The 72089-nt window shown below is 41.9% G+C and overlaps 6 protein-coding genes across 6 annotated transcripts in view; 4 read left to right on the forward strand and 2 right to left on the reverse strand.

Moving 5' to 3' along the window:
• The window catches only part of grm2b (glutamate receptor, metabotropic 2b), a gene marked incomplete at its 5' end in the record, with an annotated part of 20795 nt that extends 9092 nt beyond the window's left edge, over window positions 1-11703 (forward strand). The window contains 4 exons of the mRNA XM_080845827.1: window positions 1-676; window positions 2803-3866; window positions 10538-10709; window positions 11462-11703. The exon at window positions 1-676 is cut by the window's left edge and continues 162 nt beyond it. Coding sequence (XP_080701953.1) covers window positions 1-676; window positions 2803-3866; window positions 10538-10709; window positions 11462-11535 — 1986 coding nt within the window. The 3' untranslated portion in view covers window positions 11536-11703. The remainder of the gene's footprint in view (window positions 677-2802; window positions 3867-10537; window positions 10710-11461) is intronic.
• Window positions 11704-13769: 2066 nt separating this feature from the next.
• rrp9 (ribosomal RNA processing 9, U3 small nucleolar RNA binding protein) lies at window positions 13770-19590 on the reverse strand. Its single transcript, XM_080845647.1, has 15 exons — window positions 19430-19590; window positions 19040-19125; window positions 18827-18939; window positions 18636-18703; window positions 18501-18542; window positions 18110-18236; window positions 17812-17936; window positions 17568-17660; window positions 17365-17465; window positions 16941-17075; window positions 16422-16484; window positions 15639-15784; window positions 15402-15481; window positions 14439-14512; window positions 13770-13930 (listed from the first exon to the last, which is right to left on the reverse strand). The coding sequence occupies exons 1-15, from the start codon at window positions 19505-19507 to the stop codon at window positions 13810-13812; spliced, it is 1452 nt and encodes a 483-aa protein (XP_080701773.1). The 5' UTR covers window positions 19508-19590; the 3' UTR covers window positions 13770-13809.
• Window positions 19591-24230: 4640 nt separating this feature from the next.
• On the forward strand, window positions 24231-25556 carry LOC308371016 (putative G-protein coupled receptor; the record flags this gene model as incomplete). The annotated part of the gene is made up of 1 exon (XM_080845799.1): window positions 24231-25556. One exon carries the CDS (start codon window positions 24231-24233, stop codon window positions 25554-25556), a length of 1326 nt encoding a protein of 441 aa, XP_080701925.1.
• Window positions 25557-32279: 6723 nt separating this feature from the next.
• On the forward strand, window positions 32280-36653 carry cav4a (caveolin 4a). The gene is made up of 3 exons (XM_080846632.1): window positions 32280-32810; window positions 34322-34509; window positions 35321-36653. Exons 1-3 carry the CDS (start codon window positions 32571-32573, stop codon window positions 35469-35471), a joined length of 579 nt encoding a protein of 192 aa, XP_080702758.1. The 5' UTR covers window positions 32280-32570; the 3' UTR covers window positions 35472-36653.
• A 1594-nt stretch (window positions 36654-38247) lies between these two features.
• Window positions 38248-39887, forward strand: LOC308370744 (caveolin-3-like; the record flags this gene model as incomplete). The annotated part of the gene is made up of 2 exons (XM_080845450.1): window positions 38248-38382; window positions 39546-39887. 2 exons carry the CDS (start codon window positions 38248-38250, stop codon window positions 39885-39887), a joined length of 477 nt encoding a protein of 158 aa, XP_080701576.1.
• A 5125-nt stretch (window positions 39888-45012) lies between these two features.
• oxtrb (oxytocin receptor b) lies at window positions 45013-50153 on the reverse strand (the record flags this gene model as incomplete). Its single annotated transcript, XM_080845646.1, has 2 exons — window positions 45013-45263; window positions 49175-50153. The coding sequence occupies 2 exons, from the start codon at window positions 50151-50153 to the stop codon at window positions 45013-45015; spliced, it is 1230 nt and encodes a 409-aa protein (XP_080701772.1).
• Between the last annotated feature and the right edge of the window lie 21936 nt (window positions 50154-72089).

Below are 72089 nucleotides of genomic sequence, written 5' to 3' on the forward strand. Positions count from 1 at the left end.
ACCTACGTGTCTACGGTGGCCTCAGAGGGCGACTATGGCGAGACAGGCATCGACGCCTTCCAGCAGGAGGCCCGGACGCATCAGATCTGCATCGCCACCTCCGTCAAGGTCAGCCGCTCCATGAACCGCTACAGCTATGACAACGTGATCCGCTCACTGCAGCAGAAAGGAAACGCCAAGGTGGTGATCCTGTTCACGCGAAGCGAGGACGCGCGGGAGCTGCTGGTGGCGGCCACCCGCATGAACGCCTCCTTCGTGTGGGTGGCCAGCGACGGCTGGGGTGCACAAGATAGCGTGGTCAGGGGCAGCGAGGCGGTGGCCAACGGGGCCTTTACCATTGAGCTGGCCTCATACCCCATCCGTGAGTTCGCTGACTACTTCACCAAGCTCACGCCGCACGGCAACAACCGCAACCCCTGGTTCCGGGAGTTCTGGGAGCACCGCTTCGGCTGTCAGCTCAACGAGCCCGGATGCGCCCTGCGGAGCCTCCGCGACGGGGCCTTCCAGCAGGAGTCCAAGATCATGTTTGTGGTGAACGCCGTCTACGCCATGGCACACGCCCTGCATAACATGCGGCAGGCCGTTTGTCCCAACAGCACAGGATTGTGTGAGGCCATGAAACCTGGCAACGGGAAAAGGTTTTATCGAGAGTTCGTCCTTAAGACCAAGTTTGATGGTGAGTGCTGCCAGGACGGAGAAGCAGTACTAGATCCAGATGATCTGGGTACAAGGCTAACTGTAGAAAAGGAAACTAGTCATGTTACCAATTCATAAATATCAGGGAATTTATCAGAGATCTGCAACGTCACTAACTTGTGTGGTAACAGACAATTTAGCTCAACACTCAACAGCTGATCATGGCATCAGAGCTATAGCATCAGAATATTTCAGATGGAGAAAGAAATAGATTAAGGTACATTAATAATACTAATGCCAATGTTAAACCATGCACCACCTAAATTATTAAATTAAAGCAAATCTAGTGTTAGAAATCAAAATATTAAATACAAATGCCAAGAAATGTATTATTTACGAATGTATACTTTTGAGCAGTGAATGAAAGAGTTAACACACAGTATACCACTGATGCTACCAGTCGTTCCATTGGCCTCTCAGATTATTAGCATTTGCAAGGGAGGGGAAGAGCCTTAATTATCAGGTTTGAGCTCAGTTACAGATCCTCTACAGCACCTAGCTGGCTGTGAGATTGAACCTATGCGATCTTAAGAGCATGTGTCACAGGAAGAATTAAAACCAAAACAAAACCTACTTGGCAGTGGAGACACCTTTGCACTTAATACCTAAAAACCTGCATAAATGCTGAATTTGAATGCATGTAAGCTGTGGCTACTAATAGCAGCCTTTGGGCATTTGTGTGTTTTGGAATCTGCACAGCCGTATCCTACAAAGCCTGCTGTTATGGATAACAGTAATACTTCAACCTTCAAGGGATAGTGCTCAGTGCCTTTCTGAAGAAGCGTAACCAGGGAATGACTTCTTGTCTTGATTTAAGTCTCTGAAAGGAAGGATGAGAAGGGTGAGAGAAAGGAGAATAAGAGAAGACAACCTTCTGTTGGCCTGCCCTGCAAATGGTCAATATTGGTCAGCGGTCAAGGGTCTGATGTCCCCACAGTTCTATTAGTTCAAGTACATTGTCATTTAGAAGTGCTACATGTCATCTTAAGTGTCCCAGATCAATTATATGAATTCATGTACATGGTCTTCCTAGGAGATGGCTGAAAGTTAGGCATTAAAAGTTTTGACCCACAGATTGAAATGTATTTTATTTATATTCGATACACACCCATACTTGTGAAAAACTGGTTAGCAAAGCAGTCCACGTTTTAAATTATTTTCCAAAGAGCTGTAAAATATTGCTACAGTGCTCCTAACTGAACTTGCCCTCGCATAGCGAGATACATAGTTTCTCCCTTGCAGCACAAAGAGCACCTTTCAGAGTAAGGAGCCATGTGTAGTTTCACATACTCATGCAAACATAAGAGACACAAAAAACACGGTCCCACAGTGCTCCCTTTAAATAGGTATGGCGATATCTCTTATGAGCCTAATTAGTGATGTAAGCTCAATGGTATGTTGCAAAGATTTAAATCACAGCGGTTTACTGCTTCTTCCACAGGGAACTCAAACAGGATGTGGACTATAGGTTGTTTTAATCAGCACCAGACCCAGGCTTGAAGATGTAGAGGCAGACTTTTACAGAGCTGTGTTTTTAGATGTGAAGCATTTAAAATTCTATTCAAACAGCCTTTGTGAAAGGGATGGTTCACTCAAACCAAAATTGTGTCATTATATACTTATCTCTTCTTAAGTAAAAGCATATATCGAGGTAAACACAATGGGAGTTAGTGAGCAGGGTTTCTCTTAACGTAGAGTGTGTCTCTCTTCTATGTGAGTGGTAGCCAGACCTCTGTGGTTACTGAGATTTTAGTGAATACATTAATTTGTGCTTCACAGACAAGCAGATCTTTCCCTACGGGTGAAAACTGGCAGGAGGATGAGTGGATAATGCCAGCATGTAGGAGCTTGGTGGTTTTTGGCTTTCACGGATAGATTTAGAGATTTCTCAGTGCAGGAGAAAAAAACAAAGTTGTTTTTGTGCCTGTGGTTCACAAAGCTAGTTTTGCTGTGGTCCGTTCGATAACTCTAATTCCTTCTGCCAATAGGGAGAGTGACTGTCAACGCAGGAATGAATCAAATATTCTTCTTACTTCATCTGCCTGGTTTTATGTCTATCAAAATGTTCAACCATTCTGATTTTACTCTCAACTTTCCCTTCTGTAGCTCCTTTCAGACCGGCAGACACAGAAAATGTTGTTCGTTTCACCTCCACTGGAGACAGCCTCGGTCGCTACAACATCTTCCACTACCACAAGGAGAACGGCAAGTATGTCTACAGGAAGGTGGGCTACTGGGCAGAGAACCTGGTGCTGAACAACAGCCAGATACCATGGGGAAATGGCGTGGTGCCCACCTCGCAGTGCAGCGACCCGTGCCACCCCAACGAAGCCAAGAGCATGCAGCCAGGAGACGTGTGCTGTTGGATCTGCATTCCCTGCCAGCCCCACCAGTACTTGCTGGACGAGTTCACCTGCCAGGACTGCGGCTTCGGCGAGTGGCCTCTGGCTAACCTGACGGGCTGCTTCGAGCTTCCAGAGGAATACATCCGCTGGTCGGACGCCTGGGCCATTGGTCCGGTGACCATCTCCTGTTTCGGGATGCTGTGCACGATAATGGTGGCCGGTATCTTTATGCGGAACAACAACACTCCGGTAGTGAAGGCGTCGGGCCGCGAGCTCTCCTACATTCTGCTGCTAGGCATTTGGTCGTGCTACGCCATGACCTTCATCTACATCTCCAAGCCGTCGGCGGCCGTGTGCACGCTGCGCCGCCTGGGCCTGGGCACGTCCTTCGCCGTCTGCTACTCTGCGCTCCTCACCAAGACCAACCGCATCGCCCGGATCTTCGGCGGTGTCCGCGATGGGGCCCAGCGGCCCCGCTTCATCAGCCCGGGCTCGCAGGTTGCCATCTGCGCTGCGCTCATCTCCTGCCAGCTGCTGGTGGCCATGACCTGGCTGCTTGTGGAGGCACCGGGCGTCCGGAAGGAGGTGGGACGGGAGCGCCGCGACGTGGTCACGCTCAAGTGCAACAGCAAGGACTCCAGCATGCTGGCCTCACTGGCCTACAACTGTGTGCTCATCATCCTCTGCACCGTCTACGCCTTCAAGACCCGGAAGTGCCCCGAGAACTTCAACGAGGCCAAGTTCATCGGCTTCACCATGTACACCACCTGCATCATCTGGCTGGCCTTCCAACCTATCTTCTATGTGACCGCCAGTGACTACAGGGTGAGTTGAAGTGAGGCTGTGAGTGAGTGTGTATGGGGCTGTGAGTGAGTGTGTATGGAGCTGTGAGTGAGTGTGTATGGAGCTGTGAGTGAGTGTGTATGGAGCTGTGAGTGAGTGTGTATGGGGCTGTGAGTGAGTGTGTATGGGGCTTGGGCAATGTGATTCAGGTTATTCAGTGATTCATGGAAGCATTAGCATTAATTTAGCAGGTGAGTGAACCAAAGTGTTGTTATTGTTTTATGGAATGAAAGGCCCTAAGGACTGCTTCACTGTTAAAATATTCAATTATCACCTTTTAAAAAGCGGCCTTCTCTTGGTAGGGAGAGTTGCATTTAGATTCTGTTAGCAATTTTTTTTTAAACAAAACACTCCAAGACCACATAGTCAGTGAATTTCATTTCTGAGTTTCATTTTGATAATGTGGCTCTCACACAGGCTACAGTACTGTGCCAAGCTATTAAGATAAGCATAAATCCTACTTAAATGTTACCATCCCGGGACCTAGGTGGCATATCTCAACTCCACATAGTCTTATAAAAGAGATGGAGTTCTTTTCATCACTCCCAGGGTGTCTTCTAAACAGAGAACAAAGGGAAGGCGGTGGCCTCATCTGGGTCAGATTAGCTGGATTCTCTCTGACTGGTGTCCCAGCAGGCAGGAAGCCTCCACCACAGAGGGAGCACATCAGCAGCTCCACTAAATGTAACCTCACTTCCAGGAGACACAGGCTGTATTAATAAGGCAGTTGAAAAGCAAAAATGACCGTGGCTCTTCATCTTTACAGATACAGAACTAACTGATAAGAATGGTTAAAAATGGTGGAGTAAAATAGGGGGATTTCTATAGCCTGATTGAATTTAAATACATTCAGTGTCATTTCCTATACTGTATCTCATTACGAACATAGGAAACTTCACAGCAAGATTGTTTGGGGTGACAGAATTGGGGTCTGGAATTTGCCCGCTGTTGAAATTTACCAAGTGAATCAAGACACCTGTCCTGGGTGAGTCAACAGAGACCTGTCCTGAGTGAAACACCAGACACCTGTCCTGAGTGATTCACCAGACACCTGTCCTGAGTGAATCACCAGACACCTGTCCTGAGTGAATACACCTGTCCTGAGTGAATCACCAGACACCTGTCCTGAGTGAATCTCTAGACACCTGTCCTGAGTGAATCTCTAGACACCTGTCCTGAGTGAATCACCAGACACCTGTCCTGGAGTTCCAGTTTGAATGACATAAACGGGTACAATAGAAAGTAGGGGGAAGTTCTGTCTGTTCTGTTTACTGGGTGGGTTATGTTTACTCGATAATAACACAGAAATAAGCACAGAAAGAAGTTTCACAACAAACCAGGGTGTATAACCTTCAGTAATGGCCCTCGGCTCGGCGCATAATTGAGCTTTGCTCAAAAGCAGTGGGCAGCTTGTACCTGTTGAGTGTGTTTGTGTCTGTGTGTTTACATGTTTGTGTTTATTTGTGTGTGTGTGTGTGTGTGTGTGTGTGTGTGTGTGTGTGTGTGTGTGTGTGTGCGCTTCTGTGTGAGTCACACAAGGCCCACACAAATGCCAAACCAGATCAAATCACATGTTTATTCCAAATGTATGATGTGCATAAAAAACTGTTATTTAAAAAAAAAAAATGAAAAACAAAACAAAAAAACTATGTCTCAAGGCTATCAAGGGCTACAGAGGCCCTGCTGTGGCTTTGAGTAACAAAGTGTCAGTATTCACTTTACACCACGGTAAACAAAACCATTGAGAACGGCTGTAAACAGGCGTCCGGCTCCAGCTTGCTCCACACCAGGTTGTGTCAGAAAGAATAAAACAGCCTTGATGAACAGCCAGGTATTCCCAGAGCATGACATTACCTCTCCTCCCCCACCGAGGCTATCGGGCATCAAAACAACAGAACACACACTCACCCAGGGGGGCTGTTAGCTAAAAGGCAGACAGGATTTATTAACAGACACCACTGACCCAGATGACTTCATACAAGTATGAACACTAATGAACCATTAATCATTTCCTACTCTTTTGGACATGAGTGTATACAGATTCCGCTGGATAATGTTGACAGTATTACACCAGATGTATAAAAATGTGTGAATTTCCTGGTAGTGTAATGTAGTGATGGAGCCCTTTCCCCCTAACTGTTCATATAGGCAGGTCTGTCTATCAAGCATCCGTGGTTCCTCCCCTCTGTGAGACCCTGGTGGGGTCGCTGCCTTTGCAAACAGTGGTTATTATCCGCTTTTAATCAGTATTATTCCCTCAAATTTACATACTTCTGGGATTCCAAAATGACTCACTGCGATATTCAATATATATTCAACAGCATTTGAAATATTCATAGTCCATCCTTTACAATGCTTAAGGCACAAAAATCTGTTGGTGTTGCTATAATGAGGTAGAGAAGGGAATTTAACACTTGACTATAATGGCTCTAGTTCAGTGTCAGTGTACATGGCATCCTGGCATTCTTGATTGCTTTGGCACATTTTTCCATTCACTGCTTACTTTCAAAACCGCTCACACACAGCCCTTAACAGATGCTGAAATTATCAAAACACTATATGATGTTTGCAGAATGACAATGTCAATTGAAAATTTATGTTTTTTAATTTATTTAACAATGGATAACAAAATTCAAACTACAGCTATCAATATCAACCTCTGTAACCATCACTTCAACTTTTGTGTAACACCCTCACAGTATTGACTATTTTACCACTGACAACATACTACAATTTGGGTTTTGCACTAAGCACTCTTACTTAGGGAATATGCTGTCAGAAAGTATTTGAAATCTGAAAATGTGTCTACAGAAAAAAATTGTAGTTCTGTTTTTGTATAGCTAAACACTATAAAATATATTCTAAACAAGGACCTGTCAACATCATTGATTTAAAAAAAATTCTACTACGTACAAAATGGCAACGATTCAGACACAAACATATGAATTGAAGTAATTACATGTATATTCTGTAAGAAGTTCAAATTACTTTCAATATGACTTTCAATATACAGTAAAAAATCTGTTCTGCAGTGAACATTCTCCCCCTGCATTGTGGGCCAGTTGGTTGATTCTGTAAAAATAGTGCAATAGGCTGTAAATATATAGTTATCAGAATAAGATCGTATATGTTGTAAATTACTTTAGTGAAACTACAGTATACATTGTATTGTGGCAACACACTTTACAAAAGTATAGAAATGGTTGTTGCCAAGAGTGCAAATACAGTGAAACACAGTAAATTGACTGTAAAGGCCAGCGAAGTGTCTTTGGCATTGCCAAACGTACAAACAATTGATGCCAAAGTATGACGGCACAGGTTTGGATGAACCCTTTGGCCAGCCTCTCTCATGGAGAGGTCATGATTGACTATGTGATCAATGACTCTTGCCCTACAGTAATTTCATAAGAGCATCGTACACAAATGCCAAGTCCCCTGACAGGGGCCCCTCTACCTCTGCTCTAATTACGTAGGCTTAATTTAGGATCAGTGTGGCATGAAATAAACACAGAAATGTGAAAGTTGGGCCTGGACACATGGGACCTCCACATACCGTCTTATTAAAGTATCGCTAGCATCACATCCATCTAATTAATTATTCATATGATAATTAATTATCATATCACATTAGAAAAAGGACGTCTGGTTCTGTGAAGCTTGCGTCAGGCTTTTTGAGACTTTTATTTGACATGGAGCTGTATAAATATATTAAATTAAAATTGAAATTGAAATTGAAATTGAAATTGATATGTGGTCTCATGAGTGTTTACGATTTGTTATTAAAACCAAATATCACAGTTATCATTTCCAATTTCAAACACTCAGTATTCTTTTTGTGTCTCTCGATGATATTTGGACATTAATTGAAACTCTGTCTTCCATATCAAGTCAGAATACCAACAAACATCAGGCACATTCCATAGTAGTTAACACAGTTGATCAGCTTTGACTCTGACGCTAATAAGGTCTGCCTGATTAGATTGGAACTAGCCCTGTAAAAATTCGTCTAGACGGTTTCTTTTTGCAACCGCCCTCCACCCCAGCCCACCCCACCCTGCTCGGTCACTGGAGTTTCTGGCATTGATGTGCCCTTTTCTTGGGTGTTCAGCCTTACAGACTTCACTGATTGTTTTTGTGTTGAGGCATAAATCAAGACACTTTGCTCTCTCTATCGTGAATAAGGTCAGCGGGAGACTTTTGGGGAAAGAAACCCACAGCATAAAATGTTGGAGGGAGTCATGTGATCATTCAATATATCAGTTTCCATTGCACTGATTCTATTCACTCTGATGATTTTTCCATGTTGAACACGAGTAAACAAATAAATGTTGTTTAGTATGTGTCATAATCTAAGGAAAGTTTTTTATAATCATATATTCTCTAAAAAAAAATCATTGTTTGACTGTAAACATACCGTATAGCTGCCTGCAAAACCAGCAACAACAGGTCATGCTTTTTTCCCAGTGGTCCCAGATGCTTAAGAGATATAACCTATGATCTTTTAACTGGAGTCCAGAAAACCAAACACCAGCACCACTGCTTTTGAGCATTGGTGTAGATTTTAAAATGCTTGGAGGGTTGGATTGCTGTCAGAGTGAAGAGTGTGCACAGCATCTGCTTCTAGCCTCACTGCAGCATTCAGACCACAGCTCCATTTGAATGCTGTGGAGGCGTGCCTGTCTGACATGGCAGGGGAAAAGTTTATGCCGTCTAGTTTCTACTGCCTGCAACATTACCCGGTAGTTCAACAGAGGTGAAGCTGTCAGGATGAGTTTGCCTTATTCTGATAAGGAATACAATCTGACGATATGAAAGTTAGCAATGGCCAAAAATCTTGTGCGCACACGCACACATACTCCAAGCAAGTTTACAAAAGGGCAAACAGACACATCTCACCACACACAAACTGACACTGCCCTTTCTCTCCAGCCAAAGCATCATTAAAACAGGTTTGAATGGAGAAACTAAGCAAAACCCTGGATACAGAGACTTCTGTACCTGTCCTTGGGATTCTTACACACAATTGCAAGTCAAGCTAACCAAATTTGTCTCTTACGTCTGTTGGCTTACAAGCATTATTCAAAAGAAACCTCTGCTGGACAGAGAAAAATATTTTAGAGACTGTGGCTTAGCGCCCATCTTGAAGGTTTGTTCTTGCCAATGGTAATAACAAATGTATTACATCTTTATAACTTACCTTAGGTTTAAAGCTTCATCTTCACAGCCATAAGCAACACTTATCTATAGGAATAAAGGAATGCAGGTTGTTTGAATTCCCTTATCCTACTTTTTTCCTATTATCTAACAGCCCTAGATAGCCCTACATGAACACACTGATCTGATAAACACTGAGACAAAGCATGTGAGCCAATGGTCAGTCTTGTAAAACAACTTCCCTAATGTCCGCTTCCGTCTCTTGAGAAGTGGATCAAATGATTTTGGCTCCATAACGGCACTGTGACAGCGGTGAGAAGACGGAAGTGAAAGAAAAATATGCAGCTCTTCTGATTAGACTGGAGCACAGTATGCTCTAACTGAATGTTACACATCAGAAAAGCCCCCAAGAGAGAAACATTTTAAAACTGACGAGAAGACTTTACACTTGGTTTACAAAGGACACAAAGGCTGTATTTGTAACTTGTGAAAGTGACATTAGAATTTCTTGCTACGTTCAATTATACTTAACCACGAAATAAGTCTCCCCTCCGTGCAATGTGCATCCAAAATAATTGGCAGGCAAAGATCCACTTTCTTTGGATGGTTTGCGATTGGTTATACTTTTTAAAAGGAGTTGGATTTGTTTTGTTCTGATTGCAAAGTGCTCAATAGTCCTGGAGACACGTTTCCTTTTCAAAGTATCTATTTTCATAGCTGTTATACAAATGTAATTGGTAATAGTGGTTATTTCTTTGTAACTGAGGCCCCAGTTCTGCCAAAACAAAACTTGCAGCATTCATTAATGTCTGAAAATAATCATCCATTCCAGTGGTTTCCATTTAGCCCAGGGGCACAGCCAAATCATCACCAATTCATCTTCCAATAAAAGCAATCCCAATGTGGGAACTTGAAAACTCCTCTGAATACAAGGGGAAAACCGGGTTAACTTGTGCTATATTATAACTTGTGCTTTATTATGATTTCAAGACCTATCTGAATTGGCACATATAATTCAAACGTTTTTGTTTTTTTGTATATATATCATTTTGATGAGTATGATACAAAGTGAATGAATGAAGATGCTAGTAGGGCAATAATTACATTGTAACACAATAATCTGTATAAAATATAGTATGGCTTGAAGTGTGGTATATGTCAAGCGTTGGACTCATGTCATATGTTAAACAATCAAACACTATGAAACAGAGTGACAGCAGCACAATAGAGAATGGATGATTGTCTCCTACTAGGTGATTTATAGTGGTATGCAGTTACATTTGCATCATGATGGCACATGTAGCACTGTGGCATTTTCAGACAAAAATGGGAATATTAGCTTTTGTACCACTGTATCTGCAATGAGAATAACACAACTTTGAATTTGAATCCTGCATGTAGAGTTTTTTAAATTTCAACATCAGCCAGCCCCATGTTTGAAAGGTAACTTAGCTTTGTTTGAGGGTGTGAAGTGTTTGCGTGTTCATTTTGTTTTTCAGGTGCAGACTACCACCATGTGCATCTCTGTGAGTCTGAGCGGTTCTGTGGTGCTGGGATGCCTCTTTGCCCCCAAGATCCACATCATCCTCTTCCAGCCACAGAAGAACGTTACTAGTCTAAGATCCAAGCCTAATACCAAGATCAACACTGCTGGCTCCAACTACTCCCAAGGTGTCTCTCTCTCCCTCGCTCGCCCTCTCTCACACACCCACATGTGCTTTTTGTTCTTATCTGATGCTGGACAACTCAAAACCTTGAGGTTTCACAGTTGTCTGTGTGTCCTCTACACATTTCTAAAGACGCCCCTTGTGACACTACTCTCCTTTCTCAAGCATTGGGAAAGCTAAAGACTAAAAACATGGCATTCAAAGATGCCAATAATAACTCAGAGTAGCCTGTGTGGACATCTGACAAAGATTGATAAAGGCCACCTGATAAACAGCTTCTTAAGAGTTTTTGTGAGAATGTATTATTGTAACGAAGGAAACATAGAAACAGATATTGAAACTTTTGTTGTAAAAGCAGTGTGTTGAAGCAACAGAGAGACAGCATATTCTGACTTGGAAGGGGTAAGCGAAGCTTCGACATTGCTTAGGTAAGAGCTGACAGTAAAAGACTGCGAGACCCCAGCGTGCTATGCAGTAAAAGAGCTGTTTGGGAATGGAAAAGTGTTCTAAATTAGATCTATGTGCTTCTTGCCTCCCTTTTATGTCCAGTGTCCAAGAACATGTGTGAATGTTAACTTTGCTGACTTTGTCATGTGCCACTTAATGTCTGGGTTTAGCCCTGTATTAGTTTAGTGTTATTGTGTGCCTTCAGTGAAGTCGCAGAATGACACCTGTCTTCAGTTTTCCCTGCTCAGTGTCAGAGTAACCTTATGGCATTTAAACACTCACACTGTCACCTATCCTTCTCTCCTTCAGGTTCGGCCCCGACCACCGTTCCAACAGTTTGCAACGGAAGAGAGGTAGTGGACTCCACCACATCCTCTCTGTGAGACAGGGAGTAAGAAGAGGCACACACACACACACATCAGTTGTCCTCTGATCCCCTGCGTGGATGCTGAAGACGCCTCGTGTTAGGAGGGCGCATCAATTCTGATCCTTCCACTCTCTAAAAGACTTGCACGCCAGAATAAAGCTCAAGAGGCAGGGAGCCTGTTGCTACTAAGTACTAAGACAGCAGCTATCAATGTGACTATACTGGACTTAATAATGTGCAATCCTAACCTGTGTAGTTTTGACATGTACCTTTTCGTGAGACACTGGGTTACACAAACCTAAAAAAAAGAATACAGTGAAAAAACAATTCACTATTTAGGTTGTTTAGATTCTGTTGGCTTCATGCAGACGATCTTATTCTATGATGAGGCATGCAGTGGTATAGTGTTGTGCTGGCTAGGTATTTAGCTAACCATGTGGACTGCACTTGTCATTATGTTACTTAGCATCCTGTATCGATGTAGCAGTTTTCATGTTACATCTTCTGTGGTGAGTGCAAAGGCTTTAGTGCTGCAGGGGCCTCTATAGTGTTGTAGATTCTACAGTTTTTGGGGCTCTGATCAAACTATGCTGCCATGTGATTATGCTCTATCGAGTTGGAGCAGTGATCCACAGGTCCACACTGTATCTCTCAACGGGTGCTCCCTCCCAAAGTGCTGTGAATCAAACGTCCTATCGTCTCTTCTTGTTGAAATAGTGTAGATCCAAGGAAATTACAACTATATACAACAGTAGGTTATTTTCCTTCTTTTGACAAAGTTTTATGAAATATGGAGATTAATCGTGTTTTTTTTTTTTTTTCAAAACATAGGCTATTATATGAAATGTTTTAACATAAGAGTCCAGTGAGTCAGTGCTTTCTTGTAATTTAAATTGTAAATAAACTTTTTAAAATGAAAACTGAGGCTTCATGGCACATTTATTCGGCCCCAACATGAATGACGTAACAGCTAAACGCCCACTGTCAGTGTCTGAGATGCAGGACGTCAAAGTTTAGAATACGGTTCTATTTCTTGAGCATCAATTTGAGGCAACTTCTATAGCAGTGTGGGTTAAAATTATTACTTTTCTTTCCTCAGCAACTATTCCCATTAGTAAACAAAACTAACTAATGGTACCCTGCTTATAGCAAGTAGTCAGCTAATAAAGATTATGACTCAGCGGTATAGTAACATCTACCAAGCAATTTTAAATTTTAATTGCACTGAAACGCTGTGCTTCTGCCATCGTTCTGCTTTAAACTATCGTTAAATAAGTTTTGTTTTCACCGTTTTGACGGCAACAGTGTCAATGGATGTTTCAGAACATCAGGTGCATTCCGTGACTCGCCCCCGATCGTCGCCGCCAGTGGGCGTTGACCTTTAGAATCATGCTCATCTGCATTAATATAGTTAAGCGTCAGTGCTGAAGGGGGTCGTCACGTACTTTAAATACAGATCATCAAAGCATTTTATATAATAAATATAATCCATTCCAAATCCACTGTGTGCCAATTTCACATCCATCAACTAAATCCACGATGTCTATCAACCCAGCAGGGTGAGTTGTAATTGTAGCCCTCACAAGTTTACTCGTTGTAAAAAAAAAATGCTTATGAAACCCAGTATGAAGCTCGATGCTCTGCTAATTCTTATTTTTACGCTCTTTTGAAAACATACCCTTACTAACTTGAAAGGTAACCTTGCAGCCATTGCTTGATAGTTTGTTACTTTTGAATCCAAGTTTGTGTACATAGCTGCGCCCTCCTGATTGACACCTCATTCGACTAGGCTCTCACAGTCAGCCAACCACAAGCTGTGAAACATTCAGCCGAGGAAAAGCTTAAGGGATATGGGCTTAAACAAGATTCAGACTGGTGTTGCTGACATATACAGGAGATCGATCTGAAGTTTCCTCAGTAATCATTCCCTTCCCTGCACAACTCCCAATTCCTGCAGGAAACAAACATCATGTGAATGGTTCCAATCCTACCAAATGTATGCAGGGCTGAGGAATGACATTCTCTTCCCATGTTATTATCTGGATTATCTGTATTATTCAACTGGAAGATCACCTTCTAGAACACACTTCTCCAGCAAAGAGAGACAATGTCATTAAATGAGTCAATACCATCAAACAACCATGATTAACATAAAAATTTAATTCTAAGCATTCCATAATGTATGTAATTTACAAATGCAAATGTGAACAAATGAATAAACAAATAAAGCTCTCTAGAATGAGTTCTCCATTCATACAAACATACACAAACACGTTCACAGCACTGGTCCTCAACGTTCCTCCTGCTCGGTTTCCATTTCTGGAGCTGTTATTAATTCTGGATCTTTCCTCTTCAAAGGTATAATATACAATCCATTCTTAGCTTCCTTTACTCTCCACCATCGGCCAAGCCTGGGTAAGGGCAAAGACACAAAATGTCAAATATGAAAAACTGTTATTGCAAACATGCAATCTGTGTGTGAACGAAATGTATTAGTAAATAGCGCCCCCTTGTGAAATAAGTATGGAACCGCAGCATTGATGGTCAGGTGAGGTTGATGCCTTGCCCTCTGATATAAAAGTGAACATGAACGGGTAACTTCAAAACAAACACCACAGGTCACAGAAACAACAAGGTGCAGCTCAGCAATTTTAGTCATATGCTGTAAAGGGATGAGAGGGACAGCTGTAAACAAACTAAAATAGTTCAGGCTCTTTGATTGGCTAGAATTGTCTGTGGCTCAGTTCAAGCCACTATGGTTGTTTCCCATCTACAGAGTCAGGACTGTGTGTACACCAGCGCTTTTTTGGACAGCTAAGAGGACCACAATGAGCAAATTACTGAATTTGTCAAAAACACCTTTAACAAATAAAATGGCATTTCCGTCCTTGTGATCATTTACTGTAGTAATGTGCTTACCTGTGTTCCTGTCCCACTCCTGCCACAAGGAACTTTCCAGAATTTGCAAATTTCAAGCTGTTCACAAATCCAGTCTGAGAGAGGAGCATATAATCAATATGATCAATATATAACAGTTGAACATAATCAAAACAATCAATATGTGCTACACATAGCAGAGGCTAGTAACACCACACCGGTAATACATAAAATTCACCTTCTTTCACAAATGATAGATTTGCTTCCTCTGTATCTGTGTAAGACTATGATAATAATTATGACTCATTGTCTTTACATTAAGTAAACCCCTTAAAAGTTTTTGCTAACCAGTCATGTTCTGCCTTGACTTTTGCCATGAGAACCTGACAGCTGTATGCTGTACGTTAACTAAAGGCATTAGAGGACTGTCACTCAGTGGGGCTTGGGGCCAATACCCACCGCTGCAACACACGTCAAACAGGAACATCTGACAAATGCTTTGTCTTACTGTTTCAGTGTGTTATTCTGGTTAGGGTTAGAAACTTTGTTTCCCAAGTCAATATAGCCAATCAGTATTTGTTTGTCAGTAGACATTCTAAGGGAATACAAAGAAATGTAATACTGTATTTACTGCTTATACCCTATAAGACACGTTACGATATGACTTCACACACTCGCAATGTATTACTTCAATACTGCTGTAAGAAAATGTAGTACCCTGAAATGAGGAACACCACACTGATCTATTCAAGGACAAAGGGTAGGGTACAGGAAATTGAATAAGTCAAGGATGCATTCTTGTATTCCCTGTCTCAACAGCTAAATCTGCTCTCCACTGGTAGAGAGACCACAGGCAGCTGCATTCTTAAGCACCCTTGATCACAACTCACTGACTGATTGACTGACTGAATGTCCTAGAACAGAGTGGTTAAGAGCATGGGTATGGGAAACAGGGAACTTTAAAATGCTCTGTTGCTGAGTGCAGTCTGATGCTACTGTATTTACCATTGGGATGTTGAAGAGTGGCTCCAGACCTCGGAAGCCTTGACCACATTTCCACAACTGCACGTTGGAATTATGGGAACCTGCAAGGGACAAACAAGAAAAAAAAAAGAGTCAGCTAACTGGTATCCATGGGTATTACATATTTAAATCAGTCTATGTGTGAGCTCAAGCGGCATTGTATGCATGTGTCTGGCTGGGGTGGGTGTGGGCTATCGGGGAGGCGCGTGCCTGAGGCACCTGAGGCGATCGTGTCCGAGTTGAGCAGGGCGGCCACCGAGGACACCCAGCAGGGCTGCTCCAGCCCGGGGTCCCCGCGGGTGCCATGGGCCCGCTTCACAGTGGTCAGCGGCTTCTTTCGGTTGACCGACCAGAGGGACACAGAGCTGTGGAGACACACCAGAGTTAAAGCAACGCTATGCAACAATTTGGCACTTTTAGAGGCCACTAGTTTTGGTATCATCTTTAGTGTAATTTTGACGGTATATGGTCATGTGAAGGACAGATATACTATGAAGTTCTGTGGTGCAAGTTGCAAACCCCACCAAAAATGTAAGATAAACTGTTTACAGCACTACATCGACAACAATATCGCATAATGACTAGTTAGCCTGTTATCAAGCTTTTATCAGTGCCAACTGGAATGTTTTAGGTAGTTAGGCTACCTCACTTGTTGTAGACCAAAACTCCAAAATGCTGCTTTAAGGTCACACTCCACAGTGGGCTTTTGGGATCTACAGATCAGGATTCCCTCTGCTTAATGACGCTGATAAAACCACTGTAAAGACCCTGGCTAGCCTACAGCCAATTGTTTGTTGATTTTGATTAATTTCATGAAACGCGCATAAAGGATTGTTAATGTTATTTCAAACCCTCATAGTGAGAATTCTACTAGGTATCCTCTAGGTATGTAACCAATGCCAGTCTGCATCCTCTAGGTACACTACTAATGCTAATCTGTATCTTCTAGGTACGTTACTAATGCTAATCTGTATCCTCTAGGTACACTACTAAAAATCTTACCCATCATCGCCGCCTGTTACCATGTGCTCCTCATTAATAAGCTGGATGCAGTCTATGGAGCTCCTGTAAATGTCAGAAGAACAAAAAAATAGTAATTAAAAAACTGAAAGAAAGAATGAAAGAAAAAGTGCACAGTAGCAGAGTGAAACAGCTGAATGCTTCATTTATTATCCAACCCCAACAGGATCCGATGTCTTTAATTTTATCAATTGAATGGAAAACATTTTCAAATGCAGCATCCCCACAAAGTACAACCTGATGTCTGAATGGCCGCAAAATGCTAAGAGGCAGACACCAGCTGGTTTTGATTTCAGCCGGCGAAGGCCCAAGGCGATTAAAGCATAATTCAAATAGTGACAAGGGGAAAAATATGAAAATAATATAAAAATAAGTAAGAGACTAAAGGCAAGTGATCAAAGGGAAGAAGTAAAAGGAGAGGAGTAAAAGGGGTAAAAGTAGAAGAGTAAAAGGGGCAAGGGAGATGAGGGGTGGGAGGGGGTAGGAGGGAGAAGGACTCACTCATGTCCGTGGAACACCAGTTGGGACTCCTCTGCTATCTTCCAGACGCGTACGGTTCTGTCACGGCCCCCTGCTGTCACACAGCGCTCACGACTCAGACAATCCAGACCTGTGATCACGTCCTGGTGCCCAAACCTGTATCTCACACACACACACACACACACACACACACACACACACACACACACTACTGAGCTTCGTGTAACCTCAATGATCATTTGTGCTTCTGAAGCCGTACTGATGGGCTGGAACCAGCCCTTATGTTTGTCTCCCAATTTCCTGAGCCTGGGCTGAACAAACACCAGGGAGTTTTTGAGTGCACACACATAACGGATAGGTGAGGGTAGTGAAGAGCAATTCCCTAAATTTGATAAAACACATTACATCACATTAAGGCCTGTATAAGAAGAGCAAGACAACTTACAAAGTTTCCACATAGGCGTTCTCATCCACGTTCCAAACTTTGATTGAGCGATCGTGTGAGGCGCTGTACAGGTCGTGAGTACCTCTCCTGAATGCCAGCCCCTGGAGAAAAAAACATAGAATTTGTAGGACAGCAAGCCACAAACATGGAAAGAACTGAAAATTCAGTGGGGGGAATTAAGGCCAAAGAGAAGGAAGACTTACAGACACTGGGCCTCTGTGACCGGTGAACTTGTACACATGCTTACACGTGGCTGCCTCCCAAATCATTATCAACTTATTCATGTCTCCCGTAGCCTGGAAACAAGCAAGAAGAAATTACTCCATATGGAAAACCAGTTCATAAATACCATATCGGATCCATATCTTATATGAACACACTGTGGCTTAGGATCATACCGTCATGACAACCATTAATCTTGCACTACAGGTAAGAAGGTGTTCTCACCAGGTATTTGCCATCGGACGAGATGGCCATGCATAGAACATGAGCTGTGTGTCCTACATGCCGGTCCTCAGTTCCCTTTCTGCCTCCTGCGATTTTGTGAAGTTTCTTCCCACTCTCCACGTCCCCTGTAGGTAACATACAAAAAGCAATCACTTGAATAAGGTCGGTTCTAAACTACATCAAATATAAGACGCATGCATACACAGATATTTAACACAAAAAGCATCACAAAGCAACACAGTCTAAACAACGGTTGTTTATCCTCAACAAGCAAGATGCTGACAACAATCCGGCTTACATTTGATGATGGAACAGTCTTTTGCTGCAGAGAAAATTTGCTTGTCGTCGGGGGTGATGACCAGACAGATGACTGGAAGCTTGTGGCCTCTCAGCAGGCGGATCTCTGAAGCCTCTGGGGGCACCAGCTGTGAGAGAGAGAGAGAGAGATGCCTCAGATTGGAAACTCACTCTGGCCATCCACGCCAACACACAACCCAGGAGTTTTTAAACTAAAACGTTTCCAGCAGCGTTTCCAAAACTCTCCATTTAAGAGGCTTAAAAAAGTCGGCATGTACTGCCGATGCTAAATATAAACATAGCAAAGGTGATGCATTTTAAAATTAAAGCGTATTTATGTGGATGTAGCCTCACTGGTTAAAATGTATACATCTACTGAGAGTGTTACTTACGTCATTTGCAACAAGTCGTTGTAGCTTCCCTCTCTGTTCCAGCTGTGGACAATGAGAACAAATAAACAGTTAGGTATGAGAATATCAATAACTGAAATTGTGTATCTGTATATTCAGTGGGTGGAGGGACTTTACCACATCTTCCTGTAGTCTTCCTGCAACCAGGTCTGACTCAAAGGCATCATCCTCTTCTCGCTTCTCATCTTTATAGTGCAGAGGACAACAGCAATGACCAAAAATATTTTTACAGGACTTTCACTTAACTTCAGAAGTAAGGACAACTAAGTGGCTATACGGAATGGGAAATGACAGTGCCATATTCTCACCCTCTTCTCTCAGTTGGTCAAGGTACACTTTAGCTAAGCGTAGTTTCTTCTCCTGGGCAGTCTCTTCGATCTCTATCTCATCATCTCCCCGTTGTTTCTTTCCAACTGGGTCACTAGAAAAACAGAGGTATTTACGCGCTGACAAGGTCTCAAATATTTAAATGGTGTAGACAGGAGTAGCATTCCAGTTCAGAGATGGGGCCATTTTCGTACCCTTCTGTCTCGGATTCACTGGAGATTTCTTCATTAAGTCGTTTGCTAAGTTTAGATTTGTTTCGTGTGTCACCATCACCATCGCTCTGAAATACAATGAGCAAACACAGACAACCGAGATCAGTAATGTTAACGTTGAAATGTTAGCAAGCTAAATTAGCTTTTTAGCTTAACTTCAGACTGTGAAGCATACAGAACAGATCTGTGCCCTAACTCGGATCTTATTCTACAGGCAAGTATAAGAATAATAATAATACCATTCGGAAAGGACATTTAGCATTTGTAGGATCGCGGGGCAATCAACATTATTCAGCTAACAGCTTAGTTTAACGTTTTCCATGTTAGTTTGTTAACAAACGCTAACGTTACTTGTACCAGTTCAAGGTTTACCTTCCGTCCAGTGCCGTGTAGTTTTTCCTTTGATTTGGAAACCTTCACGTTACCTTTGTTCCTTAAAAAAAAAGACATGATGAACTCTGAAATAACTAACGATTGGATGTATACTTAATGAAACCTTTTTAGCATCTCTCCATGCCCATCTCTATTCACTCCACACGTGAGTTTCTAATTCTTCTTCTTCTGGTATTTCAATTGCTGACACAACTTAACAGCTCTTTACCGCCACCAAGTGTGGTGGTGTATGAAATGCAAAGTGGAGGCAGTAGTACCGAGACGGGCGCTGCAGGTTAGGAACTCGCGGGCCGTTCTATGGTGGCCGGCACCTTAGTTCGCTTGGCTGATAAAGTGTTCTCCTATTTCTCTGTTATAACCATATCATAACTGACACTTGTTTTGCATTAAGTCAATAGCTTGCTCTTCGATGCATCATTGATTGTGCCGCACCAAAAGAAAGAGAGTGACTAGACCTTGTGGTTGAATTAAACGAATGTGTTCTAGTTGGTTTAATTTACGACACACTCACTAATCTCAGCATCTGTGGGGATATTAATCGGAGCATTTTCTTCCGGAATTCCACAGTGGGCTAGTATCAGCTCTATGTTCCGGTCTTTATGGAACAAGTTCAGCATTTCCAGGTTGCAAATGGGCGGAACATTTTCATAACATTTCTGTAAACTTTCCGTAAACTTTCCATGGGAAGTTAAAGGCACCCAGTGCAACTTTAGGCTACAAAAAATAATTGTCAAAATTTCCAAAATCCCAGAGCTTAAAGGCACCCAGTGCAACTTTCGAGACTCAAAAAATAAACATTCAATTTCTAGTCTTTTTTTACACGTAGTAAGTTTCAATAACTCCATACCATTACATATCGACATTCAAGGAGCAAAGATGAGACGTCGTTGTGTGGTGAGAACTGATAGAAAATCGTAAACAACAACAATCGCCGGTGGGGAGAGGCCATTTTTCCATTGACTGGAATCCTGCTTTATTTATTGGTGGCACCAATAAATAAAGAAAATGGAGGCGATTGTTGTTGTTATCGATTTTCTATCAGTTCTCACCACACAACGACGTCTCATCTCTGCTCCTTGAATGTCGATATGTAATGGTTTGGAGTTATTGAAACTTACTATGTGTAAAAAAGACTAGAAATTGAATGTTTATTTTTAAGCCTCGAAAGTTGCACTGGGTGCCTTTAAGCTCTGGGATTTTGGAAATTTTGACAATTATTTTTTGTTGCTAAAGTTAGCCTATAACAGGGAACTTCAATTCAGTTGAAAACAATACTAGGCAAGCTAAGCTGTCCCTGGATGCCGGTAGTTTGGAATACTGTCTGCCAGAAACGTAAACCTATATGACTTTCTGTTGTTTTTACTGTTTAAAAGGAATTACTGCGAATTAAAGGCTGAGCAATTAAAGGGCTGAAGGGAGCTGGCGCATAGATTTATGGGTAAAAGACTGGCAGATTCGCGTCTGTCACTTCCGCTTAGTGGTTAACGTTAGTATTCCATTTGAAACAACACTTATCAGCGACGGAACACACTAAAGATGTAAGTGCGTATGGCGTACAATGCCTGTGTTGCAGTGTACTTCGTAAAGTACTCGATACAAGACATGAAATGCTTGTATGATACGTTTGGGAAAATGTTCAAGTCAACCTGCAGATGGTGCTATAAATTCCATGAAAACAACATGAGTGTTCTATACATTGTCCAAAAACCAAATGTCAAGACAGATAGCTCTGATACAATAACTTTACAGTTTGTTTGACATTTTAAATAATCAACTGAAATACTGCTAAATCAAAGTTTGTTCCTGAGGAATTGAACCCATGTTATTTTTAATTCATTTTAATATCATGTTTCCAGGTAAACCCTGTTTTTGCACATGCACAGTTCGTTGGAGGTGGAAGATATGCAGCCATGTATTCAGAAGATGGAAACTCACACTTTCTATTTTTTATTTGTTGACAGTCATTGTTGTTGTGTGTCTGGGGGCACATTGGGTGTGTTGAAGGGGAGGGTGTGTGTCTGTATGTGTGTTTGTCAGGAACTGAGTGGGCACCTCTTGACTCCTCCCCTTCCCCACTCAGGCGCTTCCTCCTCCTCCTCCTCCTCCTCCTCCTCCTCCTCCATGCTTTGCTAGGGCAGCACAGGCCAGCTGTGCTCTGTCAGCAGTGACACACTCCAGCACATTCCCCATCAGCTGGCCCTGACTCCCCCTGTCTGCCCGAGCCTCTCCCTCCCCACCTAATGAGGACTAAGACACTGGCTTTAGGATGACTCGGACCCCGGCCCAGAGAGAGCTGCCAACAGTTCAGTGATAGAGTCAAGTATTGAAAACCACCACTCCATCAGGATAAACAACAAGATCCAGTCTGTATGTGATTTCAGGTGAGTTCAGATTCCACTGTAAATTGTATTCTGTTCTGTACCTGAGAGAACATATTTGTTTTTGTTAGCAATAGAAGGAATATATACATTTATAATACAAATGAATAGAAGGAATATATATATATATAAATGTATATGTTGCATTAAGATATTTTTTGTTGTGAGAGTTTTTGTTTTACATCAGGTAGATTGTTTAGGTTTTAAGGGAATTTGCTTCAGCAGTATAAGAAATTATCCCTTATTCGGTATCAAGTGACATTATGCAGGCTTTATATTAATATGGTATGTTGTCTAAGTAAACTAGTTTTTATAATGTCTCTGCATTCATTATGATGGTGGCCCATATGGTCACATGAAGGAGTAATGACCACTCCTGTTTCCATTCGCCATTCAGGCTATTCACTATGTAGTTTGACACCCTAGCGAAAGTCCAGGAAAATATTTTACAGCATGGTGTTTCCAAATATAATGCCAAAATCAATTAGCAATCTCGGTAGCTTTTAATATTGCTGACTGTTCGGTTGTTGGTGTTTACAAGTCTTTTACATGTCTTTTGTTAGATAGCATGCTATAGACAAAAACTCTGTTTTAGGTAAACGTAAGTCGTATTTTGTGTCCTGAGGTGTTTGAGGTTGTGATTCTGTGTGCCAAACGAAAAACACTTGAATTGTTTGAAAGTGTGAACAGATATCATGAGAATATAAGTCTGAGAACTAAAAGGGGGTCTTGATTACTTTTTCACCATAACGATGAATACACTTCCTGTAAGAATTGAAAGAACAGGATTGAGCCTACTGACTCCTTTTGCAGTCGGAATGTGAAGAGGTGATTGGAGCCACTGGAAGTGTAGGGCTCTTTGCCTCCATTAGAATTATGACCAAAAACGAGGACAGTCTTATCTTATGTATCATGTGCCATGTAAAACTAGGGGAAGCCACATCAGCCATGTTCTTGACGCTCCTCAATGGCATTAGCAAACATGAAATGTCAACTGCTGTGTACAAGAGGAGATTTCTGAACTCACGTTACATGGACATGGGATACTGTGACAAGAACAACAGTGTTTTTAACAGCTGTACATGTCCTTGTACGTTGTGTGTGTGTGTGTGTGTGTGTGTGTGTGTGTGTGTGTGTTTACTGGTAGTAAAACACTATATGAAGCATTTTATTGTGTTGCTAATCTTCACCTAACACAAAATGCTGAAACGAGGGGGTGTGAAGAGATAAATCCAGCTTTGAACAGCACACACACACACACACACACACACAAACACAAACACACACACAAACACACACACACACACACACAGGCACACAGGCACACGCACACGCACAAGCACACACACACACACACACACACACACACACACACACACACACACACACACACATACACACACTTCCTGTTGAACACCCTTTCACTCTTCCCACACATACTTAAAGATATTTGAAAAGGAGGAGATGTTCAGGAAACAGTACAAAAGAGAAGAGTGGACAAAGGAGACGTTGAAACATTGCATGTATCCCCCCCTTCATTAGTGTTTGAGGGGCGGTGGGTGGTGTTTGAGGTGAGAGCAAGCATGGTTGAGGTGTGTGACAGACGGGAGAGAGTTGGACAGACAGACAGACAGAACCGTGGGCAGCTGCACACAAACAAGCCTGCTCATTATGCAGACTCTTCATAGGGTCTGCATGGGAGAGTGGTTCGGCCGCATGAATTATTCCCATTGATCAGCGTGCCGGTCCTTTGAGTTCCCACCATCACATGCAGGGAGTGTGTGTGCATTCAGTGGCATGGTTGGAGGGAAGACAGATGAGCACACATGCACACAGAAGGGGAAAAATTGTGGTTTCAGGACTGTTAGATTGATTTGTATAAGGGAGAAATATTTTTCTTTTGTTCTATTTCCCCGATCTTGTCTTGTTTTTTTTTGTGTGTAATGCATTTAACTTAATTTACAAATCACTTCTAATATGCACAATGCGGATATTGATGAGAAAGTCTTCCTTTATAGAGTCTTTTAAGTAATGTACCCAATGTGAGAGCTTACATCCTCTAACTACACTGAAGAGCGATATTCCATAAAGTGTTGAAGTTTTGTTGTTAAATCCAGTCGGGACAGGCAGTTGCAATCAGCACCCCTTTTCTTTGAAGAATCACAGCATTGGGTCAACAAATCTCTATCTTCAAATCAAAGACTGTGTGTTTGTGTACGGGCATGTGCAAGCTCATTCAAGTATAAATGTACTCATAGTATTCCTTTTTCCTGTTATGTGATTTCACAGAATTATGACATGGAGTCTCTGTCATCCATTTGGAGGGTCCTTCAGATCCAAATGAGTGGAGCCAACTGGAGGACTCTGGGATGGTGATCGCCCTCTAACATTTCCTGTTATCAATGGAGCATGACGAACCTTCAGCGATGGCCCACGACCTTAACAGCACTGCACCCAATGGCTCCCTTCTCCATGAGATGTCCCTCCACGCTCCCAGCATGCACTTAGGCTTGCCACCCCCTGCCCAGTCTCACCTGTGGGGCCTGGTGGGCCTGGTGTTCATGGTGGCGCTGAACAGTGTGGCCCTGCTGGCCAACGCAGCCGTGTTGGTTGTGGTGGTGCGTTCGGTTCACCTGAGGCGGCTGGTGTTCGTTGGGCACCTGTGCGCCGTGGACCTGCTGTGCGCGGCGCTGCTGATGCCCCTGGGCATGGTGAGCGACTCGCCGCTGTTCTCCGGTGTGCTCTTCTCCTCGCTGGCGTGCCGCTTCTACGTCTGCCTGCATGCCACACTGGTGGCCGCCTCCATCTTCACCATCACCGCCATCAGCGTGGAGCGTTACTACTACATCATCCACCCCATGCGCTACGAGGCCAAAATGACGCCCAGGCTGGCGGTGGCCATTTTGGCTCTGCTGTGGATGGTTTCCCTACTGCTGGGGTTTGCCACGACGCTGGGTTGGCCCGCTCACGCACGCCGCGGCTCCATCACAGCCTCCTGCTGCTCCCTACGCTGGAGCCATAGCAGACACTGCTGGGGTTTTGCGCTGCTTTTCGCCAGCCTCTGCTTCTGTGTGCCGGCCGTGGTTATACTGGCTGTCTACGGGAATGTATACAAGGTGGCCAGGGTGGCGGCGCGTCACCAGAATGGCCCGCTGCCCACCTGGGCCTGCAAGCCCCCGGCCGTGGGCCGGCCCAAGCACCGTTCAGACTCAGTCAACAGCCAAACCACTATCATCACCACGGTGACCGGCCGCTGCTATGGATGCGCGGGCAGGGCTCCGCGCAGAAGAGGGCAGTGCGGGGGGAAGGCAGCCTTGACCCTGGCTGTGATCGTAGGCCAGTTCCTGCTCTGCTGGCTGCCCTACTTCGCCTTCCACCTGCGTCTGTCCCTGGCCCCTCAGCACAGCGTGCTGGTCGAAGCCGTGGCACCCATCACCTGGCTTGCCTACTCCTCTTTTGCCGTCAATCCTTTCTTCTATGGCCTCCTTAACCGGCAGATACGCGAAGAACTGTGCAAGCTGCTCTGCTGCTGCCGACAGCAACATAGGTTTGTGCGACCAATCAGGGCAGAGATGGCCACTCATGAAGGTGTGGCCCAAGACGACTTTCTACACTTTTTGCAGAGGACCAGCTACCTTGAGGGAATGCCCTCCAGTTCAACCCCTAGGACAACTTTGGTACATTCAGCTGTCAGGATACCTGGACAAATTCCTGAAGAACTCGCATGATGCATTATGAAGTCATACCTGAATGAAACTTTCCTCAGAGCAGGATGAAGTCAGGAAAAAAAAGACAGTATTACCTGAATTTTTTTGTGATATTGCCAAAAGCACTGTTGCTTGAGGGATTGTTTAAATGGTTTGATGATGACGACAATAAATCTTCTAAATGTAAACCTTACATTGGGGAAATATTAATTTATATTATCAAATGACATAAGTACAATCATGTATGTATTGATTTAAGTAAAGAAATGTTATGTTTATAACCGATGACCAAATTGATGTTGTAACTGAAAGTAGGTAAATGGTACATTTCATACATTAATTGACAGAATAGATGGCAAAATCCTATAAAAACTAGGAATAGGTCACACAGAGACCGAACCAACCAACTGTTTCTCCTTTAGAGAAAGTTCTGCATTCACAGTGCCCAGCTAAGGATGTAGAATCACACAGCAACACACTCAGGAACCCATTGCTTCTACTGCCAGTTACCTCTTGTCGTCTAGTGAAACCATGTTCTGCCTCCCATGTTTTTGTATTTGATATATGAAAAGTGAGAATGGCAATGAATGACCTGTTATGTAATTTATATTTATCCGTTATAAAATCTTTGATTAAAGATTCTGATTTATTTATTGTTGACACTAAATACAATGCATTTCTTATCTTTTGTACTTTGGAGCAGAAATAACTTCACTGACAAACTTTGAAAATATTCAGTCAGGAAACACTATGTAGCATCAAAATGGAATTAAAGGTGGAGTCTGCTATCTGTTTCAGTTTTGCGAAAGGTTGTTGATGTTTGAGCCCATCAGCCAGGCAAATTGCACTCCTTTCTTCTTTACTCCTGAAGCAACGAGTTGATTGACTGTGATTGTTTATGACTCAGTCCGGGTCTCTATGATTGTTTCCCATTTACAGCCTCATGTCCAAACATGTACAAAAACATAGTTTCTCTGAGTGCAAACCCCAAACAGACAGCTGGAGGACTGTGAGGAGCAACTCATTGAATTTGACAATAGGTGTATGCGATTACAATTACGGACTCAGCCTTTACTAAGCAGCCGGCATATACAAGTTCCCTGTGTATTTACTACCAAATGTAACAGATCTAGAAACAGAAGTCAGACCAATCTGTGAGGTGAGCAGCAGCTTGTATCCTCTTTGCAGAACGACTGCCCAATTTTGTGCCCTGGTCTAACTCTGTCATATATTACCGTTATGTAAACTAGATAATCTCTCTGAACAGCTGGAAAACAACATAACTAAAACCTTTGCTTGACACTCAATGACCCCCCCCCCCCCCCCCCCCACCTCACACATAAAAAAACATAATGGTACGACAACTACTAGTATCGCACAATATTCCTTGTGGACTGTGATTGGAGATCACAGCCCGCGCCAGGCAATAATGTTGTCTAGAGCAGGTCCTACATTGTGCTGGAAAGGGAGTAGTGTGAGTGGGAAGCTGTTATTTTTAGAGCTAGTCCTGGCAGCGTTATCATTTTGTTAGGCCAACAGATTAGTTTTAAAGGATCAGTCGAAATTTTAGCGGATCATGACAGCAACAGAGAACATCCATCACTACTCTAGATGGGAGGATTAAAAATGCACAAAGGTGAACACCAAAGGAACAGCGTGTGCTCAAGCGCTAAATGTAATCGTGCTAAACACCCACATAAACGTACAAAGCTCTCCAACGAGATCCCCCCCAACTCATCAATTCTAATATTGCAAGCCTTTTCAATTACCCTGATTTCTCTCAGGTCCTCCAGTGCAGCTCTGTAGTTAACCTCCACTGAACATAATGCCCTGTGCTCTGGCGCTTGGTGATACGTTGGTATTCTTAGGTTGCTTTAGTACTCACTGCATATAGGTGCAGAGGGTATGTAGGGCTCTCTCTTAACCGTATGGGTATGCGTATCGACTCGTGGACTCTTGTTTTCCTTGTGCGCTTCTGTATAAACCATCCACCTGTTAGCTCCCATCCCTTGTTTTCCTCTCTCCCCATCTCCCTTCACCTCCTCATTCTTCAATGCAACTTTGTTACAAGCATAGTAATCTACCAGAAGCAGGTGGTATATCGACAATATTCTAATGCTTTGCATGGTGCCAGCAGTGTCTGTAACAGTGGACCATCTTCCATATAGCAGTCATATATTACCAAGGGCGTAGGTTTGGTCTCAGCATTGGTAGGGACACTGCCCGGCAGACCCCCCCCCCCCACCATAAATTAAAAAATGTAGTTGATGTTATATTTAACAGGCAAACTTTATTAGAATATATTAACATTTGTGTACTACTAACTTGTGGAACTTGGAACTGATTTAAACATAATAAGAATAATAAACCCTTAGTTTAAATTAAAAAAATTACGTTCTCCACATTTCTTGACATCACATGTTTTTGTTGTCCTTTTTGGATATCCCAAACATGAGTAAGACCTCATCTGAAGCCCTGATGGTCCAGCTGCTTCTTCCTCAACCTGCACTACATCTGCACTGGATTTCTTAGTTTCCTGAATGCATTTCAAAATATTGCCTTGATGAACAAAATGTCCTAATGAGAAGTACATGCAGTGCATTTGTTTGTTCTGAAATTAATTTGTAATATGTAGGTAAATGGTTCAGGTTTTATGGAGCTGTACTAAGCCTTCATCATCTGGATTGCAGTGCATTGAAATAATGTATTCATGAATTATATGCTACATACATTTGGGCATCCCAATTTATTGGGATGCCCAAATTTACTATCTTCAAGTATAACATGTATTCTCAAAATAGCCAGTGTGATTGATTACATTCATGGGTAAAATTGTCTAAACAGGGTAGGGTAGCTTATCCTTCTGGCTTCAACAAGACGAGATGTAATGCAAGCTAAAGCAACATGCCCTACACACTAACAACTTTCAAAACATGTTTCCATTGTACAATGGGTGGCGATTTAGGGCTAGCAGCTTCGCAATGTGGGTAGTTTTCCGACTAGCTAGCTAACAGCGACCTGGGCTTTTTGATAGCTCTATGGGTGGAAAAAACTTCTGGCATCTCTTTTATTTTTAGGTGGCTTTTCAGAGCACAAAAGGGTCAAAATATCAATGCTGAGACCAAATGAAATACTGATATGAGGCGTTATTATTTCCTGGCCATTTTAGTAGCTTACCGTATCAGACTACTAGCAGCACTCTTTCAGGATTCACGTAGTGTTTCAACTCTGCCACTTCAGCCAATTAAATGACATCATCTTGTCTCACAGGCTCGAGGGCGCATTGGAAAACTTAGAAATGTATTTATAACTCTTCTGGGCGACGAACATTGTATTGATAATAATACGAATGAGTTTGCAAATATATTGTGCAAAATGATTTTTTTCTCAAATTAACAAAATATTGGTAGGGACTTTTTTGTCTTTCCCAAACTTTGGTCGTGACTAGTCCCTACCAACCCTATGCAAACCTACGCCCTTGTATATTACTGCTTAAATATCACCTATATATCACCTTAAACAATATAACATCACCTTAAATATTGCTTAGGTCCAACTACCTTAGCCTATGGTGATAAGATATCACACACTTGGATGGATCCTGAGAAAGATGAGGGTTTGGTCCAGCACATTTGGTTTGACACGTAGCTGCATTTCCAACAGAGGGGGTAAATGAGGATAGGAGATTATGAAATGATTGAATTACCATCAAAACTGATGGAAAGATTAAAACTTATCTCCAGCTAGGCGGAAAAAAAACCATAACGACATGAACACAACCTTTTCGTGTGAGCAATTTTCTATGCAGTAGCACAAGCTGGGGAACTCTTTAGCAGTTTCTGAAAATCGATTTAATTTGTCACTGGATTGGATGTCATTAGAAAATCAAAAATGTAATTGGATCTTTATCTAATTCATACCAAGTAAATAAGAAAAGCCAAACATTTATTTTCTTATGTCAAGCTCTTAGAGTGATTGCTCTAGATGCTCTCTCCCATGGAGATAAAGCTGACAATGGTGTTGCCTATCTCTATTTCTCTATTATATTACGTTTAAAAAGCATTTCTCTTAGACATGGTTGCTCTGTTAAAACAAGTTTTCATTCACATTATTTTAAAGTCAAAGTCACTCGAGCTTTCGGGACAGCAGATTTGTTGGTATTTAATAACACATTAACTTACATTTCGCTTTTTTAGATAAAATAAAATAAAATTAACATTAAAACATAATCACACAAAAGCAATCATGCCTGTTCCTCAGTAAGAGCACTGCATTATATGAATATGAAAATTAGACAGCCCCTTCAAAACACATGCACAGTCCTCTCACATACACAAAAGCAACATATTACATTATACAGAAACATGATACTCCTAGCAGCACAGGGAGTTCAAAGCACTGGGAAAGGAAAAGGATGCACCCAACTATAATTTCACACTCTTTCTGTTTCCTTGCTTGCAAATCACCAATAAAGCGGCACAAAAGGCATTTAACACATATTCAGCATAATAATTATTCAGCAAAAGCACATCTCCGATGCTTGTAGCTGTGTGTTGATTCTATATGTTGACATGGCATGTCATTGTACCTGATGGTATGTCATTGTACCTGTGTTGTTGGTTCCATATGTTAACATGGTATGTCATTGTACCTGTGTGCTGGTTCTATATGTTAACATGGTATGGCATTGTACCTGTGTTGTTGGTTCCATATGTTAACATGGTATGGCATTGTACCTGTGTTGTTGGTTCCATATGTTAACATGGTATGTCATTGTACCTGTGTTGTTGGTTCCATATGTTAACATGGTATGTCATTGTACCTGTGTTGTTGGTTCTATATGTTTTGAATTAAATTCTACCTTTTTGCAAACAGGCTTCTCACATGCTATAATTTCTATGCTATTCTGTTCCTTTCTGTTTCCTTCACAGCGCTGAGGTGCATGGTGTTGAAGAAGTGCATCGTAAAAGCCTCGTGTTTGTGGAGTGCCGGAGGTGAAAGGGTGAGAGGGTGAAAGTTCCAGTGTGCTCTGTCTCCACATCCTCAAGCCACGAGCGCAAACACTCAGGGCCATCTGCCACCTCCACAGTCCCTGCTCCTCACAGAGCCATTATCCATTAGCACCTGAACATAGTCACGTCTCCAGCCATATCAGGCACAGGACCACAACAACAGACCTGTATCTTTCTCACCCTTTTTGTGCTCTCTGGTCCATCTCTCTCTTTCTTTCTTTCTCACTTTCTCTCCATCTAGCACACACATTCAAAGAGACATGCTCCTGAGCATGAAATATTACTCTAAAAATTCAAAACAATTAATCATTGAAATAAAGAAAACACACATTTCAAAATATAGAACATCTTCAGTGCCTGTTGTTCTCTGGATAATCCTGAAAATGTGTGACAGCATGTGTAGCATCCTAAAGAACACGGAATTAACTAGATTACATTTTTTTTGGGACTCTTTCATTTGAAACAGATGTTTTGATGCGCTGCTGACCTCCTGTGCTCTCATGTACAGCATGTGGATGATCCTTTAATGGGTCCAAAGGTTGTGGGCGGTTGGGGGGTAGGCTCCAGTAAAAGCCTGTTGCGACATTGCACTTGACGGTGGGCAGCCCAGGAGAGAGTGGGTCTGACGTAGCTCACTGACTCTGTACACAGATCAGCCTTCCATCTCAGTGCTGATGCTATCCAGTACATTTCCAGCACTTCCCAGGTGGAGAGAAATTCACAGAAAAAGCCCTCACCCGTTGATGTTGTTGATGTTTGACACTGTATTTGTGCACAGGAGCTGTTTATATTAAAAACTTATCATTTCAATCCCAGGCATTAAAACCCTTAATACCCACCCCCCCCCCCCCCCCCCCCCCCCCCCCAACAACTGAAATAAATAGAATATCTACAATTATATCAAATATATCAACAATATAGCAGGTGTTGAAGAAATGAGAGTCAGGTCATTATTGTCTGTGTTAAGGCACTGTCATGAAGAGATGCAAGGAAATGTTTACAGATTAGGACTGAAATTGGTCCCGGAGGATCCTTTCATTCTATTCTGCTTATTTGCACAGAATAGAATGAAAGCCCTGGACCTTGAAAAATGGTGTTGGCCAGAAGGGGGCGCTTCTGTATCAGTGCACTTCCACGCTGTCTGCAACTTGTTTGAATTGTCACTTCACTTTCTAGCACTTTGAAAAAAATTACAGAATGGCATTGCCAAATATTTAAATTAAATAGCAATGCAAAAGTCACATAATTCTTTAATTCTGCACCAGGTTTTCCAAATAGAATCCCTGCGCGCTACTTTTTCAAGAACAGGGTAAAGTCCGCACTGCTTCCCAGCGGGATTCACACCTGCAGTCAGTGTCAGTAGGAGATATTCTCATGCCTCTAGCACTTTGAGCCTCTCTGAGCCGAGACTCTCCCCTGTCTGCTGGTCTCTCCGTTTGTCCCACCGGCTCCTCGGTGCGTCTCCCAGGAGCATGGGAGTATTTACAGAGCACATGTGGGGCTTTGCCCCTAAGATATTAATAACGTCTGCATCGGAGAAGAGGGGGCTGGGATCCACCCTTGCGAGTAGGGCTTGGAAATTCCAGCCAGGGCACGGTCAGGTTCCCAATATAACCCAGGGCAGTGCCTGCCAAACCAGAGTGTAGGCTGCCAGCCCCAGTCTGTGTGTGTGTGTGTGTGTGTGTGTGTGTGTGTGTGTGTGTGTGTGTGTGTGTGTGTGTGTGTGTGTGTGTGTGTGTGTGTGTGGAAGTGCTGGACAGGATCAAGTGAATACACGTCCGTGAGAAGGAGAGAGCGGCAGTGTGTGGACGTTGACTTTGCTAATTCCCTCTCCCTCTCTTTCTATTCACCCTTTCTCTTTTCTTTCTGCCTTGCTGTCCCCCTTTCTTCTCTCTCTTTCTCCTTCTCTCTCTATCCCTCCACCACTTCTTCTCTCTCTCTCCTGTAGTGAATGTGAGTGATTGTGTGCGTGTGTCTGTGTGTGTGTGTGTGTGTGTGTGTATGTGTGTGAGTGTGGGGCACCATGATGAGAGGAGTGGACCGGGAGGAGGTGGACATTGACCTGGAGTATCTGGACGACACACAACAGCAGCAGGATTTCCAACAGCAGCAGCAACTCCAGCAGCAGAGCTGGAAGACACCTCTGGAGACTGTCCTGGAGGAGGAAGAGGAGGAGGAGGAGGAAGACGTCATCTCCACCCAGAGCGACACCAGACCCTTGATCAATGAGAGAGACCCACGGCAGATGAATGAGTGTTTGAAGGTAGGGGAGGAAGGAAAAATCAATGTGTTACAATACATCACAAAACGGGATTCTTGATGCAAGCAATTTGAATCATCAAACTAACAAAAATCGATCCACTGAAAGCTTACTAATGCAATAATATCTAGGAATGTGCAGTTCCAGATGCCTAGTTGACCATATTCAAATTAACTTCTGGTCTCTGGAAGAACTCAAAAGGTTTGTCCCTTGTTAAGGAAGCTTATGTAGTTGATAAAGAAAAACACATCTTCACATCTTATCTGTTCACTTTCAAATTAAAATCCATCCAGAAGAATTGTAATAAATATGGAATCGTCAACTCTATCTCATTGTACTATTGAATCGTAAGGTCTCTGGCCATTTACACCCTTATCTGAAATCAGGACTGGTGGTTGACAGTGTCCAGGCAACAGCTGGCCCACAACAAAGTGACATTAAAGGAGATGTGATGAGGACACTGTGTATGGTGAGGTCTGTTGGTCTGGTGTATTCTGTGCTGTACACACGTAGAATTTATCTGACACTAAAATGAACTATAGTTTCACCTGTAAGCCTCATAGCACAAAACAGGACAGAGTAGTGGGGTTGATCTGGCAGACTGAGACAGAAGAGCACATATAACTCAGTAGTACATCAAGTTTGATGTGTAAAGTGTCGTCCAGAAGTTATACCCACATGTTTGAGGAAAAGATGGTTAAGCGCAGGGAGTGATTAGAAACATGAGTCATTAGAGTCTGTTGTGGGAGCAAAAGAAGCAGCTGTTATATGGGAAAAGTCTCTGTTGGTGAGATTTTATTTAGGGAATCAATATTTGTAAGCGTTATGTTGTATGTTGGTGGGGAGAAGTTTATATGGATGCGAGTCTGTATTACAGCAGGGGCGCTTCAATATTTAAGCTTTACTGCCCTCTATTGACCATAGATATCAGGTGGAGGTGCAGGAGCAGGATGGCAGATGTGCTAAATATTTCCGACTGAAGCTACCAGAAGACTGACATATGTGGTTAAGGTTGGGATGTGAATTAGGATGTCTGTCAGACCAGCACGGTGATCATATTCAAACTGACACACACACAGCATGAGCCTTGACCCACTGCTCCTCTTGTGACTAGCGTTCATGCACAAACCACATTGGCAACAAGTGTAGCTTTGCTGCCACTGTCATGTAAGTTGGTTGCAGACCACTCTGACCACTCTCAGTTAATTACACATCTAGAAACAATGCAATACTATGTGCTGTCCATTTTATATTACATTATGTTCCTGGAGACAAACTCGTAGGAATTTGTTTGAAATTAGGATGGGAATGATTAATGTTGAGGGTGTTCAAAACAAGGGGACTTTATCTAACTAACACATTGAGAAGGCAAAGCTCAGAAAACAACAGATGTGAGATGTATCCACAAAGCCAGTCTGGTTGCCATCAGGACCAAGCCTAATTCAGCACCAAAATGTAACGACTTAGGCTTTTACATACTCTGCACAATGTTTGTATTACCTTTATGTTTTCAGGTGAACTTTGAAGACGTGATAGCCGAGCCAGAATCTGCGCATAGCGGAGACCGTGTTTGGATCTGGAGCCATGCCTTGTTTGAGGTGTCCAGGGTCTGGTTCTACCGCATAGTAACAGTGTTGCTGGCCGTACCTGTGTCACTCATCACCGGCGTGCTGTTCGGCATCCTCAGCTGCTTCCACATCTGGTGCGTGTGAGGGGGAAAAACCCTGCTAATTTTGATGCCTCCCTGGAAAGAGCCTGGAGAATTAACTAATTTGTTAGCCTAGCATTAGTCCTAATTATCCTGTGGCAGTTGAGTGTATTACCATGCCCAGATGGCACATTCTGGGGGAGTCTTTTACTTTGTCTTTTTAATTGATCGGCACTTTGTTGTGTCTGATCCAGTAAACCTCAGACAGCATAAGCTGTTAGCACTAGTCATTCCAGCATTAGATGGTTATTGGATTAAATGCTCTGCTTTCCACATGAAGAAGCTAGAGAATTCAAATCAGTCCGTGAGGAGAAGCATATTTGTCAGTGTTAGTGGTGTGGAATGCATTGTTTCAGACCACAGCTGAGGTAGGCCTTTCCCTATAAGCCTCCAAATCTATGGGTAGTACCTACAAGATATTTTCGTGTCACTGCAGAAGAGATGTTAAAGGTTTCTCAAAATATTTTTGGTGAGTAGTTAAGGTACACAGTCTCACATGTCACACTTGATGGATTATCTGTGGCTGCATCCGGCCTGTGCTTTTCTCCTGTGGTAGGAAATGACCCATCACATTAATATTTTCACTGGGCACGGACATCGGAGCAGGTGTCCCCTCAAGGGCACAAACAAAGCAGAGCTGCTTGGGATGAATTATTAGAAATGTTTCTGTAAAGCTTGATCAGTGCTCACCTCACCATGAAAGTGGGTGCCCCAGTGTGTGCCTTAAGTGCAATCTTAAAAGCTTCAGAGTTTAAAGTGCCACTGCTGTGCTGTACGTTTTAAAGTGAATGGTTTGTGTCTCCAGGCTCCTAACTCCCTGTGTGAAGATAACTTTGCTGAATACGGGCTGGCTGCAGACCCTGTGGAGCAGTGTGCTGGACACCTTTGTCCTCCCGGTCATACAGAGTGCTGCAAGGTGCTACAGCAGCATCAGTGTCCGTCTGGGGCAGGAGTGAGGAGGTGACCTATGAACCGCCTCCATTGGAGTCCACCAGTCAGAGAGGAGGTGTGTGCTGGCGTCTGTCAATCTGGGAAGACTCGTGGTGGGATTGCTCCTACCAGAGAGGAGACATGCTGTTTGCCATTCTTACTCTGGGGGTGGAGAGCAAGTTGATGGATTGGAGACTGGAGAAAATTGGACCATAATCCAAGGTTTTTTTGTAATGACACTGGGAAGGAAAACATGGAAATACAGATTTAAATTTTTTTGTGTCTTGTTTTGCGCTCCATCTCCCTTTGTGCTGTGTGCGGTGGTATGGTGTTATGTGATTTTGTACGTAAGGCTTAAACCAGCTCTAATTACTGCCAGTGCTGGTTGGAATTTCTTGCCCGCTTTCAGCAGACTTCTCCCCCGCCCTGCCAGACCTTTTGCATAATGTGAAGTTTCCCGATTGGTTAATCCAGGCAGACGATGCTGAAAGTGTTTGATTATAGGGTCTAGGAGTGTCCTATAGGTATATTTTCCATAGATCATTTTTCATTATGTAAGCTCTCAGAATGTATAGCCAGCTACCTTAATTAGCACTTACATCAGCTCTAAAATGTGTGTTCAAAACTATATTTGAGACACAAAGTAGTGAAAAGAAACTCTCGCTAGTGTTGAAACTCCTCCCTCATTTGCAAATCTTTGCTAAAACGCCAGAGCTCTGAAAGCCTCTGTCGTATTTCAGACATATTTTCCATCTTAAGCCAAACCTCAAGCATCAGTCAGCAGACCTGTCAGCATCCCCCGCACCCCTAGAGCACAGGCCTCTGGCTCAGTCTGTCCTCGTCTCTGAACACTTTGGGATTGTTTATTCTGACAGACGGTCATCAATCTTTTGAAGAAGAGGAAGTCTAAATGAAAAGAGAAGGTAGCACATCAGTTTGACTGGGAGCACTTGGTAAATGTCAAACTGGGTATTCACGTCTGAAGTGCCTTATGAATAACCATCACATTATGGGTTTGACATTCTAGGTTGAAGACAAATACATCATGACACCCATTCTAACAACTTTCGTGATACAACACAGTACTGAGTTAGTGTTGTATCCTATAGTCTTGACTTGACTGTCTCTCTTTCTCTTCCACCCTTCTTTCTACCTATCAATATTTTTTCTTATTCTCTTTCTTATATGCACAACATCTCCTTTTAACACACACACCCCCCCCCCCCATTCTATCTCTCTCTCACACACACACACACACACACACACTTATCACAAAGAAAGTGTGTGTCCTTTCAGAGTGAAAAGTGCTTTCCACTTGTCCATGTTATGAATATAAACCCAGCCTACCCTTCCTCCTGGGCCCTAGGGTGTATCACGCTACTATATATACTCACAATTAATCTGGGAGTCCTTTCTGGTTGCTTAGCAGGGGAACACACACGCACACACTCACACACATGCTCACTCAAAGTCACACACACACATACACACGCTCACTCACGAAAACGCACACACACATGCACAAACACACACTCTCACACACACACACACACACACACACACACACACACACACAAAAGGCTCATGGAGTGCAAATTTTGACACAAGCTGTTCTATGCCCCCAAAAATGGACTTTCAGAGAGCAGTGAAATAAATAAAAAATACAATTTTATCCATCAGAACCAGATGTACAGGCCTCCTGGAGTGAAATTAGGTGGACCAGGGCTCCTATGTTCTTTCAAACACAGAGATCGCTGGTGGTGTGAAGTTCCTTTCAAAACACTTGGTCTGCCTATGACACAAAATGAAGTAAAGAACATGGATAAGGTTTTTAAAAAGAATTTGTCAGTGAAGAAAAGCAGACCACAAAAAATGCCACACTTTTGGTAATGCACATTCACATTTACGTAAAATACAAAGGCTTCCTTCCACTGTTTTTCAGTAAAGTCATTATTTCTACTTGGACGTGTACATGGAGGTTTTCTGTATTCAATATTACTTTGATTGGCAAATGTGATTAGCAACAACAGAGCATTCATTTCCTGTGATGGAGGGTCTGTGTTTGGTTGTCTGAATGAGTGGGTCTGGATCGGATCAGAATGCACTCCAGCATGAGGCTTCCTCTGTGCTGTGGCTGTGTATCTGCAGTAATTAGAGCCATAGGCTCGCAGCTCAGTGTGAAATGCAACACAGCCATGCTTTCCCTTTTAGGAAACACTTACAATCTCTGTGCAAGTTATGACATGTGTGTGTGTGTGTGTGTGTGTGTGCCTTTGTGTGCATGTGTGTGTTTATGTGTTTGTGTGTGTGTCTGTGTGTGTGTGTGTCTGTGTGTGTGTGTGTGTGTGTGTATGTGTGTGTGTGTGTGTACGTGTGTGTGTGTGTGTGTGTGTGTGTGTGTGTGTGTGTGTGTGTGTGTGTGTGTGTGTGTGTGTGTGTCTATGTGTGCATGTGGGTGTCAGTGCCAAGGGACTGTTACTGTATACCACCTCTTGACAGATATACCAGTCTATCTGTGAGGACAGCTGGGTGACCAGCATTCCTGGAGTATCTCTCTCTTTCTCCTTCTCTCCCTTTCAGTCTCTCTCTGGCACACAGGCAGACTCTCTCATCATCTCTCTCTCTCTCTCTGTCTCTCTGTCTCTCTCTCTCTCTCTCTCTCTGACACACTAACACACTGTGTCTGCCAACACAAGGGCTCTCATATCACCTGCCATTTCCCGTCCTCCATATCTATCCTCATTCTTCACAATCACCGGGACGAAAAGCAGAAGCAACATCCAGTCCATCTGTTAGTAAACCATGACGCAGGCCGGCCCCATGGCAGAGGACTGCAACAGGAAGGCCACAGAGAGGATCTTCCCAGCTGACAGCCACACCAGAGAGATCAACCTGGTGAACAGAGACCCAAAGAGCCTGAATGAAGATGCTGTGAGGGTAAGACATTCATGCCAGATTATCTCAGTCCACATGAGTTGCAAACGCTGGGACGCAGACAGAAAAGGGTGAATTGGTGTGATGATGAAGTTTGGGTGTTAGGAAGTAAAGAGTTTGGACACATCAGGAAACGTTCTTTTCAAAAGTGTCTCCTCCTCTCTGTCAGAATAATCTACTCTAAGCTAGAGATGAAATAAGTAAGTCTGTCACTTTTTGCCAAATGGTTACTACAGTCATGTCAGTTATGGGAGGTACTTGACACATAATGACGTCCAACTGTCACATTTCAGCTTTTTAAAACTGCTAACACGCAAAATGTTTTCTGAAACCTCAGAGAGCAAAACCCGACACCAACTGATTTTTCAATTTCATAAAACACGCTACACACAACAATCAGACACTGGCCACATTGGCTCTCACCTTCAAAATGCAAAAGGGCCTTGTTGTGATGTTGATGTGTTGCTGTGGCAAGCCCCAGGCAGGATATGATCACACCGTCTATTTTTATGTATAATGTACAAAAGGCAATTAAAAAAGAAAAAAAAAAAAACAGTAACAGCATAACAAGGAATTTAATTACTGGATAAATAGTGATTTACCTTGTTGCCACTGGGTTGCCTCTCTTCGCAATATTAACTGTGATCCATTTGCTGTTTCAGCCAGCTTCATATCCTGTGAATACCCCAAATGAATATTAAAGTGCAAAGCAACACAAATGAGACTGAGAACAAGTCATCTCCTGTTGGTTAGTGATGTGTTTATGATATAACCTCATTAGGGGGATTAAAGTCTTTGGTAAAACATCTCCACCATCCTCATTTAGCTTGGCTATGGGCTGACTACAGTACTCCAGGGTGCTATCTAAAGCACAGAAACTGTGTGTGAGTGACATAGTTCTGTTTTTCTGCAGTAAAATACATTTTCTTACTTGTAGTGTTAGTGTCTCTGCCTGTATTAGTGCTAAGTGGGGACATTCATTGTCTAGCCTGTCTCTGCTAGTAGGGATGTGAAAAGACCAGACAGATAGTATGCATAGTCCCATGTTGTCCAGCTCATTATGGCACCATGGTACTATTGGTATTAGTTTTGTGTACTGCTATTTCTCTAGCATGCTGGAGGGACTGAGGTGCAGTAGCTGACTTCTGACTCTCAATTCCTCACAGTTGGACTTTGACGATGTCATCGCTGAGCCGGACGGAACCCACAGCCTGGACGGAGTTTGGAAGGCTAGCTACACCGCCTTCACCGTCTCTAAGTACTGGTGCTACCGCCTGCTGTCGGCCCTCTTGGGTGTGCCCCTGGCACTGCTGTGGGGCGTGCTGTTTGCCATGCTGTCTTTCTGCCACGTGTGGGTGGTGGGCCCGTGCATACGCAGCTGTCTGCTGGAGTCGCAGTGTCTGGGCCAAGTGTATGGGCATGGGGTACGCACCCTCTGTGACCCCCTGTGTGAATCACTGGGCAGGATGTTTCAGAGCGTGCGAGTGGTCCTGCGGAGAGAGATATGACCGCATGATATGGAGGGTCATGGAGAGTCTCTTGAGATTTCTGGATATGCATCCAGTTTCCATATATGGGATTGGAGTCAACTTGAATCAGTCCTCAACTTTACCCATATGGAAAATGTCTGTAAAAAAAAACATAAAGGAATCACACTTGTCATGCACAATACTTGCATGATAGATCTGTGCTAAAGAGCTTGCATATGCATTTTATACTAAAATGGAATAATGCCCTTCAACACGCAAGGAAGGTCATAAATAAAGCATACATATTTTATATATTACCCAAATATGAAAGGGGCCATTACTTTGTAATATTTTTCCATATGGGTACATTTTTTATCTTATATGTCTAAATGTAAACTGTATCTTGACTTAAATTGCTGCCAAATATAACTAAGGTTAAATGGCTGCAAATGTATCACAGAGGTCTTACTCCATCCTTTGACACAGACTGTTCTAAGGAGTTTGCAGTCTGTCAGATCTTCCCAGACCTTAATCTATCAAATATTTGTCTGAAATCAGATAAAGCTGAAGACTCCTGGAGGAGAGACTACACAAACAGCATTCTCATTCCAGGGCTCAGACTGCTTTAGATGTTGAGGATCTTTGTTTTCTACATCAAATAGGTTTGATCCTTTTTAGATCAAAATCTGATTGAGCATTTACCTGACATTACCTGTACCCACAGAAAAATAAAAGGTGCTAACTGTAACTGAAAAATGGTGATACCTTAAAGAACTATTCCTGGTTCCACAAAGAATCCTTCAGACGAGGATTCTTTAAAGAACCATTTCCTTAAATGGTTCTTTGAAAACATGCACGCACGCGCAGACGCATGCACGCACCAAACACGCACACACACGCACATGCATGCGCACACGCACACTTTTCTTACGTTTTCAAAGGGTTTCCAAACCAGATCACAGAACTAGTACATAGCCTAGACCACATAACTACATAGTACATAGCCTAGACCATGGAACTACATAGTACATAGCCTAGACCATGGAACTACATAGTACATAGCCTAGACCACGGGACTACTTAGTACATAGCACATAGCCTAGACGGCAAGTGGGAACGACAGATGTGTTTACATATCATTTGCATGTCCATTCACCATCAAAATGAATGTAAGTATGATCCAAACCTAGTTGCCTATAAAAGCACACCTCAAAAGTGGTGCATTCCTGCATACGGTTGTTTAAAGTCCATGAAGGAGAAAGGTGAACTGTACATTCTCCCATATGGCCTTCATCGCCTTTTCACACCAGACTTAGATTCCACTGATAATAAACACGATCATTCATCTGAACCCCTCTGGTACCAGAGGCATAGAAGGGAACCATCTGCCTGTACCCATGAATTTACGATCACCTCATTCCACACGTAATTACTTAGAACTGTTTACTTACCATTGCAAAGCTCTTTGCCTGAGCTGACCTCTTTTGTAGTGACACTTTTCCTGTTATTATTGCCCAAAGGAAAGATCAGATGCAGGAGATAGTGTCATGAGTAAGTCAGTGGTCAGGGCACATCTCAAGGTTGTCCAATGCAGTTCGACCAGGCTTACTCTGTTTAGGTGATCTGTCAATGACAGGTATATAGAGGAGACATTTACAAGAAGTTTCAATGGGTTCAGCCAAGTAACAGTGTGGAGTATCTCGCTGGATCGTGTAACAAAGAATTCGCTAGGTACGTGCCTTCAAACTGATGTAATGTATCCATCGAGCTCAGATGTGTTATTACATTTCCCAGAAAAACAGAAAATCGTCTCTTTATCTAATGCATCTGCTGCTGGGGCCTGCAGACTCCCTCTTCCAGTTCAGCCATGCCAAGGAGCATACAGTTCACCCGCTTTTTATGCCGCAGTCATATCATGGTATTATTTTTGGACTGTTAGCGGTAGCATCGGTTTAATTGGCTTTCTGTGTCGAGGTTCTTGTCTGTGTGTTTGGTGGTGGTCTGGACTGAGTCGTGAAGCATTAAACCTCCTCTCTCCGTAATTTGTATCTCCCTGTGTGATAACGGGGGTTTAATTTGTTTAGGAGCCTAACCCTTGGCAGGAGGCTGCTGTCTTAATAAATGAACTAGGCAGAGGACACAGAAAGATGCTTTTTTAATATAGATAGATAACATTCAGTGGGAGTGAGTCACAGTTTAACATAACATCAAGGAAATGCCACTTTGTAAAACACAGTTATTGGTCTTGCACTGCATGGCTTGGTAAGTCAAATGTTTAAACAAAACAGGCAGAAAGCAGGTGTATTTGCTGTGTCCTTTGTTGCACACACACAAACACACACACACACACACACACACACACACACACACACACACACACACACACACACACACACACACACACAAACACAAACACAAACACACACACACACACACACACATATGCGCGGGTACACACATATGCACATGAGTACACATACACACACGCATGCGCACACACACAAGTACGCATGCACACACACACACACACACACACACACACACACACACACACACACACACACACACACACACACACACACACACACACACACACACACACACACACACACACACACACAGACACAGACACAGACACAGACACACACACACCACCCATTTGTGTGTTTCACCAGAGAGACAGGGCATTAAATCAGTGGCAAAACACAAATGTTAATAAATGTCGGAATAATCTTTTAAATCTTTACATTTGTGACATCCATAGACATGTTGTGTTTGTATTTTACAATATATATATATATATATATATTTAAAACATACATTACAGTATTTCAGTCATAACTTAATGGAATTTATGCAGTCTTCCTTTATCTGATATATCTGAATAACATTTCTTATAGATGCAATTATTTTCTGGTGACACAACAACACCATAATGGACATGATTTTTTCCACTGCCTCTAAAAAAAGCACCCAGCTGGATTATTTAAAGGAAAAGCCCCACGCAGAAGTTGTCTTTCTCTGTAAGTGTGTGTGGAATGTGAAATTTAGCTGTTACACGAGATCAATTTCACCACATGTGGTTTGTTCTCTCTAGGTCCTGGGTCAAATGTATTCTCATTTTCAGCATGCATCTTTATACTGCTAGTGGTTACTTAAAAAATACATGTGGGGCTTCAGGGTCTACCAGAAAAAGTGGTTTATAAGTCCTCGCCCGTCATCGGTTCAGTGATTCTGTTGGAAATGTTTGCTTGTAGAGAACTGTTGGTTGGGAGGATGTCAATGTCCACATTTTTGCTGATGAGGTTGATCAAGAGAAAATGTTTTCCATAACCTGACATTGTTTCTTCTTAAAACATACGGCATGTTATGAGTACACGAACAACTAAACAAACGAAGCAAACTAGTGGGCCAAGCACACATAATTAATGGCCCAGAAACCCAGTGACTGTTCTTGGCCTTGTGCCACTGCTTCAATGAGACGCGTTCCAAACAGCAGCTTTAGATCATCTCCATTAGTGCACTCTTGCTGTATACAATTTCACATACATTCTTTACGTATTCTTAACGCTCATTTCAACTGATCTGTACAAAAGCATGTTGAATGGTAAAATTAAACTCTTTTAGTGTCGGAGACATCAGCTGTGACGGTATACAGTCCCTTATGTGTTGATGGTTTAAACAGTTCAGTTCAGTTCAGTTCAGTTCAGTTCAGTTTAGGTCAGTTCAGTTCAGTTCAGTTCAGTTCAGTTCAGTTCAGTTCAGTTCAGTTCAGTTCAGTTCAGTTCAGTTCAGTTCAGTTCAGTTCAGTTCAGTTCAGTTCAGTTCAGTTCAGTTCAGGTCACCACCCACACACACCTTATGTCCTCCTTATGATTCATGCCGATTGGAGGTTAATGTTTATTTAACACACAGAGGCAGGTGTCACAGGTAGTGAATAGCTATACAGTAATAACAGCCTCAGCCTGAGCATTTTGTTAGCATTCATTTACACGACAACAGCAATTAGGGTAACTAATCAAAGAGTTTGATAATTTTCACATAAATGTAAGTGGCACACTGTGCTCGTTGTGTTCTTTCTTGGTCAACAAGTCCCTTCTGTTAACAGCAGGCAGTCTTTAGCCCAGTTGGATGTGGGGTCAGTTGAAAGGTTAACCATTTTGAAATTCAACCGACAAATAAATACACTCCCTCCCTTCGCGATTCTGCCCGGATTCCCTTCTGCTGCATCATTATTGTAGTTAATAGCTCATCACTATTCTTATAAGCAGGGTTGGGAAGGTCATTTTTGAAATGTAATAGGTTACAGATTAAAAGTTACCCTGTTAAAAATGTAATAAATCACATGATCTATTTTTATTACTTCATCTAAGTAATGCAACTTATTATATCTAATTACTCTCAATTCATTTTTATTTGATTGGCAGACGAACGGCATGGAAAGAATTTAAAAGAAAATGCTCACAATTTGAGTGTATACTGCCAAATGAATGGAGCCTGCCTAGTTAGTGAAAACATGCAAAGCAAAAGAATGAATGTGACAAGGCTTTTTACCAAAAAGATTATATTCAGATGTAATCCCTTTGTAATCATCAACATTTAGATTAGTAACTGTAATTTAATTACATTTTGTCAGTAACAGATTTTAATTCAATGTATTTTTAATTTAATTGCGTAGCTTCGTTACATGTAACTAGTTACTCCCCAACCGTGCCCCTTAGTTAATCTCATATTTCAAGTAATTTGCTCTCCTGAAAGCAGTGGTGCCACTCATCAAATATAGTAGAAGATGCTTTGAAATGGTATTAATTCTAGCTTCACGATACTATATGGGAAAGAAGTGATGCCAATAGTCAAGTCTGGCTTGTGAAACTATACATTTCTATACGTTGATGAGAAGCAAATCGCTTCTACCAAGGAAGCAGGCCTACTTGTTGCTTTGAACATAGCATTTCTTGTAGCTTTGAACAGGCTTTCTTGTTGCCTCGAATATAATAATTCATGTTGCTTTTAACACAGTATTTATTTAGCTTTGTTGGTAAGCCTGTGAAACCCCTCCTGATTTATGAGCACTGTGTGAGGAATGCGCTCCACCCTTAGGGGCAGGGGCTCTCCCAGGTCCCCATGGTCGGAGTGGCAGCCCAGGGAGTGCAGTGCTGGCACATTATGTGGTGGAGGCCTGAGTGAGGCTCCTCTGGCTGCCGGTGCTCTTGAGGACGCAGGCGGTGGAGCTGACGTAGGTGGAGCTGGCGTAGGTGTTCTTGCGGCTTGGCCGCCGCTCACAGTGGCAGGGCGGCACGCGCAGACAGCGGCGCAGCAGGTCATGGAACAGGTGGCCGGCAAAGAACAGGTAAATCCACGGGTTGCAGCAGCTGTTGAGACTAGCCAGGAGCATGGCAATGATAAAAGGAAGAGCTGGAATGAAACAAAAAAATCTAATTATCTCTTTGATAAAGGGTTATGTAGAGACATCCATACAATATTTGACGCCTACATTTCCCTGATGAATGTGATTATATATTTTAAATAAAACAGACTGTCAACCAAATAAACCAAACCTTTAATGATTATTGAAGCCTCATCTACAGCTGTTTTCAGATAAATTGCCATTTAGTCTATCTCATATCTCAGATTTAATGAGAAGTGACATATTCATACTTTATAAAGCATCTTTCATTAAATTGTTATTTTGAAAACAAATTAAGGTTTATAAAATGTTCATATGTCCAAAGCAAATCCTCTCGCTTGAGACTAGGAATATCCTTGCATTTTGGATTGAAGTTCATAACATCTACATTCATGAGATTTCCTTCTGTAAAATGAATTACCAGAATTGTAATACACACTCTGATCGATTGATCTGTCAAGATGTGTTCCTTGAAAATTTTCACCGGTCATTAATGCTCTCACTACTTAGTAAAGGAGTTGGTGGCACATGTAGGTCACCCATACTTCTAATCAACTTTCATACCTTTCATTTAGAACTAGTTATTGCTGCAGTAATATCACCACCACAGTTGTGTTGGATATCCCTCCTTGGAAAACATGCTAACAACCACCAAAAAAGGATTGCAAATGAATGGATGGCTGCAGGGGAGCAGAAGGAAGGTTGTTCTGCTGGGGTCATCTAAACAGAATAGGGTTATTTACAAAGCTTTGAGTTGATGACCTTCCAATTTCTGTTCCTGTCCTAATTTTATTTTCGTTATTTCTATTTGTGGACATGAAAGAAAGGGAATGAATATAGGGATTCCTCTCCAAACCTAGAATACTACAATTACAATCCCTCTATACTATAAGACAAATGTCTCGTCGTTTAACATTGTTTACAGAACAAGGGGTGATTTCATTTATAAATGATGATTGCAGTGACCTTTTACAGTTTCCAAGAAGTTGTATCTTTACTATATTTAACCCCATTTAGAAAAATTTGCATTTTATGGGTTTAAGCTTTATGACTCTTCCAGGTCTGAGTGTTCAAATGGAATGCCTTATAGAGCATTTCGTTATGTGCGGCTCATTTGATAGAGAGGTTGACTCAGCGCGTTGCAGATGACATATGATTTTATATGACAGAAAAACTGACATTTGCATATTTGATTTTCTTCCCCTCATGGTAGAGAAGACTCAAGACCTCCATTAGCGCACGGTGCCATGTAATGGTCTGTCAGATAAATCAGAGACATGCATCAGCATAAAAGCATCAGCCTCTTATGTCCACAGAGGGGAGTCTGACAGTCTGCAGTTGTTAGTTAGTGAGACCGACAGACAAACGTGACAGGACACTTCCATTATTTGTGAACTTGCATCATCAGCTTCTTTACACTTCTCCAAGGACATGTGACATGTCCATATTGCACGTCATAATGCTTATTAATCCTGACCCGCATCCTCTACCACATTCTGCCCTTTGGACATGCTGACTGACTAATGCCGCTTTCTCAGCAAGCAGATGAATCTTCTTTGGAGTTCATCCCATTTAGAGGCGACTCACCCCTGACATTGTTCTCAGGGGACCTAAAGCTTTGAGCTACTTTGTGTAAAACTGTCAATGAAGTGTGTGAAAATTCCAATTAAAGAGTAACACAGAATACTGGGAGATTTTAGCGACTGTCATGGTGGGCCATACAAATCAGAAATCTGAGAGAGAACAAAGCATAGAATCAGCGGCAGGCTTGTATAAAGAAAATGTGCCTTGTATCTCTCCAACAGCCCTAGCAGCAGTTCAAGTTACTATCTTCTTCAAACTTTTTGCTGTGAAAACATTTTAATAGTGCAAAGTCAGTGCTTCAACATGCAGCCCAAGACAACTCGTCTCTAAAACTATACAGGTTTTAGAATGAGTTACAGGAAATAGTGTCCTCAAGGTCGCTTAGGCGAGGGAGTCTCTGCTCTAGGGAATATGCTATTCATCCAGTCAACACTCTTGCAGTCAGAAAACTGACTTTCTTCCAAATAGAGCAAATTAGGGGAAAAGGAAAAACAGGCACATCCATGCTGAAAAAGGTCGCAAACCAAACTCAAGTGGTGGCTTCTGGCCCACAACCTTCTGTTGTTATTTAGTATTTCTAGAGGGTTTAATATATCCCCGTGAAGCTTCTGTCTTGACATTAACTTCTTAACATTAACTTTAAAGACAATTATCAACCCCTCTCATTGTCACTTTGATTCGTTTTATCCATGACACCACAGTGGTTGAAGGAATTACTGCCACTGTGTCCTGACTCTATTCTTGTCTCCACGTCTGTCGGTTCAGACACTCAGCATGCCTCAGACAGATAGGGTGGTACTGAGCCAAACAGTGGAGAAAAAGTAGACAGGCCCTGAGTAAATGCAATGCCCTACCATCATATTGGAGGACTTTGGTTACCCGAAACCTGAGAGTTCAGAAATGAGAGACAGGTGTCGTTACTATACAGCTAAAGGCTATGGCTGATATTGCACTCCCTGTAGCTTTCAGAAGATCAAGTGGAAATTGTTTTGTGGTAAATCCCTGACCTCTGCTTCAGTGGAGGAAATCTCAGTGGTATTCATCTTGCACTTGACATCACAGAAGCATAAAGAGTTGACGCTAATGGAGCTCTGTGACATAAATAGAACTAAGGAGTTACTTCTTGGATGTCTTCATGAAAGATCTCAAGGACTCAACTACTTTAACTACAGGATGTGAGGATTATGTGGCAACTTAAGGCACTCACTACACTTTTCTGGTACTTCCTTGGGCCAACTTGTCCAGAGGAGAGGCAGAGCTGTCCAAGCAATAGACACATATATTTATACAAGGAAATGACACTCTTTGGAACCAGATTGAGATAAAGGAGAATTCCTTTGATGTTAGGGGACATTTAGTCCCCTCGGTGATCTCCCTGAGAGGGATGTGACCTTTGGCCTCCTCCTCTCATGTCGTCCACCCATACATACACACACACACACACACACACACACACACACACACACACACACACACACACACACACACACACACACACACACTAACACACTCCACTTTCCCATTTCCTCTGGGAGGACCACTTATAGGTTGATACTCTTTCTGAATATTGTTTATGAAGTCTGAAATGAAACTGCTTCAAGAATGTGCAGATGATACAGACATGATTATGATGCATGTTTGTACTGTATTGCAGGTTGTTTACTCAAATGGTCTTTTTTTTTTTACATCCTGTGCTCTGTTTATACAGTTCTTGTCTCATATTTCAGACATTCTTTACCTTTATTCAGAGACAACTAATTTAAAATCTGCTTAAACCATTTAGAGGGGGCTACAATTCCAAATTGTATACAATTTTGCAATAGGAAATTACTGTGTGTAATACGTGTCAGGGGCATCTGCATGGAGTCTTCAAATAAAACTATCTTTGATTAGTTCACACAGCAGTGACAGGATGGAGATGATTTAGTCTAACCCAATACATTATACCTTCAACTAATGATGTTTCATTCAGTTCAAAAATAAAATTACACCGGGACACGCAGTAGGCAGATTCACAGAAGATCATGAATGTGATCCTTTGAGAGTTACAAGTATATGGACTTTTCTGCATTGCGTCAACAAAAGCCTGACAAGCCCCTTGCCTCCAATACGTGTGGGAAGAGCAACGAGGCATAAAAAAGCCCGTTTACTTAGAAAACACGTTAATGATTGCCAACACACTTTTCAGAATTGGTCCAAATGTTTTAGTAACTATGACCATTATTTATCTCAGCTATAAACGAAAAAGCGCATCTCTTTATAAGATGTCAATATCTAGCTTACTCTGTACAAGCATGTTACAGTAGCTCTTTCATAAACAAAACTATAGGCCTACCTTCTCTAGGTGCGTCTGGGTCCCACGCTGACCACATCTGGACGAAGAAAAACGGTGTCCAGCAAATTATATATAATACAACGATTACAAAAGTCATTTTAACAGTTCTAATTTTGGCTTTAGAAATGAGCTTAACGCTGCTGACGCGGGTGAGCGCGCTCCCTTTGGAGGCTCGTGGTGTCAGGGAGATGCATTGCTCGCGCCTTGTCTTCAGTTTGAAGTTCTGCCAGATTTTAAAGCTTATCATTCCGTAACAAACACTTAATATGGTTACAGGGCAGATGTAAATAGTCAGACTAATCCACGTGATGTAAGCCTTGGCACCCCATGGCTGCACGAAGTCCCCCCAGCAGTCAAAGACCCCGTTTCCCACATCCTTTAGGGAGAAAATGTGGACCTGAGGGATGCTGAAGAGGAGACTTAGCACCCATGAGACAACTACATAGAAGCGGTCTTTCCTCCGATGCAGAGAGCGGAGTGGCTGACAGATCGCCAGGCATCTGTCAATCGACATCAGCACAAGCATATAAGTCGATGCGAACATGCCAACTACCTGCAGATATTTCACCAGCCGGCAGAGAAAGTCCGGCCCATAGAAGCGGAAGGTGATATCCCAAATGAGCTGAGGGAGCACCTGGAAGATAGCAACCACCAGGTCAGCGATACTCAGGTGCTTCATGAAGTAATACATCCTTGACTTGGTGTGTTTGCTGGTGTGGATGGCCAAAAGTACGCATAAATTCCCAGCCAAAGCGAACACCAAGATAAGAACTAAAACGGTCACCTCCACTTTAGCAACCTCCTCATTCCGTTTTAACGGATTCACGCTTGAATTTCCTTTTCCCGTTTCGTTTCCTGAAGTTGAATTGACCCATGTACCGTTCACTGTCCATGTGTTGACATCTTTTAAGAAGTTCTCCATCATGCTCAAAAGTGCTTCTTGTACTATTGGTGTACCGGTGTGATTCTTAATATTCATCTGTCCCTCAACACCCGAGACAATTTGCAGCCATGTAACTGGTTGTGACAATGACAGATGTGAAATGCTGATACTTTGCTCCGACTTCTACTTAAAAACATAGTGTTAGGAAGCAAATGGCTCATTGATGGCAGCTCTCCAGCCTGCTGCATTTGTCACGACGTTCAAAAATAATATCAAAAGTTAATTTGACGGCAAAGTGTGTCTTCTGCTTCTGTATCATCCTAACAGACACTCTGCAAATAAATGAAAACAGTCATTATTTTTAATGTTAGCGACATGTGTTTTTAAAATAATCTAGCATGAAAATATCGAAGCCTTTCATCTCAATATAATTGACTATACAATATGTTGCATACATTTGCAGGCTATACAGATCATGAAAATCAAAAAGTCCATATTAAAAAAGAGATACAGTCAGCATCTTACCAGATTCTGAGCGATTCTTTTCATAATGTTTATATTACTGGTTGTCTTTGTGCGAAAATAAACACTGGAGTCTATTTGGTGTCCTGCCTTTCTGCCTCAACAAGTCGCAGTGCTCCCGTGTTGTGTGAGCGCATACGGATAGTCCCGCACTATATGTAGGCACTTTCCATTCAAATCCAATTCACCTGAATTTATGCATTTCTACCACTAGATGACAACATTCAGTCGATGCATACCTTGTATTGGTGCTTGAACTGGCTCATCTTGGTGATCAGAAAGATCCTGTTTAAGGACAAATGAAAATTAGATCAATGCAACGTGCTCTTCGACTTAATCATTGATTGAGTGATCTGATCTATATATCCTTATTTACTTATTTGAACAACCTTTACTAAGAAAAAGGCAGCCAGGCAGAGCTGCTGTCTTGTCTACTAAATTGGCACCAGATGAGTCAATGCTTTATTTAAAACATTTATTAGGGGTTTCTATGGCGACTTTCCATTTCAGTGGGTTGCTAAATTGTAAATGACATTTTAAACTGCATAGCATAATTTCTGTTTCTACCAAAAGATGGCAGATTATAGGCTCTTATCCGTGTGCAAATGTTAATAGTTTTTTTCCTCAAACAGTTCTTTTCTGTGTGATTTTCGAAAACACTCACTAACATCCATGGCACGATGAAGAATGAACCATGTTTATGTACCTCCAGTTCTTCTTCTTTTCTCGACTTGCATTCTGCTTCCAATGACCTTCATGACTTTCCACATGCCCTCGCTCTGGTAAGATTCATCCCATACCGTGTGGTGCCTCCATCTCTCTACCACCACCTTTAATCTAATGTGCTACTCATCTTCCCCTCTCTGTTACACCTCTGCAAGATTCCCTGATTCATGTCTTTTAGTATCCTTATTTTTTACCAGATTACATAGATCCTATCTACCATATATCTATATGGTATGTATCTATAGTCAACTCTATGTCAATACATATTTTATTAATGCATTGATCTGCATTCAGTGTAATGCAATAGCACCCAAGATTATGTAATTTCTTGAAAAAGCTATACAAAGAATAAGACACCGAGACAGTCAGAGTGAGAGTTCATGAGACATGGGCTGACGAACTGGTGCCCAGTCCAGGGGGTTCTTTCCTGACAACTGCAGGATGTGTTCTCCCATTAAAACCCCATTCTGTGTCTCCATGTCCTCTCCGTGTTTATTAGAATGACCCACCATGACCTGATCGGTCTCCAAGTGTCAAAACCACAGAACAAACCATGGGGGTTGGGTATATGTGTGTGTGTGGGATGGGGGGGTCATGAATGGAGTAATGCTTCCCTATTACCTGAACAAAAAGGTTTTCTACAGGTGGTGTTGAGTTAGTGCTTCGTCATACTTCACACACACAAGTGAGATCTGAGGGGAGTTATTTGTTTCTGACAGAACCAGAAACTCTATTAAAGAAAATCAGCCCTGCTTACCCCCCAGTTATCACAGGGAACTGCCACTGATTACTTTATCAGAAGCAGTTAAGACAGCGGTTTTGATAAACATCTAATGATCTTCCATCAACGCATATATCAAAACAATGAAATGAAATAATGAATGGCAATGTTGTATCTGTCACTGTATAATACAAGGCGTGTGGAAAAGAGCCCAGTGATGAGGTGACTCTGGTGTCCGAGAGTCTCATCATTGCCTTGAGTTGAAAGGTGATGTAACTAAAGCTGTTTACCTTCTGGTGCCCTTGCAGATGCAAAAGAGGGGATGGGGGGTGGGGGGGATAGCACAACATCTGGGTTTGGCTGATGACAAGCAGGTGGGGAGTGTGTACATTTAATGTGGTGTCTAGCGGTCCGAAGATCCAGCACTGAATGCTGAACATCTCAAGGCCGTAGTGCGAACAAGCCAGGTCCACCCCTCTCTTTTCCTGATGCAGAGCAGATGAGTCACGGGAGCATAGTCTGATGTTGATGATGTTTTTTTTCTAATGTAAGGTAGTATTTATTGTTACACCAGGTTCTATTGCTCGTAGCTTGACTGTTCTATCGCTTGTACGTTGCTTTGGACCAAAGCGTCTGCTTAATGACTAAATGTAAATGTAATGTTGGCTCTCTCTCTCTCTCTTTCTGTGAGTGTGTGTGGAAAGACATGAGAGTGTATACCTATAATGGATTCTGTTCTGCAAATGCATGTGCTTTTAGGATGTAGGACTTCCTGTTTCTAAATGTATGAGTGTGTCTGTAAATGCGTATGTGTGTGTTTTTTTTGTGTGTGAGTGAGTGAGTGTGTGTTTGTGAACACACAGGTGCTTGTTGTATAGAGGGTTAAGTTGCTGAAACATCAGTGATGAGAAGTAGGACTGCAGCAGTCTGCCTGGAGATACATTAAGAGGCAGGTCAGACCCAAGTGCTCTCAGCTCTAAGTGTAGTCGCCTACCAAATGGCTCGAATTGAGGCAGAAGCACATCTAACCGATAATGGGGGAGAGAGCTTTAAAATCTGTGCCATTTAAATCTTCGCAGGTGCTCTCAGGGGACTACATTGGACTACACCATATCGTGCCTCATATGGTTTTGTGGGCAAAAGTGTTTGTTCCTTGTTTCTTTTACAATAAACCCCTACCAATGACACTGCTACCCAACTTTATCGATATAGCTAGTAATGCTGCATGGAAAGCTGACTGCTAATGTTGGAATCAGAATTCATTCATTTTTCTGTGATAAACTTTTTCTTGATTTTCCAAAAACATGCAGTGGGGTGGGTAGGATAATTTAGTAATTAATTTGTCCTCAGGCCCAGTTATTCTGCTTGTCGCGTTGGTGCACTGAAACCTGTCAAGGTGCAGATGCTACGTTTGTGCTGGAGGCTAAGGTCAAACTACATGAGAGAGGAGTGCTAATGTCCTGTTGTTTGGGGAATTGTGGGGTAGGATTGCCAAAGGCTTTCATTAGGCATTCAAAAGTCTACATGCCCTTGGTTAGTGAAACCTCTATACAATGTCTATACATCGTGTTCCGCAACAAGCCCTTTCAGGCTTTTTTTAGTCTTGTTTACTCAACGACAGTGACAACCATTGAGAGCCACCCGCCTGTGATCTACTCGCTGACGACACCAGGAGCACTGATGAAAAGTGAGCCGTGGCACACAGAGCCTCTCAGCTCTTCCTCTCATTAGACTCCATGCCCGTTTTCTGCCTTCACTACATGTCCCCCTCTCTCTCTCTCCATCTAACCAATTCTCTTTCTCTATATGTACAGTACATCTCTGTCTCTGTTTCCATCTCTCTCTCCCTCTATCAATTTCTCTCTCTTCCTCTCCCTCTCACTATCCATCTCTCTCTTTCCCTCTCTCTCTATACATCTCTCTTCATCACTTCATCCATCCATCTCTCTTTTTTCTCCCTCTTCATTCATCTCTCTCTCTCAAATCAAATCAAATGATGCTTTATTGGCATGAATGATGTTTAAAACTATGTAGAGTGTACAAACATTTAGATTTTACATTAACATTTAGCAAGGCATATAAAATAAAGAAAATAAAATAAAGAAAAGAACAATAAACAATGCAAATTACAAAAAAACAATGACAAATTCCATATGAGCAATGGGTTCTACAATGAGTTATTGTGTTGCTCTTCTGTTACAGCAAGTCATCATATATTCTGCAGCTAAGCTTGTACACTTGCTGTCCTCTCCCAATTGTATGGGTATATTTACATGTAATTGAAGAGATACTGTACATGTTCACACTCATCTACATGTTTTTTTTTTTAATTTAGCAGAAAAATATCCAATACAAATACCCCATGTGGAGGCATATATTATGCAGCTGAGAAGGAAGTGTTTCTCATTTTCTATCTCTTGTACACAGTATCCACAAGTTTGCATATCGCTTGGCACCCATGTCTATGTCTCATCGGTCTGTACACTGTATTTTCTAAGTGTTCTTACTTTTCCTCTCTGTAATTAGATATGGTGCTAAAGACTCATTTCTCTTTATGATTTTCTAGATTTCCAATTTGTTATTGGATTTGATTCTTTTCTGCTCAGAATTGTATATAATTAATTTGTTTTAGTACATATTTTGGAATGTCAGTTATGTTGTTTCTGTTCTTTTTGGTATAAGGGGTCGCTATTTTAAATTTAGAGGCTCTTTTGTTGCTGTTCAGGAGGAGAGGGAACCTCTGGAGGATGTTGTTTGTATGCCCAAGATGTCTTTGCAGAATTGTAGGTGAAGTATTTCTATTGGGCTCTTGTCCCACTGTATATTCAAGACCATACAATGGTCCCAAGGTCTAACTACCCTTCTCTCTCCCTCTCATTCCTTCCCTCCCTATCTGTCTCTCTCTCCATCTCTCTCTCTCACCCCCTCTCTTACTCACTTTCTCTTCATCTCTCTCTCTCTCTCACTCTCCATCTCTCCCCTGCTTCTTCTCCAACTCTGGGAGTCCCTGTCCTGTTGTATAACACAGAGCCATCCCTGCTGCCTCTCCTCCCTCTTTATCAGCCTCCTGTCCCATCAGATGTGCTCTCATTATCCAATTCTCTTTCATCCTCTGGCGCGAGCGAGGGAGACTTAGACTTAGGAGACTTAGCACACCTGCTTCTCTGGATTGTTTAACAGTCTCTGTGGAGGGGTGAAGACGAGTGAATAAACACTATTAAACTTTCAGGGTGAGTGTGGTCACCAAGGGGATCTAAGTATTTGGAAAGACCCTGAAGAAAGAAAATGCACGAAAATCATATCAGGTAGTCTTTTACAACCCTGTTGAGCAGCATGCCATCGGAAATCAGTAACATTAATCAATATTGTGTGTAATGGCTGGTCAGGGTAATATGACGAGAATAATACATTTTTCTTCATTATCTTTTTTTCGTCCTAAATGTATGTAGTGTGTTAATTCGTGGCTTAAGGAGCTCCTAGGAAAGTCCGACAAAGTCAGTTCAGGGAGATATGGCGAGTATTTCTCTGTACTCCCTGTTCAAAGAGGGTGCTCTTCTTATACATAATGACTGTGCAGCTCTCTATCCATGAGACTGTCTCAGCCAGACTAGAGACTTTAAGAGGATCCCTCTCCACATGTTCTGTCTGAAGCATCATTGAATAAAACATAATCTTTCGTAGACTTTGACGTAAGCCATCACTGAGAGGTGTGCTCATGCTGTTATAAATTGGCCAGATATCTGTATGGAGTGTTGAGCAAATCAGTGAAATCTTATGTAATCACAGCACTCAAATAAGAAGACTCTTGCGATGCCAAGCCTTTGCAATTCAAAAGTGACTCAACGCAAGATGACTGCCTTTAAAATGATGATTTTAAATCTCCCTCCAAAAGGGTACAGTACAGTATGTCTTTCCTTGTATAAAAGAGAATAACACTTTTATTCGCATACCACAGATATTGTTTACATATATGTTGACATCTATGTGCGCTGCAGATTGACACCGTCAAAAAGATGGCCTTTATTTTCTCTCCCCTGTCCCATCATAATTACAACCAGATTGCATCAATTAAATTATGGGTTTTAGTGTCTATGTCATAATTACACGGAAGTAATGAAAAATAAAGACAGTAGCCCATAGCAATGAGGATAAGAATAATGGTCAATGCTCTACCATGGACTGTTTTGTAAAAACTGGTACCATTGAGACAGGAGACATTCTGCTCAGACCTCTGTGACTCTCAGAGAATCTTCTTCACAGTGGATAAAATAAAGAGAGGTGTCTTTGCTAAGACAAGGGGATACTGAAATAGGAGCTGACTGGTGTCAAGGGGGCAGCAGACGTCATAGACGTGAGAAGGCAGAGGAGAGCAGAATTTTAAGATGATGATGACAACAATGATGATGATGATGATGATGATGATTATATCACCCACATCTGAGGCAGTAGGTGCACTCTCCCACTGGCTACAGTGAGATGGGGAACTATTTGTGAAAGGAAAGGGGTAAAAAGAAAAATTCTCCTGATATAGGTGCTAATGTGTGGGGCCTCTCTATCCTAGATAGACCATATCAAATATTTCAGCTGAACATCCCAGGAATAGCAGTAGCCAAGATGTTATTAAATTGGTGTCATTACTGCACCAACAAATGTATGAGTAGAAATCACTGATTGTTGGACATTCTTCACTAAGGCTTTTTATTTATTCACTGTACAATGACACAGTCCAAAGCCATTTCAGAGGCTGTCCAGACTACATAGAGATGGTAACGTGATGAAGGAACAATTCTGTTACACAGCATTTCCTCAGATACGTCTCTCCCTAGTGTCACCTAGTCCTGTACCTCACTGTTTATTATACCTTTTCCAGTTATGTGCTTTCATAACATTCCAGTTATATGTAGCCAAGTCAGGTGTCTTCATATTAAAAGGCAGCACAATTGCAATAACTTCATATCAGTGCAGCAGTTCTCAGCATCCTGTCCTATTTTCTGTGGGGCTGTGGGGCTGTGGGGCTGTGGAACTGCAGTCGGATTTTATTCCCACTTTGTCCTCATACTTACCCTTACTGAAACACGGATAAGGCCACGAAACACTGCCAAGCCTGCAGCACTATCGATTAATTATGCCTTTTCCCACGCCTCTCGTTTATCAGGTGGAATAGGATTTCTAGTCTCAAATGTCTGGAAATTCACACAGGTGCTGCCTGCGCACAGCTATATATCATGCCATCATGATAACCGATCCTTTCAAGTTACACCTGGTGGTTATTTTTCGTCCACCAGCAACTCATACACAACTTGGCAGCTTTGTGTATGACATGGACATTCTGCTATCTGCAGTTCCAATGGATAATTGTCCATTACTAATCCTTGGTGATATGAATATTCATATGGACAATTCTCATTCAGTAGACTTTTTGTCCCTGCTTAATTGGTTTAATCCTTCCTACTCATGTATCTCACTGTTACTTTATTAGATTTTTTGTGTGTCTTCTGGAACATCCTAATGTTCTTCCTCCTGCAGCTTCGCTTAATAGTAACCTCAGAGGTCTCTCAAGCAATGAGTTCTCCACCTTGGTTGCATATATTCTACCTACTCCGTTTACGTCACTAGGTTACAAGGTTAATGACGCTACGGACATCTTGTCTGGATAATGTATGTCCCTTATCCACAATACCTGCTTGTTCGAAACCCCATTACCCTTGGATCAATGATAATATTCATAAAGTTCGAATGGGATTTAGAGCTGCTGAGAGAAAATTAAGTTAATCCAGAGAAGACAAAAATCTTCACAACCATCAGTCTCTGCCTTTTGTTTCACAGTCACATTTGTTAAAGAAGTATTCTTTCAAGAAAAGGTTTAGAAGGCCAGACAGTTGAAGATTTTCTACTTTCAAGAATTTCCTTACCCCTCCAGCTCCGCTATTATTTACCTCCCTCTCTGCTGATGACTTTGCAACTTTCTTTATTGAAAAGTTGCTGCCACTAGTGCACAATTCTCAAATCCTTATAAACGAGTTTGACCTTGTCTGGACATTGGGGCATTGTTTAATTCATCCTCCCCTCTCAGTGAGAAAGAAATATCTATGCTTCTTCTATGTGTCTGTCCTGTCCTCTGGACCCCATTCCAACAGGGCCAAAATCTCACCACCTCAACATTGGTCTACCTCAGGGATCGTTACTTGGACCTTACCCAATTTTTAGGTGAGATCATCTTCCCATGGGTTTTCCTATCACTGTTATGTGAATGATATTCAACTGTACTTGCCCCCTCCACAATTATTGGCACCCCAGATAATGAGGAATGAAAAGAGAAATTCACCATTTATGAATTAGCTCAGTTTCACATTGGACAGATTTTACAAATCTTACCTTTAAATGAAGTACATTTGTTGAAAAAAACCTAATCGAGAAATAAATATTGTAATAAAACCTTGTGTGCCACAATTATCAGCACCCCTGCATTCAATATTATTTGCATTCTCCCTTTGCCAATAAAACAGCATTGAGTCTTCTCCCATAACATATCTCATGAGGTTGGAGTATGCATAGCAGGGAATTTTGAGGCCATTCCTCTTTCCAGAATCTTTCCAGATTGCCAAGGGTCCTTTTTGAACTTTCTTTTTTTCTATGAGGTTAAGGCCAGGGGATTGTGATGGGTATAGCAGAAGTTTAATTTCGTGCTAAGTAAACCATTTGTGTGCTAATTGGGACATATGTTGTTGATCATTGCCCTGCTGGAAGATCCAACAATTACCCAGTTTTAGTTTCTTGGCTGAAACTGTCAGATTTTGATTTAAACTGTCCTGGTATTTTTATGAAGTGCAAGCCATATATCTTAACGAGGTTCCCAGGGCCTTTGGAGGAAAAACAGCCTCACATCATCACAAACCCTCCATATTTAACCATACTGGACAGTGGGGATCAGGTTTTTTTCAGTATAGTAATCCTTCTTTTTACACCAAACCCACCCGAGTGTTTGTTGCCAAAAGACCCATTTCCGTTTAATCATAGAACAGTTCCAGTTAAAGTCCCAGTAGCGTTTAGCAAACTCCAGATGCTTACGTTTGTGGACAGGAAAGGCTTTTTTTCTGACATGTCTTCCAAATAATCCGTTTGCATGGAGGTGGTTCTGATGGTAGTTCTGAAGACTTTTGTTGCCTCTCTCACCATCCTCCTCATGGAAGCAAAACAACTTGGGTCCTCATCCAAGCAAGTAAGTAACAGTTCCAGTTGATCGTTTGCATTTTCAGTTGAGTAGCTATTTTTCTTTATAGTCATTTCCCATCTTTTGAAGGTCAACACATATTTAAATTTGTGTGTTGTCTTATCTTTCCCATGTTGAAGAATGAATAAGTGATTTTGGCCTCTGTGTCACCTCATATTTGTACCCCAGTGAAACAGGAAGACATGGATTACTGCTTGAAAAGTTCCAAAACACTGACCCACTTTACAAAAGGAAAATATAAATGGAAACGCATTAGTTACATTTTGGTTGTATGAAATTTTAGTGGTGCCAATAGCCAATAGTAATTTTCGTGATGAGGGACGTTTTTTTTTTGTCTGAATAACTTTTTAAACTTATTTTAACTTCAATTGACACTAAGATCATTCTCCAAAAGGTGGATTTCTGACAACCCTCTTTACTCATCTTCACCAGGGGTGCCAGTAATTGTTGAGAGGACTAACTCCTCTGCTGGTCACTTTTTACTGATTCCCTGTAACTGCGGGAATTACATTTAAATCCCTCACTCTCACCTCAAGGACAGCCAATGGATCGCTTATTTAAAGGCTATGGTTCAGTGCTATTCACCCTCTCGACAACTTTGCTCTTCTGATGTTCATCTGTTGTCTTTGCCTTCTCTCAGTAGCAAGAGATTAGTCAAGAATCTTTTTGGACATGGTTCCTTGCTGTTGGAGTGACCTACCTAGTCCGCCCCATTCCAGTGACACCTATGGTACAATCAAGAAGCGTTTAAAAAAAAATTGTATTATTATTAGTTGGTTGGTTGACTTTAAATTGGTACTTCACCTCTGTGAGGGACCGGGGCGGTCACCCCACGTTGTTTGGGGATGTGTCGACTGGACGGGTGGGTTAAGGGTTGAAGAACGGTGCAGGAAATGGTAGTTGTATAAAAACATATATATTTATTAAGAAGGGCTATAAACCCCAAAATAAACAAACAAAAACATTCAGGCCGTACCGCCCGGCACTCAAGTGCGTGGCATCCTGGGCACCTGCTTGGCCGATTAGGCCCAAATATCGGCACCTGCGCAAGGCCCAAGCCAGGCCCCAAACTAGGCCCAGGCACTTAGCCCGAAGCTAAGTACATAGCTAGCCACGCAAAATAAACACAGGAACTAAACACATCAAAAGGCACAAAGACAAGGCACAGAAACAAGGCACACAGAACAAGCACAAAGGAACAGGTATAAAACAGGGCAAATGCTGTCCACACATCTAGACAGAAAACACATACACCTTCTAAAACCAGGGAAGTGCTTTACCCTAATACCTCTCATCATTCCTCTCCACTCTGTCGTGTCTCTCTCAGCCTTTTTCCTTCTTGAGAATGAGGCACCCTTTAAATAGGGCACAGCCACATTAGCTTCATTAGCTCAAACATTGGAATCAGGTGCGCCATCCCCAACCATTATGGGGGTGGAGTCCAAAAGTCTTAAAGGGCACCATCCCTTTTTGCCATGGTGAGGAGGGGAAGAATTCACCTTCTCACAACCTCAAATATCGTTTCTTGAATTATTAGTCAAATGCATTTGAGCATATAAGCCCTGTGTTACAGCCCTGTCTGGTATGCAGTTTACCATTTTCTTCCAGGACATACAAATGATGGAAAAGACTTTCTAGTTCCTAGTTTTGGCAAATATTATCATGAAGGGGATGGCAAATAAGTTTGGCTATATAATTTTCATCAAACATTTACATTTACTATCATGTTAAATGGCATTTCTTTGCTTGGTCTGTGGACGCCCATGACTCTCTTTTGTGGTGATGTCTCAGGGCTGTGATCTGCCGTCATAAATCTCATGGCTTGCCTGTAGCTCTATTTTACCCATCATCCCCTACTGAGTGCTTTTGAGCGTAGTGTTACTGGAAAAGAGATGAGCACAGTTTTTTGCATTGTTCAGGTAATTGGGACTAATATGATCACTGAATGGCTTACTTACCCACCAAGGAGCTTCAAACAAGTTTTCTAAAGTTCACAGCGGGATCGTTTCCGGCCAATTTATGAAGCTAAATGGAGCAATGCCTATCAATGTAAATGCCATTCATCCTGGTGTTTTTTGATGGTCTAGAATGTGCTTTTGAAGTTTAAAGCAGATTTTGGGATGTTCCCGTTTGAGGTCATGGTAGATGAAAGTATACATGATTATTTTCTTCAGAATTTATTTTCTTAATTTCTTCAGCATTTCAGACCCTGGTTGTAGGATTTCATAAATTACATTGTTTCCTACATCTGGATACTTGAAGGGGCCATGCAATGTTACATTAATTGATTTCAACCTTGACTTGCAATTTGTATATGTTGTGCATAATGTTCTGTGAACATTATCCCTCATAATTGCTTTCATAACCGAAAGACTGAGGCCTGGATGACACTGTTGTCTTCCATCTTAAGGCCTGTCCTTTTAGCAATCTGTTCCAGGCTGTCCTCCTCCAGTGTATCAGCGTCTGTTAAATCCATCTTTATGTGCCTGTTGAAGGCACAGTTTATACACATCAACAGTAGAAAGCTGGCAAATCATGCCCTCTCACGTTGCAATGAGACAGGTATTTTTAAACTCAGATCCTCTGCTTTAAAGAGTTGAGATGTTGAGAATGTATTCATTTTTGTTTGCATTTGTGTTTACCTCTGCCATCTTTTATTATAAAGCAGGATAAACATGTAGCCTTTAAACATAGAAGTGTGATTCAGGATTGGCACTACTTTGCCTGATGTCTTTGGAATGAGCAGTTTATTTCTTTAATCAGAATCATCTGCATCACAAACACCACACACACACACGCACACACACACACACACACACACACACACACACACACACACACACACACACACACACACACACACACACACACACACACACACACACACACACACACACACACACACACACACACACACACACACACACACACACATACACACACACAGAGACACACATACACCAACCGTGGCCTCTCCTGCAAAGAGCGTCTAACCGTGAAAGGGCTAAAGCCCAACGAGGGCTTAATCCATACGGCGTGAGGCCATGATGCTGACCCTTCGACCCTTCACAGTATTAACACCACATGGATTTTTGTCTCTTGCACACACACCTGTTGCAGAGGCGGCATGAACCGCCTGACATTATTATTCACCCCTTTGGGTATGAAAAATACTTTTTGTCACGTGTATGAGTGCTTTTGATCCTTTTTTTTCTCTGCTGGTTGAATGCTTTTATCTTTTTTATCTGTTATCTCAGTCTTTCTCTCTTTCTCTGTCTCTCCCTCCTTCCTAGCTTCACGCTTGTGTCTGTTCACACAGCAAGTCCAAAAATAGCATCCTGTAAATTCTAATTTTATGTGTAAGTCACTTAACCGCAGCCGTCAGTGGGAAACATGGATGCTTTAAATGAGTTTGTTCTTCAGAGCAGATGTGGTGGGGCCTAGCCATTAGGAAGCGTTTAGCATCTGCTGTCTGCACTGGTTTGTTCAAGTATTGTGTCATTTAGTAAATGATGTCTCTCAGGAAGCCTTATAGTGCTCTTTGAGCGGATTATGTGATTCAGCAAGGCAATTGAGCAACCTTCTCTTGAGAGGGTTGGTTTTCAGCCTTCATGAACAATGTTTGTACCTGTGCGTAATTAAATTGATGTTGTGGGGAGCTTCACAGGCTGATAACGCTCCAACCACAACTTCGTGCCACTTAGTGAGGTCTTTGATCATGACGATGAAACTGAGGAAAATCAATCCTGGCCTTTGGCACTTGGCACTTGGTTATATTTGCCCTCCCCTATAAAATATATAACTATCTCGAATAATCTATTTATAAGAAAATCTGCACTTTTATCTGCTGTATTCCTTGTTTGCAAAGAAACCATATGTTGTTTACAGATACAATAAGAGCAAATTTAAATGATATGCCGGCCAATACAATAAGGAGTATGTTGCTTTTAGTAAAGGGTAGAAGACAAGAAATGCTTCTTAGGTCATGGAGGAAAGGAATCATTCAAATGTCAACGGGATTTTCGGGGAGCACAGAAATAATCCATTCCTGTTCACCTTTGATGTTGTACCATCCAAAGAATACAGGCTACAGCATCTTAAGCTGTGTTTTCCACAAATAGCATGCTTTCAAATAGACCTAATTTCCCAGGCACACGTCCCAAAATCCATCTAAATCTATTTGCACCATGATTAATGCAGGTCCATTTCTCTCGTTACATGGAAATCTGTCATGAAGGCAGAAGCAATTTCTGATACCTGTCAAACCACCCACAGGTGGCACAAAATTCATTCGATTTTAAACAATCCATTTGGCACCAGGCCAAATGATTGCCAAGCCACCACTAGCAAGGGACACCCACTGTGAAGGCATAAATGGAGGCAAAATATGAAGTACTTAATTGGTGCTTGGGTCTACACATGTATCTGTCTGTCTTTTTGTCCTTGTTTTAAACATTGTTGATAGTTGATAGCTAACAAAATGGGATTTCATGATGAGGTGTGTAGGTACGCTGCCTTTGTAGAACAACCTTCACAAAAAAAGTAACGACATTCTATTAACAGATAAAACCATTTTGAGTAACATAGGTATGCTTAATAGAAAAATTAACACGATGAACAGAATTAACAACAAACACCAACCAAATAACAAATAGTCAGCAAGATTACAGCCAACCAATCACCAGTCATCTATCATCGTACACATACCCAAGTAATGAAGAAAAGCCGGTTTGCTGACATCAGGCCAATGTTATCCAATTATTTACATGAACTTGAGATCATAACAAAGTCTGCTCTGTTACATACTGGTATGAGGGAATGTGTCAGGTGATCAGTATTTGCTCTCTGATGTCATGCCAATAAGCAGGCTGTTTAATCCGTACCAGTCCCACAGATCAATTCATTCCATCACTTTCAATAGCTCTCTGGAATTATTTTCCCTCTCTGAGTTCCTTTTTTCACTGCGTTTATGCAGTAGTCTTCTGGGTGGACTGCAGCTTAACTCTGGAACCAATGTAATGCATTCCATGTCAAATACCTTAATGCTGCAGGAGATGAAATACTTGTATCGGTTACGACTTCACTACTGTATCCCATTTTTGAGTGGATGTGGAAGTGTTACATGTGAATTCTCCCCAGATCATTCTACAAGTGCCCTTAATGTTTCTCAACCTGTGTCTCTTCCTCAACCTCAAAATGAGAGTTCCTACACATTCTGCTCCAGTACTTTTGGGAGTTGAGAAGCTTTCTGTTGTTTGGGGTATATTATGCAGCATGTAACTTTCCATAAATATTTAGTTTTTTTATTTCCAGCTGAATAATTGAGCCAATAAAACGTTGTAGAGTGCAAATGGAATCCTCTTATGCTAATGAAATATTGATAGTTTAAACAAAACAATCAAAAAACAGGAAAATTCTCACCTTTCATTTCTCTCCAAATGCCATTATGTTAAATGGGCACAAGAGAGCTGAGCAACAGAGAGAGAGAGAGAGATGGAGAGAGCGAGACAAAGAGAGAGAGAGAGAGAGAGAGAGAGAGAGAGAGAGAGAGAGAGAGAGAGAGAGAGAGAAAGAGCGAGCATGTAGAACATCCTGGCTCTTAACGGCCTTCAGCAGCCTCTGATGTAACCCATCTCAGGTAAATGCCTCGGGGTCCACAGTTGATGATGCTATTTGTTACCCTGGCAACCACTTGACGACTGCATGGTAAAAGGGAGGTGGCATACCCTGCGATCATCCCTGTGCTTGACAAGGTTTAATGAGGACATAAAGGCATTTGCCCGTCTGGCCCCCCACCCCTTCATCAGGGCACTTAATCTCAATGGGCTGGCAGCCCGAGGCACTGGTGGCATTGAGGGTATTAGCGGACAGAGGGATTTCGTGTATAGGGTGCCGTGTAATTCACAGCCACGCTAATAATTCATTGCTCAAAGATGTCAGCTGATTGCTTCCATGAACATGGGATGATGGCTGGTGTACCGTCTCTAAATCACCAAGGAAACACTTTCTATTTAATCCCCTGCTCTCAACAAAATGAACTCCTTGTCTCTTCTAAGTTTACATGCAGATGGAGAAATCATAATGAAAAATGATCAGTAAAAAGTTATGAATGATGAGCTTGAGTGTAGTGCTGATTAATAAGAGCGCTAGAGAGTATAGGGATCATTCGAGAATCAGACAGCTCAAATATTAGAGATGTTAAAACAGTGTTGTTGTAGATATTACATAAAAATGAACATCTATGAGTTTTACAGACCATACAGCCGTGGAAAAAATTAAGAGACCACTTCAAAATTATCAGTTTCTCTGGTTTTACTATTTATTGGTATGTTTTAAAGTAAAATGTACATTTTAGTTTTATTCTATAACCTACTGGCAACATTCCTACCAAATTTCAAATAAAAATATTGTCATTTAGATCATTTATTTGCAGAAAAATGACAATTGGTCAAAATAGCAAAAAAGATGCAGTGTCTTCAGATCTCGAATAATGCAAAGAAAACAAGCTCATATTCATTTTTAAACTACACAATACTAATGCTTACACTTAGGAAGAGTTCAGAAATCAATATTTGGTGGAATAACCTTGATTTAAAATCACAACTTTCACTTGTCTTGGCATGCTCTCCACCAGTCTTTCACATTGCCGTTGGGTGACTTTATGCTACTCCTGGCGCAAGAATTCAAGCAGCTTGGCTTCTTTTCATGGCTTGTGACCATCCATCTTCCTCTTGATCACATTTCAGAGGTTTTTTATGGGATTCAGGTCTCGAAATTGGGCTGGCCATGACAGGGTCCTGATCTGGTGGTACTCCATCCACACCTTTACTGGCCTGGCTGTGTGGCATGGAGCATTGCCCTGCTGGAAAAAACATTTCTCAGAGTTGGGGAACATTGTCAGAGCAAAAGGAAGCAAGTTTTTCTTCCGGGACAACGTTGTACTTTGCCTGGCTGAGGTTTGTAAAAGACTATAAGGATTGAAAAAAGCGGACTGGAGGGTCTTCTAGTTCGTCTTCTCTGATGAGTCCAATTTTCAGCTTTGCCCAACACATGGTCGTCTGATGGTTAGACGGAGACCTGGAGAGGCCTACAAGCCAGAGAGTCTTGCACCTACTGTGAAATCAGACTCATCAGAGAAGACGAACTTAGAAGAACCTCCAGTCCGCTTTTTCAATCCTTATGGTCTTTTACAAACCTCAGCCAGGCAAAGTACAACGTTGTCCCGGAAGAAAAACTTGCTTCCTTTTGCTCTGACAATGTTCCCCAACTCTGAGAAGTGTTTTTTCCAGCAGGGCAATGCTCCATGCCACACAGCCAGGCCAGTAAAGGTGTGGATGGAGTACCACCAGATCAGGACCCTGTCATGGCCAGCCCAATTTCGAGACCTGAATCCCATAAAAAAAACTCTGAAATGTGATCAAGAGGAAGATGGATGGTCACAAGCCATGAAAAGAAGCCGAGCTGCTTGAATTCTTGCGCCAGGAGTAGCATAAAGTCACCCAACGGCAATGTGAAAGACTGGTGGAGAGCATGCCAAGACACATGAAAGTTGTGATTTTAAATCAAGGTTATTCCACCAAATATTGATTTCTGAACTCTTCCTAAGTGTAAGCATTAGTATTGTGTAGTTTAAAAATGAATATGAGCTTGTTTTCTTTGCATTATTCGAGATCTGAAGACACTGCATCTTTTTTGCTATTTTGACCAATTGTCATTTTTCTGCAAATAAATTATCTAAATGACAATATTTTTATTTGAAATTTGGTAGGAATGTTGCCAGTAGGTTATAGAATAAAACAAAAATGTACATTTTACTTTAACACATACCAATAAATAGTAAAACCAGAGAAACTGATCATTTTGAAGTGGTCTCTTAATTTTTTCCGCGGCTGTATATAAAATTTTCTTCCCTAATGACTTCTCTCTAATGACTTCTCTTTCTCGAAATTTAATAGAGTTTGATATCTCATAGCTTACGTAATTGCAACAGAAAATGCCTGAAAACACTCCAAAACAATGACTGAAGCCAAGACAGAATCAGTGATGGTGCAAAGCTCTTAAAGACAGCTTGGGTCAGACAGGGTCACCAAGGCTCCAGGCTTTTTAGTGATCACATGGCACAGGGCATCCAAGGTGGTCAACACCATCGCTCCCTGGCCATGAGAAAATATGAGACCGGGACAAGACGGCCTTTCAACCTGTGCCAATTTCCTTGCAGAATCTCCCCCAAACACTGATTCACCTCTGCTCTGTAAGTGTAGAAAAACAGTGTAAACATCAAAGGGGGTGGGACAACGCAGAAATAACAGACTGTGTTGTGTGGGCAAACAGCATATCAGTGATGAAGCACAATATGAACATGGGATGTAGGATGAAGTTTCCTTGGACTATAAAGGGGTCCTGACTCGACAGGGAAAAGATTAAGCTAATCTTCTGATGCCTTTAAGTCCGCAAAAAAAATATGTGCATAATTATACTGAGGCTGAAAATTGAATGGTCAAATCTCCATGAGAAATCATTTTTGCAATACAGCTTTAGATTCATTCATTTTAATCTCAAAAAGAGATGATGAAACATCAAAATCATGTTATGGAGAGACTTGAGAGAGGGAGGCTTTTTTTTCTGTGCATGTATTTGGTAGTAAATAACTAAAAATAAATCAAGAAATGTAAAGAATATTGGCAAGCTGTTTCACAGCAATGTTATATAATGTCTATATATAATGACATTTGGCCACATGAATGATTCAACCATCAAGTGACTAAAATAAACATTCACTGCTTCATAATGATTCTGTATACATATATAAAAAAACACGTCTATTGAAGAGGTATGCAATGTTAATGCCAGAACAAGCTTTGTTCACTTCACACTTCACTCATTTCCATTCACTGCGATGATCTGCCTGAGATTTTAATGAGTATGCCGACACAGCCATCTGTGAAAGTCCTTTATGCCTGTGGTGGAGACGCCTATCTCTCCAACGTCAGGGAGGTGTTAGGGATGAGCTGAGCATCCATGCAGCACTCAGTCGCAGATGTAAGCAGTGTCAGCATGTTGTCTGCAACTGTGCAGATTTCAACAAAAGCAGAAGCCAAACAAATGACCATTCAAGACTACCCATCTCAATCTGGTCAAATAATACGGTGTGTGTGGTGCAGTTGATTAAATCACTGATCGATCAGTGACTATAAAACGGTGTGTGTGGTGCAGTAGATCATTGATATGTGAGTCACTATAAAACCCTTTTTACCCTGACACTCAAATAACAGGAGAAAAACATACAGTGAATACAGTGGTTCTAACTGAAACTAACCACTGTGTGTGTATGTGCTCAATATTTGGTTATATTTCATTTTACTTTGTCACTTTGTGTTTTTTTTATGGATTGTCTGCATAACTCTTTGAAAACACTACGTGTGATAGATTAATCACATGCATATTGTATTTGTTGTTCTGTAGAGCAGTGGTTTTCTCCAATAACATTTACAAGCCAAACTCATGCTGAGAGCTCAAAATAGCCTCTGGGATCGGGTTAAGGGTTTGGTCATCTGAATTGTGTGATCACCCAGACCCATAGGCCCACGGAGAGCTTGGCCAAGAGTGGTGACAGGTTTAATTGTTGCCGTTTCCTGCCTCCTGAGGTCAGGTCCAAGAGCGAGTCCTCAGGAATCCCAACTGTCTGTTTACTGGCAGTGCAATGTTGGGAACTTCACCATGAGAACCAAAATGGTATTAAATCAACAGTAGACGTCAAGCAGAGATGTATCAATGTGGAATTACACGTGCTACTACAAGTCTAGTTTTCTTATTTCTTATCAGTAAAAACATGCTCACCAACCAAGGCATCCTGAGGGATTTAATCACACAGATGTTACACACAACACCTAAGTCTGTGATCAGAAAGAAATGATTATGTAACACAATCTAATGGGAATGATATTGATTGGGTGCATCAATGCAAAACAAGCAGTGTAACTTGAATAAAGATAAAAACAGGTTGTGAAGTTGACCATACAAGAGTCATTAGGCATGTTAAAGGGTGTATACCTCTACATCAAGACCTTTTTCATCTTTAGCAATCAGCTCAATAAACAGAACTTTTGCAGAACCAAAGTTTGCAGAACTAAATTACAAGAATCAGACACACTGTGCCATGAAATATATAAGCTTGCTTTTTCATTTTAACAGACTGATGCATTTTCTCACAGAGATTGAGCTCCATTTCGCGTTTCTCTCTCCAGCTATCATCTTTCCTGCAGAGAGAGGGTACTGAGACCCACACAATCGCATGCCCTTTCATTTCCCCAAGCCTTATCTTCTAATAAGTCGTCCTTGCTCTAATGGTTTGCGTTTGACACGGGGATTACTTTTTATTCACTTTTTCATACGCTGCCCCACACCACCTTTGCCATACAATCCATATAATTTGCATTAGAAGCGTTATGCATTTCTGGTGTAAATAGGCTCCCTTCATTCCCTTGCCCAGTAACCATACCGACCTTGCTGCTTTACCGAATGGAGATTGGTTTCTTTCCATTCTTGCATGAGGGCTTTGAAAACAAAGGCATAAGCAAAGAGCATCCTCCATAACAATTGTGCTGATGTTTATGCGGCTGTAAAGTGACTGAAAGTCACTGCGTAGAAATAACATTGAGACTGGTGGGATACGTTTTTATCATTAAGATGCTAATACATAGGGCCTTGGTGAACATGACATTCAATGCCGTTATGATTTTTTTAAATTTTCCATTTACTTTCCAAGAAATGTTAAGAATATTGTTAAAAACAGAGACTATGCATAAGAATATGGTTATTGTTTGAGTCACTTTAAATGTGCATTTTGCACTTTTGGACAATGGGTGATTTAGCTCTTCCTGTTTTTCTAAACTTACAAAGCAGGGCAGAGGTGAATCATCATTTGGGGGAGATTCTGCAGGGAATCGGCACAGGTTGAAAGGCCGTCCCGGTCCTCGGTATAGGTTTCTCGAGTAGTTTGTTGATCGCTTGACACATTTATTTACCACAAATAGGCCTACATGTGAATTTATGAATAACCATATTTGTTTTTATACGTAATAGCCAGTTGTTATAGTTAGATTTTTCTTATACAGAACAGTGTCTAACCCGTAGGCCTTAAAGAAGGGCAGAATGTTGTTTTGATGGAATAACAACATTTTTAAAGGCCAATTACTGGGTAATCTTTAAAAAAGGTGATTTTTTTTAGCAAGACAAAACATGAAGGAGAAGATAGATGCATCACAAATCGTTTTATAATCCAATCGTATGTTGAGGCCAGTGAAGATTCACATCTCTGTGATCCACACCGACAGCGTTAAGATTTCTGAAGAACATCCGAGGATCTGCACACTGGAACACAGCACTCCCTGACTTGCTTGCTATAGTCTGGCCACTGGGGATAACGACATGGTTCCTGATCCTTTCTTCTGCTGACATGCAATGACCAGAAGACATCAAAACCATTGCCCATCAGTAAGGGAAGCACCTGACTGATGAATATGTCAATTACATGTAAAGGGAAGAAAAATGGTTGCCTTGCAATCCTGTGACAGCAGCTTGTCAGTTCCAACATCGCTTGAACTTCAAAGAATTCACTGGAGGGAAAGCAAACCCTATTGGCAAACTGTAGGATTACATGATCAGAATTGAGTGTCAGGACAGAAATCAAGCCATACCCACACTCTTGAGGTCAATGTCTAAGGAATTGTTCAGGGAATCACTTAAACAATGATGGAAGAGGTGATGAGAGGTGGTAGTCTTGTAAGAGAGACCAGTGGATACAGATCAATGCAGTGTGTAAATCTCACTCCTTCACTCCCATGGGTTTTAGCCTCCTTGCTAGATCTCCTATACCAAATCTGGAGGTTCAGGCCCAGTGCAAGGGGTAACACTTTATTTGGATGGTCCCCTATAGACTATATACAGATTCTTGGATAATAAACAAACTTTTTGTTGAAACTTTGTCAACTATATTGTTAACTACAATTTATGGTTGAAGTTAGGGTTAGGGGTTGGGTTTGGTTAAGGCTCAGTGAACAATCCGAAAGACTGAACTTGAATTTCAATTAACAATCTGTAAAGTTTCTGTAGGCAGACTACCCCAATAAAGGGTGAACGTGCAAGGTTGTGTTTTTCACAATGCCGTTTACATGAGTTCTATGACCCAGACAGGGAGTGACGGTTGGGGTGGACGTGTGTAACAGAGGACGTTCCGAATCACCCCGCTTTATGTCACTCCTTTGCTTTTCAAGCTATCAATCAGAGACATTATTACATACGGTCCACATACATATAGAAAATAACCTTATGCATCAGTCAGGCCTGCTTCACTTTAAAGATGAAAGATTAACCTGCATGGAACACATATGCACATATTTTTGTTCTCTTCTTCAAATCACGTCACAAGAAAGTAGGAACTGAGCTGGAGACGTGAAATGTCAACGCATAGTGGGTACCGCACACACCTGCGGGAAAATCTCTGTTCACACACGTTTTTTACAATGCCCTGAAAATCTCGCCACTGCTCCCTAATAGTTACTTCATTGCCCTTAGTCTCTTACTGCACCTTTAAGGCTGGAAATGTATCTCTAGTCTCTATGAGTCACTCTTTAGTTAAGCAATAGTAACAATTTACTTTTTTTTTGTAGTGTTAATGTTTTTAAACATGTGTGTATTACATTTCCCTGCTGCATCAGCAGAAGTATTTAATTCAACAAATCACATTATCTCATAAAATTCAGGTCAGGGTCACAGTCACACACAAAACGGTTGTTCAATATTCTCCCATACCAGAGCCCAGGGAGGCATCACA

This window comes from Sprattus sprattus (genome assembly GCF_963457725.1).
Source record: "Sprattus sprattus genome assembly, chromosome: 10".
NCBI lineage: Eukaryota > Metazoa > Chordata > Actinopteri > Clupeiformes > Clupeidae > Sprattus > Sprattus sprattus.

Excerpts from the sequence above, each read along its gene's own strand:
- rrp9 (XM_080845647.1), bottom strand. The coding sequence starts at position 19,507 with ATGTCTTTTTTTTTAAGGAACAAAGGTAACGTGAAGGTTTCCAAATCA. Across the intron at positions 19,126-19,429 it reads TACACGGCACTGGACGGAAG|AGCGATGGTGATGGTGACAC; the intron begins GTAAACCTTGAA and ends ATTGTATTTCAG. Across the intron at positions 18,543-18,635 it reads GAAGACTACAGGAAGATGTG|CTGGAACAGAGAGGGAAGCT; the intron begins GTAAAGTCCCTC and ends CATTGTCCACAG.
- cav4a (XM_080846632.1), top strand. The coding sequence starts at position 32,571 with ATGATGAGAGGAGTGGACCGGGAGGAGGTGGACATTGACCTGGAGTAT. Across the intron at positions 32,811-34,321 it reads AGATGAATGAGTGTTTGAAG|GTGAACTTTGAAGACGTGAT; the intron begins GTAGGGGAGGAA and ends TTATGTTTTCAG. Across the intron at positions 34,510-35,320 it reads CTCAGCTGCTTCCACATCTG|GCTCCTAACTCCCTGTGTGA; the intron begins GTGCGTGTGAGG and ends TTGTGTCTCCAG.